Source organism: Drosophila erecta, unplaced genomic scaffold (assembly GCF_003286155.1).
Source record: "Drosophila erecta strain 14021-0224.00,06,07 unplaced genomic scaffold, DereRS2 tig00000055-arrow-pilon, whole genome shotgun sequence".
In the NCBI taxonomy this organism is placed as follows: Eukaryota; Metazoa; Arthropoda; class Insecta; order Diptera; family Drosophilidae; genus Drosophila; species Drosophila erecta.
The window spans coordinates 7,367,528-7,439,616 of NW_020825200.1; the positions used below are offsets into that span (position 1 = coordinate 7,367,528).

Genomic DNA, 72,089 nt, shown 5'->3' on the forward strand with positions numbered 1-72,089 from the left:
AGATAGACATTCCTGTGTTTTTATTCAACAAATTAATTGAATGCAATTAGCATTTGTCTGTGCACGGACACGAATTTGGCATATCGCAAAATAAACCACGTTTTTCACAGTGCACCCAAAGATAGGGTTGCACGACAGTCGGGGGTGTGTTATTGGGTTTTATGTAAATTTGTGACAACCATAAAAAGCTGAGCCGGCATGAAATGCATGGAAATGTAATTTCAGCTTATTGGTGCTGCAGTTTCCATCATTGATGCACTTCAAGGTGGCCAGATGACTCTTCCGGATGAACTTGAGGGTGAAACGACCCGGCAGGACCTTATACTCACGGCCAGGACCTTCCCCTGCATAAAGTACTTAATCATTCTGCACGCTAAATTAATCAAGTGGCTAGAATTTAGTCTGGGGCGCCGTTTTTAATTTGTACTGCTCATGGAATATTCAAGCAGCATATGGCCGCAGTTCTAGACGGGTCATGCAATCCTTGCTCCTTGAGGCTGCATAAAATTAGGCAAAAACAAGTCGGAAATTAAAAATCAACCTGGGCTGTCATGTGGCCACAATAGCGGGCGGTACGAGAGGTCCTTTGAACTTGGCCTGTCAGGACCTGAGAACAGTGTCCATGATTAATCGGCCTCATCTGTTGTTTACCATTTCTCCATTTCCCCGCTAATGGGCGTGAAGCCGTAAACAATTTCTCCCGATTTCGTTATGCTTGCTTCAAACTCATAGAACACATTGTTCTCAACAGAGTTTTTAAGATCATTGATTCAATTTTAGAATGTAATTTCTTTTTAATACTTGGATAGCATGGCCCTAAATTCAAATAGAGCTTTTAGTATTTTATTAAAAATCAATAAACGTTAGTAAAAACATAGGGCTAATTGTATTATTTTCTTTATTTTAAATATTAGAAGCACATTTGGGGTGAATAACTCCTCTGAAAGTCAAGACAACAGGTTGAGTTTCGTTGTGAGGGATAGAAGGCCCGTCGCCAGGAATTTTAAATCATGGCGACAATTTGGAGAGATCCGAAAACGGTAAGCAAATTGGCACGGACTTGTTAGCCCGGCTCGCTGGCATTTCAGGCATCTTAAGTACGCCCACCAGAACATGTAAATAGAGTTTCGGTATCGAGGAGGGAGCCCCGGTATGCAATTTGCTCGTTTGACACTTGAAATATGTGGCAACAATAAGAGAGGAGGAACTGGAAATTTTGCGCATTTCGCGTTTCGCATTCGCAATTGCAATTGCAATCGAAATGGCCATGTCTGCGGCTTTATAGGCAAATGTCAGCCAACAACCTCGTCGCAGGCGGTGACAATGACAGGTGAAGGGGGCCGGCGGGGCTTCGATGGACATCGGGCTAACTGGCGACGACAAGTGGACAAGCCAGCTCCTAGCTGCGAGCTGCGAGCTGCGAACTGCGAGCTCCTAGCTCCTAGCTGCGAGCTGCCTCTGGATCAGCCTGTCTATCTGTAGGTCTGTCTGGCAGCCACTGATCGCCGGGATGAACTCTGAACCCGTACAAAATATGCGGCCAACTTGTTTCCAATGCACGCCCCGAGGAGCAGGCAGCAACGCCCCCAACTCGCCACGGCATCTGGATGTTGGCCACCCTGTGGCAGATGGAGTCTCTAGACATTTGAGCAAGGAAAATTGGCGGAAATACTGCTGATTTTTTTTTAGTTGATACATCAAATAAATATGTAAGTTGAAGCTCTATAATATAAACTCTACATAATCTTTTAAAGTAGAATCTATGCTCCTATCCCAAAAAGTGTAATAAAATTAATTGTGGTCTCAACACTTTAAACCATGCTTGTAAAATGATTATCAGCATTGCTATTCAGACTTGATTTTTTTTGTTTTTGTAATTATTTTCCGGGAAAAGAGTATTTAGCTGCCTGCTCTTTGCCCAATGCCCTAGCCGACTGTAGTTCTTATTTGGATGCTACTATCAACGCTGAGTGAATTTGTATGTTCACAGTTCTAAAGAGCGGGCGCGAAAGTGAACACGGCCTGTACAAGGGGGAGTTGGGGTGGGGATGGGCGAAGCAGGGGGCGGTAGGAGCGGTTGGAGGAGGGACGGCGGTCAGGCTCGGCTCCTTTGGACCGACTTGCTCCTTTGCGTTTACAATAGCTCAAGAATACCGCTATCATTATTCTTTAAGCCCCGAAGCCGGCGCACCAACTCCTTAGCTATAGCTGCAGCCACAGTGGAAAAAATAATGCATTAATAGTGTTTTGCTAATTAATTAAATAAAAAATATTGCCAAGAAATTAAAATCAGGGTTACACGAGTTCGTATGTATAAACTTTTGGCTTTAGCAACACTCGAATATTTATTAATTATTTTGAAAATAATCCTTTTTCTGTTAGGAACAATAAATTAGCCCAGATCTTAGGAGTGGACCGAAAATGTTAAAATTTGCGGCTGTGCAGCCAGTGTAACCTCTGTCATCGGCAACCCCAAGTCCCCATCCCCAACCCCAACCCCATCCCCATCCAGCCACCTCCTTCCGCGGCCCGACCTCCTCCGGATTCTCATTTTAATGAACCGCCGTTCTATTTTTCGCTGATCTTTCGCCACTAATAGGAACGTGTTCACGTCGTCGTTGTTGTCGTCGGCTTTGGTGGCTCTGGCTGCCTTTGGCTTTGGCTATAGCCTCAGGTTAAGCCCGCTGCCTGGGGCAGAAGCAGAAGTGGCTGGCTGCTCCTTTCGGCCAGACAACAAACTGGAAGCCAACGGCAGCTTAAAATCTATGAGGACGCCTTACAAACTATGCTTAAGTGATTGTCAAGTTGGGCTTTTAATTTATCATCCATAGACAAGGCGAGAGTTGTCGGCAGCAGACTCGCCAGTTGGGGGCTAAGTAGAGGTTACGCTCGGGTTAGGCGACTTTTTTCTCCTGGTGCCGGCTCTTTTTTTAAGAGGTGCGTGGGGTAAGCTCTTTTTTGGGGAAGGATAACTGCAAAACATTTTGAACCCCAAAGCTCGTGCTGCGCTTGTCAAGTAAAGATACGCCTTCATACTTTGCATCGAGCTACTATATCTTTATTTAATGGAGCCACACTATTTTCCCAAATATTTATTGATATATTTATTAATTTATTGCGATATCGGAGCTCGCTGCTGGGTATATCCTTGTCGAGTAGAGACCTACCTTCTCGGCTCGACCAAGTGTTTGCATTGCATAATCTTCGTTCTGGGCCTGCTGCTTGGGTGTCCTCGGATGGCCGCTTCTATAGCGTTCCACATTCCGGCATAATTGATTTTAAAGCGACTCTGGGCTAATAAATCGTAACTTTATCGCTTTTCGTTGTTAAATGTTGCAGTCTCGTGGCGGGGGATTCTTCCTCTGTTGGCTTCCAGTTGATAGCACTTGCTGCTCCCGCTTTTCTTTCCTAGCCTGGCAGCGGCGATTGTCTAATAAATAATGATAGCGAAATGCTGCAAAAGCTTTTCACATTTTCGGCCCTCCGAGATTGGCAGGGGGGCATGGTGGGCGTGTTTGCTCTGGCCTTACATTTTTCAAAATGCTGCACTTGACGACGCCGAACAAATTTTTAGCTCGTTTATGGTCAAATGGCATGTCACCAGACACACCGGCTGCAACTCTACCTGGATCGCCAATTATCCGTACAAGCTGCGGCTGCGAGCTGTTTTCCACACCCCCGACATTGCGGCTTTCCGACATCCCGGCGACTTTACAAGTTACTTTAAGTTGCCCGAATGTCCGGCTCTCCGGGCAGCTCGCTTGTTGCTTTTGTCGCCTGCCTTTGTTGCTGCCTGGATTTTTCTGCTTTTTTTTTTGTGTTTTGCCGTTTTTCTTCTTTTTTTGTGTTTTTGTTTCTGGCCAGCTTCTTCGGCTGCCGCTATCTTGGCCAGCTTGTCCCAAGACTTTTATCCTATGCGTCTGCATTATCTGCCGTTCTTGTTCTGTGTTCTGTTCTGGTCGGATCTGTCGTCCCGCGCCTCCTGGACCGTGTGTTTTCTGTTGTATTTTATCGCAAAAATACTACTTGAGTAGCTTTATGGCCCATGTTGGCCAATAAAAAGCTGACAAAACAATATTCCCCGTGCGCCTGTCTTCGTTGCCCGGGCTGTGTGCAAATTTTTCCAGAGACTCCTGGGCAAACTGAAGCCGAAACAAAAAAAAATAGAGGCCACCAAACGAGCGCGCAAAATCTACATATAAGCTTATTTTGGCTGCCTGCTTCCCAGAAACTGATCTTATGGACTTTGTTTTAGATAGTTTTTGATAAAGGGTAATAAAGGGTATATGCGTTAAAAAAAACTCATCTACTAATCATTTTAGTTATGCTTATCTTATTTCAACGCCCTAATATATCTGTGTATTCTCATAATTATTCAGTTACTAATGTAAATTAATGTAATTTACAAGGGTTCCACAAAGTATGTGTTGCGGGGTATAAAAACTATATAATACCGTCACATAATATAAGCACCGCAAGAAGATTAGAATCGTTCGAATCCAACGGTCGAATCTTTTATTAATTTAATATGCACGCCCGTTGTGCCAATAAAGTTGCTACATTTTACGCTGGCCCCCCGATCTTCCACTTCCACTGGCACTTCCACTGCCACATCCACCTCCGCCGATCGCCCAGGGCGTGTCAGCTGGACTGTAGCCCAGATCTCACCGAGCGGGCGGCTAAATCAAATGGATACAGAAAACTTCTCAATGCTTTTCGGTTGGATTTTTGGGTAAAAAGGTTAAAGGCGCCGGTGTGGGAGGGAGAGGAATCGGAGTACGAGAACAGGAAATATAATTTAACTTGACTCGAAAACGCGGCATGTGGTAATTAAAAGGGCAGAGCAGGTACCTATGCGCTGGGCGTGGCACGACGGTAGCTATTAGTTTGTGGAGATTACCCTGATTTCGTTTCGAGGCTGTTGCCACAAATCAAATGAGTTAGACACCAAACTCGATCGCCCATCGAAAAAGTTCCCACAAACTTGCGCTCGCCGATATTGGTTGTAGTTATGTCAATGCTAAAACCGAATGACACAATAAAATTAATATACAACGAAAACAGCGGTGCGGACCCAAATCTAAGACCATAAATAAACCGAAACGCCAAGGGAGGATAGCGAAAAATAAATATGAAAACAGCGCTGTTAACAAGTTCACCAACGGCAGCAGCAGTTATAAAAGCAGGTAACAAATGCGGCAAATAACTGTCGAGGTTGGGGAAAATGGGGTCCTCTCCTGCCATCAATAGATGCCCCCAATCCCGTCCGAATTCGCCCTGATACCTCCTATCGGGTATCCAGCTTCCAAAGTCCATTTATTGAAAATACACTTAAAAAATGATTGAATACGTATTACTCCATGAAATATTTTGATTTATCTATTATAGTTATAATTTTTTTTGGCCTCGATGAATTGTTAATTTATGATTTTTACTTGCGTTGTATGTTCGTGTAAATTGTTTTCAATTAGATTAAATCAAACACTGTACAAATTCTTGTAGATTTTTTCTGAATGTGCCCACTTGGCTGCCAAAAAGATCAAACGAAAGACATGTTAGCGGCAGCTTTTGATAATTTTTTTTCAAGACCAAGTCCCCACATTTCTCATATTCTGCGTGTGTTTTTTTATTTTTTGTTCCCCTGTTTACTTTATTTATGTTTGCGTTTCTGTTCCTGTTCTTGTTTTTATTTTTTGTTTCGGTGGCCACCTTTTTGCGCAACTGGCGCTCACCGTGGCCGAGGATCTGCAGCTCGTCGGCATCATTAAATTAAAACGAAATTTAAACAATTTCACTGAAAATTATACACACCGCGAGTTGGCCGAAAGTCGGAGCCGAAACTCGGAGGGACCGACAACCTGTCTCGGGATGTCAGTCATCGGGCAGGGACAGGTTGATTACTGTTAAAATTATCACTGATTGTGATAAGCGATAACTGTGGGCACGTCATGATGATGATGATGACGCTGAAGTGGGGATGAGATTTCTGTTTCTGCTTCGGTTTCTGAGTTCCAGTCCTCTGGTTATTTGCTCTTGCCGGGCATAACGAATTGTTACAAACCCAAATGGAGCGGCTCGTTAGTCCAACAAGTTAATGTGCAACGGCCGGAGTCGCCTCTGTGATATGTTAATAAGCATCTGCCACATTGGCCACTTGATTCGTGTTTTTTCCCACTCGTAGGCATACAAATTAAAAAATTTGTTCGACTGCTGCCGGTAGAGGATTTGGCGCAGCAAAGCGCAACAAGTGCTTGCAACACCTACAACACAATGGCCGCTCAGGTAGGTGAAAGTCAGGTGAATGCAGCGTGGGAAATGCAAATCACAGGGCTGAGATCTTCTGAACACAAGGGAAAATTATCTACGAGCAATGGGCATACAAATTCTGATTGGCGAGCCTGGCTAGCTATTGTCATCCGACGTAAAAACGATTCCTATTATTATTCCGATATCACCGATCATCATTCGTTCTCACGCCTTGCCTTCTACGATTCATAACCGTCTTCAAACGAATTTGGTTTGAGTCACTGGTCCACATAAATTAAGACAATCCCATGGAAATATGGCGGCTAATAAACCGTTTAAGTGTCTTTGGAATCGGAAACAATGTACCCACCAATGAGACTTAATCTCGGCAACAAAGAGTCGTTAAAATTAAAATAACAAAATGCAGCAAGCAAACAGAAAATAATCGACATCATTACACAAAGAAAACCTTAACACCGAAAATATAACCGAACCCAAAGCGGCAGCCATCATTAAGCTCTGAAATGCTATAAAAATTCAAATAAAAAATTTAAATTATTGATTAAGATCATCGAAACAAAATATTAAAACAACACAATATAAGTAGCCCCGTGAAACCAGATGAATATAAAACTGGAACAAAGAGAAGAGTCAAAATAAGACCACGTGTAAAGGTGGGATGGATTTGAAGTGAAAACTATGGCATTATAAAATACTCTACAAAACGGTGCAAATGTCATAGTTAATATTTTGTGATCTAATTTGGTGGATTTCAAAAACTATTTGACAAACTTACCACCAATGTTTTGCCTACTTCAAACTGCACATACGAAATTTGTTTTAATGCGTAATGATCTAAAGCTTCTCTCAAGTCCTGTGGAGTCTCTTGAAAAGAGTATTCAATCTAGCTGAGGGAGTGACAATATTAATTTATTTCATTTATTTTAATTGCCTTCGGTGGCTCACAGATAAAAGCCGCCATCTGAAGGAGTGGGAGATGAGCGTATAAAACCATGGAAAATTCTACGTCAGCTTGGATCAGCTGGGTCCGCTTGATTGAGCGATACTTTACGAGGACGGGTTGGCATTGTTCAATCGCAGTTGGATGGCCGTAAAGCTATTAAAAGATCCCATTCATGTGCGTTAGGGATTTTGTTTTGGGGCTTTGGTCTTTGATTCGCTTTGGGGGGATTTAAGCCGCAAGAGATGCGTCACACGGGTCGTATGAGTGATTTTTTTCGGAATTATAACTGAGTAGCAGGGGCTTCTACGAATTGCGGGGCATTAGTCATTGAACCAAATACTGGCTCATTGTTATCCCGACTACCAACCCGGCTAGTCTGCCCACCTCCGCTCCACGGGCAGCCCACTTAGTGCAGACTACATTTGCATATGAGTTCATTTGGCAGTTTTAAGAACTAGCCTCCTTCCATCGGCCGGCCCAGCAACCTCTTTCTGTTTAAGCCGGGAAACGTGTGCTAATTTACATGAGAAGAAAGATTGCATCGCTTCACATCCTCATCGACATCTCTCTTGCACCCAAACCCCAAACCCCAAAAACCCAAAAAGACTATACGAGTATACTACATGCATAGAGGAGGCAGCGTTGGAAATTAAATCAAAAGCGCGATACGCCAACGTGGCCCACAGAGGCCAACTATCCGGCCCACTCCACGACGCAGATGATGATGATGGAGATCCCAGATCCCAGCTTGGCAGCCTGCTGGCGGTGGCACAAGTGCAGATTGCCAACATTAGATGAAATATTTATATTGTCTATATGAATTGAGCCTACGTCGCCGGTTGGCCTGGCACTCAGGCAAAAGGTTATTTCTCGCAGCAGGATGCCAATGTCTTCGGATGGTCCAAAGGCATGCAGAAAAATGTATTGACGGTACGGGAATGCTCTTTAAAACACAAAACTCTAGAATAGTTCTGGTTCACAGCGTAGGCGTAAACATTGTTCAAAAATCTGCAAATGAGAATATTGGTACAATTTGGAACTCAGATAAAAAACCGCACACCAACATTCGCTTAATGTTTAAATTGTTTTCAAAGTTATACACATGATATACAATTTTGTAACGCGATACACGTTTGGCAAATAAATGAATAAGAAGCAGAAGCTGTTAAGAACACACGCTATTTTTAGATTTTTCACTGAATTACCTAGGATAACAATGTCGCCTTATACCCTTCACATACCCTGGATCATGGATTCGGTGTATGAAAATATCAGGTAGCGGTAGCGCACACAAGTGTCCGGCAAACGAGTCGGGGAGATATGGGGACCATTTTAGCAGTCACGTTTTATTTAAATATATGCGCGTGCGGGCAGCTGCTCCTCTTTTTTTGAGCTCATGGTTTTGGGGTTTTTAGGTGGGCATCGCCGGGTGGGGCGATGGCGAGTGGCGATGAGTTGTCTCATGTCTATCCTGTTGGCTACTGTTTCAGCAATTTTCCGAATTGAAAAAGTGGCTCAAATGCGTTTGCCAGTGCTTTTCCAACCGCCGGGCAACTGAAATTGACAATTCTCTTGGCCAGAAGGTGGAAATGCTAAAAAGCCACTCGATAATCGCTGGTTGGGGGCGACAAGTATATGTGTGTGCCCAGAAAATTATGACTCAGGATCTTTAATTGCAATAGCAATTGCATTTCGTGTACGGAAATTTGAAATTTCAATTACCCCAAGATCACGCGCAATCAGCAACTCGCAGTGCAGTTGTTGCTGTCTAGGTCGTTTCTGGGATGATTAACCATTTGGAGGCGACGAAGCCGCTCTTCCTGGTGCATCGCGTGATGCTGCTGGGCTCCTCCAGCTCTTGGCCACTTTATTCCATCCACTCAACAGCTGCCAAAGACCAAATTGCAATTGTTTCGCTGCTGGGTTTTGTAGGGAGTGATGGGTAGCCATGACTTTGGTGCAACGTTGGTCTATTCATTTCTTTATGATTTGAAAAGATAAGAGCGGCATACCCAGTAAATTTTCCAACTGTAAGATTGCAATTCCTTATATATGTAATGACTTTCTACATCATATGCCACAGTTTTAAATATATTTCAAAATATTATTTTGAGCAACCCAACTTGTAATCATTATAATTGTAGCGCACTGGCGATTCGCTTTCGCTGAGAGTAATTTGCCTACCCTATCGGAACATAGTTTATTTGCCAAGCAGCTCTTTGACACAGTAGTTAGCCGGGCATAATAATAATAATGGGGTCTGGGAGAGGGCTAAAAACAGGTAGCTGGCTCGGCTCCCCTTCATCCGCCCTCCGCCACTCGGCAACTGCAGTATCCCATTACATTTATTATTTATTAATAGCATAATTTATTGTTTCATGGCAGTCATGTGAACTTCGGGAGCCACTGCACCACCTCGAGAGCCACCGATCGCCATCGTTCGCCATCTCCCACTCCCACACCCACTGCCACCACATCTTCTTATTGAATTAAACGACGACAGGCACGTTGGCCGGCAACCACATCGATTGCCAAACGGGGCATTAGGTCGTCGCCAATTGTTAGACGAAAAATTGGCGCTACTTTGGCGCGACGCTGCCTTCATCTAAGTCTACACTTGGAAAAAAAGGGCAAACTGTAGATTGTCTTAACAAACTGTGCACGAAGATCACTGATTACTGAAAATGAGCAAATAAGTAACAATGCCTTAAAGTAACAACTACTTTTAAACCATGAAGTTAGCTAAGAACCTCTTCTTCAAAATAAATTTAAACTCTTTTTGATTATAATTATTTATTCCATATTGGACCCCCCGAACTCGGAGTGTAATCCTACTACCAATTCCCGCCGCCGCTCTTAAATTGCAGCAAAGATTCTTAAAGTTAATGGCCCTTCATAAATTTTGTTATGAAATATGTGCGCTTTGGTTTAATATGCCAAGCCGGCAAAGAGAGGCAACCAACGCCAACTAACCAAGTGGAACGCCGGTCGAAGTCGCCGTGATGATGGCGTTCAGTTTTCCCTGGAGAAAAGTTCTCAGCACACCGGAGTGCCGGGGCATTTCCCCCATGCCCAGGCAACTAGGCAACTGGGCAACTGGCAAGTGGCATGACAATAAAAATTTACGATTGCTTTTATGGATTTACGAGGTTTTTGTACTTGAGCTTCTGCCATTCGCCGCTCGTTGCCTTTTGCACGCGCTATAATTTGACGCTAATGAGTGTCGAAGTTGATAGTTTGATTTTGGCAAATGGCCTAATTGGTCATGGCCAGCCCGCCGGCACGGTGAGCGGTACTTTCTTCTGGAAAGGTTACGCCCACTCAGGAGAAGAATCTCGAAATGTCTGGGAGGGAATGCCAATTAAGTACAGAACTTTACTGTTCCCAATGATTTAATGGATTCTAAATATACAGTGCTGTTAATTAGAAATACCTCTGCAGTATCGACATTCCCCTGAATTGTTTATTATTTATACACGTAACTTTACGGAAAATCAGCAGATGGCCAATAAAAGAACCTCTTTTTAAATTGTATATTTCATTTCGAATTCGCTTTACTACCTTATGAGTTTAGCCCTTATTTTGGTTGCTTAACCATAATTCCATTCTTCTAGTTATTACTCTTTTTTGTGCTTTAGACACTGGTTCTTTATTTAATTTAAATTGCTTAAGTTACTTTAATCGAGTCATTTACGAACAAAGTCACATCACCCTTGCTCAATGTGGATTATGATTATGCCCTGTTGATCTCCTGATATTCATTACCCCTGATTTGTTATCGTCATCTGGGCACGACACTTGGCCACATTCTATCTCCAATCAACCGAATTGCGGACCGCACTTTCCACCCAATCAAGAGCCTGGTGGAATGATCGCAATAAGCAGCTGCCGCCTATATCATGGGCAGTCGCTTTCACTCCTCGCCAAAGCTCGAAATCAATTTTATGACTTGGCCGAAAAGTGTTCTCCCCGGCTGAACTCTGGCCCGGCATAAAGCAAATTTTCACGCAAGCAGCAAGCCATAAACCCCAGCCGAAAACCGACAGGGAAAAATAAGGAATAAAAATAAAAACGACACAGAAAGACCCATCCACGGAATGCATAATTTCACCGACTGCCGCTGGAATTGGTCGAGTGCCTGCCCATTGTCGACGCAACTTTCATTGAATTAAACCCTAAAAATATGAAGCTTATCACAAATCAAGGAGCATTGGAACTTCATCACCTACTTTGAATGCTGGCTACCGCAGACGCGAACTGCAAGTTCGATTTGGAATCCGAGTCGGAGATGGGAGATCGGAGCTCTGAGCTTCGGGACTTCAGGTTTGACCCACTTAAACGGCAGACGGAGGCAACTAAAAATGCAATATACGAAGATATGTGCCGGGAAGAAGCCGCCAAAAACAATTTACCAATTTATGTTGAACTGCGATGAGGCGATCTGATCCGATACGTTTCGTATCCGTATCGTTTCGTTTCCCCAACTTGCGGGGCCCAGTCTTCAGAAGAAGCTTACACACTCGTTGACTCCGAACTCCCCGACTGGCAAATCACTAAATTTATATGTTTTCTGATTCAAAATATTTATTGCCAAACCGCGCACAAATCCAGAGGAGTTGCCCCAAAAAGGGCACCAAAGTGTTTGGGTTGCCTCGGCTTGTCTGTGTTTTCGATTGGGTTCTACGGTTCAGGAAAGGAAGTCCCGAAGACGCTGCGCTCAAATGGCCTGAAAAAATGGGAGGAGGACATTAAAATTCAGCAAATGTATTTATTACGGCACCAAAACCACCGCAGCAAGCCAGAAAGTGATGCCCACATAAAGGGCGGAGGACTGACTAAGTGCACTTAGCAAAAAGGATATTACATATTGCACATATACTACACATCTATTAAATATTACATAATATTTTCATTTAAAATGTAGTTTGCTAACTTGTTCTATACATTTCAAATTTCTTACTCTAGATATGTTAGTATCATCGAATTATTCTCGCTGTGTACGAGGCTCTGGGGTCCCTGGATCTTACACTTGGCTTGGCGGCATGTTTGCAGATTGATTTGTTGCGCCTTCGAGGGACTCGAGACACTTGCCAGACCGACCAAGAAAAGTAAGGAAAACGCAGAAATCAATTGTATACCTGTGTGTGTTTATGTAAGTTTGCCGAAGAGCATTTAGTGAGCAATCAAAGGAGTTGGGGAAACAGGCAATATCCACACCATGGTATACCTAGTCTTGGATCTAGGCAGCTAAAATTTATTTCCACTGCCCCTGCAGCTGAATTATTTTATTTAAACCGACGAATTCAATTAGAGACAGTGACTTGGTTTTTGCGCCTCCAGTGGGATGCATGGAGATGGCTAGGCGATGGCAGGAGGGGCTGAGCGGATCCCCGGATCCATTGAATTTGCGTTGGCGCTCAGGGCGAGTCCCCTATAAGAAGGTTCGGGTGCGGCATCAGCCTTTCCTCACGCAACTTTCCACAGGGAAAAAATGTATTTTTATGTTCATATATATAAAAACAAAAAAAATATTTACATAATTTTATAAAATTTTTTAGTATTTTTCAGATTCTCTTATAAAAGAGGTAAATGCCTCCGAGGTAAATCTAAGAACTATAAAGTCGGAAATCATAAACACAACTACATATTTCAGTGTGCACAGTATAAACGCCCTTTGCCGAGACAAGTGGAACACTGTGACGACGGCCGGCCTTTTGTTTTGTTAGTTCCTTTAATTTGATTTAATTATATGCGCAAGTGATCCCTCTACCCCGACCATTTATCTGGGGGCGTGGAGCATTTCTTCGGCTGTGCCCAGTTTTGTTGAGGGGCTGAAACAATATTTCCATCTTCCAAAATGTGACGTATTTTGGGTTCGGTGCTCGCCTGAAAAATCACCGCTTTCGACTCTCATTGTGTGTGATGATCGTTTTGCTATTGTTGCCAGCTCTGATCTTTAGGAGTGGCTTGTTAAATTTCACTTGCATGTCGGGGCAGGCTCATACCCACCTCCCATTTTTCCTCGGCCAAATCAAGGTGTTGGGCGTCGATTTATGCGCTTTTCACTTGTCTCGCGTTGGCGAGATTTTTGGCGCAGGAGGTGGAGCTCTAAGTCTAGGAAAAGTTCGAGGTCTAGCGGGAGAAAGATCGAAATCGTATGAAAAAACCACTGGAAAATAATTGGCGTTAAAAATCTTAGGGAATTATTGTAAGCATACTAAATCAAGATCTGATTTATAAGTATGGAATCTATTATAATATTATTTTCCATTTAGACAACTTTTTCAATGCCAAGCAATAAAATAAATAGCCCTAGTTTGAACAATAACTTATCTTGATGTATTATTGGCAGCCTAGACAAATGACTTGGGTTATTTGTCAGCAATTGAACACATCAAACTGGGTGCAGTGAAAACTATGCCAATTAGATCTAATCGCCGGACATTTCCCAACCAGAAATACAACAAGCTCTTTTGACATTTCGCTGCCGTGGTAGAAGATCAACACGATTCCCAAAACAGCAGCACCGGAATGATTTATCACCGGCTCAGAGCAATCAACATACAAAACCATAACAGATCATGCACCAGCTGAAAAGAAACAAATACAGAAATACACAAATACCAGAAAAGGCCACTAAACCACATAACCGTCTAGGTTTGAAACAAAATCTGAGAAGAAAAAAGACCAATCGCACAAACGACGACGACAGGTGATTAATTGTTTCAAACGCGTAGACGTTACTTAACGCTCCGTCAGTCGGCGGGTTTCGAGCTACAGGTTCAACCTCAAACTCCGGCTCGTAATGTCAAAATCTCCTCCGATTGTGAGCAACCCATATATGGTCTATACACTGTGTGTGAGTGTGTATTTTGCGGCCAAGTGTCGAGCCGAGTGCGAGAACAAAACAAGTTGCATGTCTCAATGAATGAATAGCCGAATAGTTTGAATCACCCAGGCACCTGAAATTCGAAACAAAACAAAAAGCCAAATGCCCGTAACTCGTGAGCAATGACAGCGGTTGAAGTCATGTTTCCGACAGTACTAGTGAAGTGTTCGTGAGAGTAGGATCGATTACTATGGAAAAACAGTGATAGTACGGACAAGAATTGACATTTTCTACAAGGGTTATTCGAGCAAAAGAATTCAAAGCCTAGGAATTAGTCAAAAAGATAATAAAATGTGATGTGAATACATGGTATCTTTAGCATCGTATATAATGATGAATTGTATACATCGAACATAATAAAATAATTAATTAATTATGATTTGTTCATTATGTGTTCCTAAAATTCTCCCAAGTAATCCTCAGCCTTCCTGGCTCACGCACCCGTCTCTAAATCTTCTGGGCCGCACTTTGGCGTGCGTCGTGGCTCACCCAAAAAGCCAAGAGGCGAACAACATACAGCATAGATAAAAAGCGAATATACGAACTTGAGCTTTGTGCTGGTGTCTGATGTCTGGCCATATGATCCACTGATTGCTTGATTATTATTTTGATTAATTAGCCAAGATTTGGCTAGTTCAAACTGCACGGCCCACGCCCGGAGCTGAGATCTAGCCATTGTGTGGCGACTGCCTCTCAGGTTGATACTTGCCAAGACCTGGGTATTCTATGATTGATTGAAGTTTTCTTTGATAACAGCTTACAATTGAGAAATTATTTACATGAGCTATAATTAAACTTGTTTGTTGTTGCCTGTCATTTGGATTTGGATTGGGATGTGGATTGCTATTGCTGTTTGGGACTCAACTGAGTCTGGTTTATTGAACCGCAGCAGCAGCGCACTTCAATTGAACCACATCGGCGGATTGTGTGGGTCTGTGGCCGCTGGCAAGTGATGTTACCTCTATAAATAATCAGGAAATTGCTTTAGGGCCTGTCAGATGCCTTGAGTTGATTAGCCCGGCCATGCGAGTATAGTGTGTTTAGTGAGTGAGTTTGCAAATGGGCAAATTGGAAATGAGGAAAGCCCCGTGAAGATGGGTTGGGCTGGCAAGTGATATCAGCCCAAAATCAGCCTATATATCGGCATATGCCATTACAACAATCCCCATTAATTTTTCAACACTTTTGGCTGAAATTGTGTCAATTGTTGCGGACTCATCCTCTAGCTCGGCACCCAGTCACGATCCATTAGAAAGCTACCCGAACACTATATAATTTTAATGCGGGCAACCTGAAGATACCAAAAAAGCCAACTAAAAGCGACGGATGCGTGTCTCTTTCGACTGACTCTGCCACTGATTTAATTCGGTTGGCGAATGAGACACGACTCTGACCGAGCATTTGTCCAACTTTAAGGCCTGATAGCCAAAGTTAAAGCCAATGCCCGGCTCTTCACTTGCCTGCCGGGGGGAACATGCAAAGTGACAGCGCCGACGACGGAGACAATTCCATATTTGGTCAAATTCAAATGCCATTAACACGTACGCCATTTGTCGGACTCCCAGAAGAGGATGAGTGCGAGGGGTGGGCTTTCACTTGAGGAAAAGCCTAGTCCTTAACAAGAACATATAAACAATGGCTAAACATTTCACCAATAATTAGTAGGCTATTAAAGCTCTTTACGAGCTATAAGAAATTTGTTGTATTGGGATATTTTATTATCCTTACACTATTTATTATCCTTTTCATTTCACACTTCAAAAATAAATGGATTTTATAATTTTCAATAGGAAAAGGGGCGCACGATTTAGTACAACTTTTTTTAAAGTGCATTTTACAACCTGGGCTTTATTTGTCCACCGTTTCCGCGTTGCCTTCGTGTCGAAAGCCGGCCAGCACGCATTTCCCCTCAGTGCCAAAAAGCGTTCGACATTTAACACTTGTAAATTTCTTTCACCAGCCGACTTGAACTTTTCTGGCGGCGTTTCGTGTTTGTTCCGAATGGAGCTGAAGTCCTCCCGGGTTCGATTGGGGGATTGCATGGTAACCTGTCGTGATTCTTATTTTAATTTGCTTTGACTTGTGCGCCTTTTTCGGGAGGTTTCTCGGCGGCTCGCCACTGGCCATTTGCAGACTTTCCTCGCCGACAGTTATTAGGCCTAAATGCAGAAGCGATGCGGCGATGTTCGGCTCATTAGCAGCGGGCCAAAAAGGTTTCAGCATTGGCAATTATTGTGAACCGTTTGCTGACGAACCCGGCCAAAAGGACCCAAGCCGGCAAATAAACTAATTTATGGATGATTCTGGGAAAATTACCACATCTGAACGGGATGGCTATTACGTTTTTATAAATTGTGAAATAGTATTTAATGTTGAGCAATGAATGTTGAATAGTGATTTAAGGAAGATATTTTAAGAAATAACTTATACCCTAACCATTTGAGAGGAAAAACTACCCAAAGCCTGAGCTTGTCCCGCCCAAAAATCGGATAGAGAACATCTATCTGGGTTATAACTGGGTTATAAGCGCAAAGTTGGCCAAACCGAGACATAAATTTCAAAACTTATCTATGCCGGCGAATCGTGAGCTTGTTGGGGTATTTTCTGGCTAGCAGACCGTAGTTCGCAGTTCGCGGCTCGGAGCTGACTACATCTGACAAGTGTTAATTGAATTCATGTCGCTGGTAATCATAATAATAATAACAATATCATGTTGTACTCTCGGATCCCTCCGACTCTGGAGCGCCCCGAGACATGCGCTTGCCGAGCTTTTGATGTCGGCTCTCGATGTCTTTCCATCCATTCTGTCTGCTCGGCATCGTTATAAATTACTCAATTAATGTCAGCGTTTATGTCAGCGCACCGCCATATAGCCAAACTCAACCGATCCGATCCGAGCCGATCCGATCCTGGCCTGTAGTCTCGGATCTGGGGTCTGGGGTCTGGGGACTGGGGTCGGAAGCCTGGTCCCCGGCCAGAAGATAGGCACATGCAGATAGTACACATAGATATGACATGATAATGGGGCATGTTTAGTGGCTGTCGTCGGTTTAATTAAAAACGGCTTTATGCATAAAACAAAAAGCCCCCTGACTAGCTGACAAGTTGCGCAACTTGACACTTTGCAGCGGCGCTGGAGTGGCGGATGAACTGTTGGACGAGGTGTTCCCGGGCCCTTTTCGGCAAGTTTGCTGCCTAAGTCTTTTGTTTCGCTCGTTGGCACTCGACACAAAAAACGTGCAAAATATGATTTTTTCGCTCTGTTTTGGGCTTTTTCACTTCCATCTTATTTTTTTGTAGATTTCGAACGTAACTACTGCTGCTGAAAGCAAAATGTCAATTTTGTGACTGGATTGCTTTTGTCTCTTTTGACGCCCTCTCAATGACGACGACGGCGACGGGTCGAGCACCCACGCCCTCGGCTCCTAATATTAAAAATCACTGAACTCCGCCTTAAAAATACCCTTTTCATACGCGTGTATATATTACTCTTGCCGAAAATCAAGATTATTACACCACTTAATGACATACACACGTAACTTCAAGCATGTCCTTTAGGAACTTAAATGTGTTAAATGAAGTACACAAATAAACTGTTTTATTTTTAAATAAATGGCATTTGCATGAAATGCTAAAGTCAGCCATTCCTTTTTGGCAAGAAAATGGTAAGGTACTTCACTAAAAGAGCATGTGAATGGCTCACATTCAAGTGTTCCACAGATACTGAAAACTAATACCCGGCACGGGCCTAATTAAATCTTTTGCCTATCGCCTTCTCTGTGTTGTAATAAGATAAATCCGATTTCAGCTATATGCAACAAGTGAGCAACACAACAGGTTGATCTGCAGCAAGCCGAATGTGCGGGTTGAACGCCCAATGGAGAACTAAAAGCGAGGCGCTAAAAGAACAATGTGTCATAGCTATATTCGTGGTATTTTAAAGATCTTGACTGTTCTGCATATACTCGTACATATATGTATGTATATATATATTATTTTTTTGAGCACTTAGCGCGCTGACAAGTTGAAGCTTTGCGTGGAGCGCGGTCAGGTTGGATTCGGATATTGCCTCATGGGGTTTGGAGGCTCAGACACATTTGAGTTTTTTGATATGCGCTGTCTGTTGCCTGTTGACGGATTTCTGTTTTTTTGTCCGGCTTTGGCCCGGTGTGGGTGGCCCACACATATGGCCAAAACCAGAGCTTGGTGCAATTGTTTCGCCGCTGGCGCCTCAGTGCCATATATCCGAGCCCGATTCGAGCCGGAGTCCACATTAAGTTTTCAAATTGCTTTTTTCTCGCTACGGCGGTTAGATTAAGCTTATTTCCGTATTGAAGTTTCAGCTTTGCGGTTTGAATTAATTAGCCGCCGTGAAAACAAAGTCCCGGCCAGTTCTTTAGCATATTATGAGTGGAAAAGCCAATCTCTATGGTTCTGTGTGCGGTCGAAGCCACAACGCCAACGCACATGAATTTGAATTTCATATCTTTGAACGAATCCGAATGCGAGTCTGAATCCGAGTCGAAATGCCAGCGAGACAATGGTAATTATTAATAATGCAAATAATTATATCGATTCCATTTCAGGGGCGTTGTCTGCATGTGATTTGCTCAGGAGGTTCTTATTTTTTGTGTCGAATCTGTTCATCGGTTCGCTTTGATCGCCTGGCAGTGTGGGAAAAAAGTTCTCATTTGGCTTTTGCCACTTGCCACATGTTTTTTCTTTTTTTGGGTTCTGTGTTGGTTTCGCTTCGGTTTTGTTATGGCTAATTTGCCTGCGCTGCATTTTGGTTTCCTTTTGATTAATTTGACGTCGACGAGTGCACGGCATCGGATTTATGACTTGGCCAAGCCGCGATTTCGGCCAGTTCCGCCGAAGTGTTGTGTGTGTGGCATGAGTTATGGACAGTCGGGATTGTTTTGCTCATGGCTAATCATTGCCGTCAGCCGACTTGGTCACCCCTGCACATATGAACTGGTCTTTAGGTGGATACTTATTTATTGGAGTACAATTTTACATATTAATAATATATTAACTGAATATCTTTAAACACTTTAACGATCAAAAACTTTTTCCAATCCCCTATGCATTGCCCAATATGGCTCTTGTAAGCGAGAGCAAATACCTATTGCCAATACCCAGGCACAAGTGACTTGGCCAAAACGTTTTCTGTTGTTGGCAGCAGTTCAGAAACACGGCGATTAGATCTTAATACAGAAAATGGCGTTTACTCAACACACGATCAGCGGCCCGAGCTGAGAACAATCATAATTAAATATTAATTTACACTCGGCGCGTTAAGCAAACAACACGTACAGCTTAGTGGCCATAGCAACAACAATATTATTACCTATACCCGATAAAAGCAGCAACAAAGGCAAAAACAATGCCTGGTGTCTTATGTACAGCTGCGGCGCCGGGTAATATTCCATAATTTGTTTCATGTGCCGATTGAAATTATTAAATATTAATGGCCAATGAGCTGGTAAAACGTGTCTTGCATATCTGAATTTAAATAATAATAATTTTGATCGGAAAAGTGCATTAAAAATGCATTTTGAGCGAACTTGGAGCGATCGACGATTAATTAAACTGCCATGGCGAGGAAGCCGGGCCCAAAATTAGAAAAAGAACAGGGCGTGTGCTGCTGGCCAACGGAAGACTTGGCTGTTAAACAGACTGCCAATTAAGCCAACTCTGCACGTAGCCGCAATAAACGAAACTCGAGCAAAGTGAAATACACATTTTTCGGTTGTTTTTGGGACTTTGATTTTTTATACTTCGGCGGCCCATAAATTAGCGCTCTAAACGATTGCCTGGCACTTGTCACTTGCCGCCGTCTCATTTAACCTTTGACCAAATGCCGCTACCAACGAGCCACATGCGTTCCAAAAGGGGCGTGGCACTTGGAGCCGACGAAAAGGCAGCACGCGCACTCAAAATCAAAATAAAAACCTTATAAAAAGTCTGGCTGTCCCCGGTTCTGGCGAGTGCTGTCTACCAAATGCAATATGACTTTCAAGTGGCAGCTCTATGGCGTGGTTTCCTAATAGACCAAAAAGCTACCGCTTGTCCCAGTCGAACTCGGAAGCAAGTGAAGGGAATACCCTTTCAATGGGCTAAAATAATTTACCAAATAGCTGAACAATAACGATTTCAACAGCTTGTCAATCTTAAATAATGATGCTAGTTGCCCAGTTTAAGCCCGTTAAACAATCAAGGTATCAATCCTCTATTTAAGCGAATATGAATCTTTCGCAGTCGCAACGAAAGATATATCACATACTGAGCGAACCGCATCTGTTTTTATGAGTCCCCAAGTTCTTGTTAGAGTAAACAGCTTATGAACAAAAAGTAAACTGGAAGTTGTGGAGCGTTAGAAACTGCGTGGACGGCTTTTATAATAATGCGAGTGAGTTGAGCGGGTTACCTGAGATCCAGATGGGAGGATGCAGGGTGGGTGGGGCTTTTTGCTATATAAAGTAAGGTGCGGCTGGGCTGCAGAGCGGAAAAGCGGCAACTGGAAAACGCGTTTAATTGAGCTTGCCTGCCTGCAGCCTGGCTGCCCACTAGCGCCATCTAGCTGCGTGCGGCTGCACCAAGAGCCGGCTTTGTTGATTTTTTCATTTTGGCTCGAAAAAAAACCGAAAACAAAATCGATGATTCATCGTTTGGTTTGTTGTTTTGAGTGGATTTCGCCAACTGCAGCAGGCCCACAAAAATACTAGACTGTTGGCGCTTGCCGCCTGCTGCTGTTGTTGATGTTGCTAGTTGCAGTGTTGCTGGTTGTCGGTGACGCAGTCGCAGTTGCAGTTGCAATTGCAGCTGCGCCAATTCTCCTCCGGTTTGCCGTTTGCATTTCGGTGCTTTACGTTCAAAACAATTATTATTCTGGCAATTAATTTTGATTTAAGCAGCGATTTTCAATACATTTCTATACATATAAACGGCTTCATATGTATAGACTGCTTTCCTAGCTTTTTGAAACCCCCCATTGAGTCGCTCTGACGGTTGAATGTCTCGATTTTTGTGGATTTTCATTTCGAGTGCAGCGATAAATAAGCGACACCTACATTGCATTTCCGAGATTTCATCTTTTAGATTGCGATGCGATTCGAGCGGCTCGTCCGATAGATAAAGTTGCAGGTTTTGAAAAGATGCCGATTTCAACGAAAGTAATGGGATGAGGGAAGTTTATTTGTTTACTTCCTTTCAAGTAACTAAATGTGATGACTTCTGTTTGCTTGTGTTTATTTATCAAAAAAATTAAATTTAAGTACATGCAAGTAAATGGCTAGCTTCACCATATTTACAATGCTTAAATCATAATGCATAATATAAAATAAATTATAAGATAAAATTATAAGTTAGTATGTGGTATGAGTTGGGGTTTAATTCTCTGGCACCGTTTCGATTTGTACACGAATGAGTTTTAACAATGATCTATAATACAAGGACTTGTCAACGAAAACAATCTAAGGCTAAGCTCTCAACTGCATATGAGTATTGGAATAATTTAGCGATAACTCTAATAAATATTTCTGGTAAACTAGAGACCCTAAGAGGCAATATAATTGCCCTGACTAATTTTTGGCACTGACTTTTCCCTGAATCTGACTACTGGCTTTGGTTAAACTGACTAAGAATATGGCTAAACGCTGAAGATTAATAAATGGCCGGTGGTGGAATTGGGTAGTCCCCGCCCTCCTCCTCCTCACCGTTACTGCTGCCCACACTGCCGGCATAGTAGACCTGGTGGGGATTGTGACCCTCCTCGTAGCCCTGGAGGTGGTGCTGCAGCTGCTGCTGATCAAAGCCGCCTCCTGACCCACTGGGTCCACCACTCTGCTCACTCTGGCAACCGCTCTGCAGGTGCTTGGCCAGCAGGGACATGCGCGAGAAGGACTTGGTGCAGGTGGGGCACGAGTACTTCTTCACATCCGAGTGGGTTTGCATGTGCGCGCGGAGATTTGAGCGATCGGCGAAGGCGCGGTTGCAGTGTTGGCAGCTGAAGGGCTTCTCACCCGTATGGGTGCGTATGTGACCTTGGAGGAGCCATGGCCGCGAGAAGGCCTTGCCGCAAATGGGGCACTTGCAGGGCAGGGTGTGTGTACGAATGTGCATCTTCAAGGCGCCCAAGGACACATAGGTTTTGTCGCAGTTCTTGCAGCTGAATACCTTCTTTACCTGGTTGCCCTCGGCGGAGGGACAATGGAACTGCTGGTGCTTTGAGAGTCCCGAGTAGGTGGAATAGCTCTTACCGCAATCCTGGCAATGGTATCGCGGCACGCCCACTGGCTTTTGCATGCTCTGTGCTGAGGCCACATTAGCTGCCTGAATCAAAGCCGAAGCTTGGTCCGTGCAGAACTCGGTTTGGTCGACTATGGCACCTGATCCTCCAGGCTGGCTTCTAATGATCTTGTACTCTGTGCTTTCGTAGGCGTGCGTTTGTTGATGCTTCACCAAGCCTGCATAGGTGGCATAGCACTTGTTGCACTGCTGGCACTGGTAGTACAGATCATTGCTGCTCTTGATCTTCAGCTGGTTGATGTCCTGGTTCTCCTGATCCTCTTCCATGTCCATCGGAGGCGGCGGATGCTGCGGAGCCATGTGTTGCATGCTAAGCAAAGCTCTGGCCACGTTCTGCAGATTCATGTTCTCGCTCAGCACTCTCCTCTGGGTTACGGACAGGTCCTCCGGTTCGGCCAGCGGAGTGGGGGGTGGATAGAACATTTGGGGTGGTGGAACCGGAACTATCTCCTCTTTGATGCTCTGCATTTTCATACAGTCCTCATACTCGGCTATGCTTTTCAGTAGGTTATTATTGTAGTTTCGCAGGGGAAATTGTTCCTCATCAGTGGGTTCAACCTTGATGATGGTTGGGCTAGCCTCTCTGGCATATCCAAGAGGGATTTGCCGTTCCGGTTCTGGCTCCGGCTCCAATACCTCCTCCTCTGGTGGCAACTCGAATTCACCGTAGCCGAGGCGAGCCAGGCTCTTGGCGATTTCCTCGCGGGTGAAGACGTCCGGAAAAGCGCGGGCTATCTCACGGGTTTCCTCCCAAATGCGACGGGCCAACTGCTCCTTGGTTTGATTCATGGCGGCATCGAAGCGGCGCCGCAATTCAGTGGGCACCGGCTGAGGTTCTGGTTCCGTTTTGGCCATCCAATGGGGCTCCAAAGGCACTGCTGCTGAGGCCACACTCAAGTCCACGGGTCCCTCATCTGTTGACATCAGCATAAAGTTAGTATGTGCCTGCTAGATCACTCGCAAAACTTTAAACCTACCATGACTTAGGTGATCCTCTGGGCTGGACTCCTCCACCATTATCGGACGCTTCTTGAGCGGACAGCGGCTGTACTTGAGTTTATCCATGGTTGCTTTGTAAATATTCCTTAAGGTAACCGATCAACGATCTTTGATTTTGTATTTAATACCGATCCTTGAACTTAAATCACTGCACACTCATTTGCTTTTGCAACACACGCGTCTCGATCGCTTGGAGTTCCTTGCTCGAATGATGCAACCCGGCCAGGATCAGTCCGCTTTTATAGACTCCCGATCAACCCCCTGGCAGGATGAGATCAACCCCCTGGGCAAAAAGGATCTTGGCGTCTACCTACTTCCGATGTCGCCCGGGATTCTGTAAATCCACCCCGAACCACGAGCCAAAGATCCATTCAGCGATCGAGCCACAGCACAGCTGTGCGTTCATTGAACGCAGATACAGCTGCAGATCGGGCAGATCGGGCAGTCCGGGGGTACCACGGCCATATAGAGAATCGCTGAGAGAGGGAGGGATCTGGGGACGAGAGGAACAAATCTGTGTGTAAAAAGCGAGCACGTGCCACAGGGCTCTCTCCGTTCCACTAGCCGATCCCGATCCCGATCGCCACCAGCTGCCTCTCTGCCTCAGCTCGTATTTCCCCTGATTTTCAATGGTGTGAGTGAGCGGGCAGCTGGTGGCGAGCTGGCTATGTACCCGATCAAGTTTATTTATAAGCCTCTTTCGGGCCCGCCTCACACGATCGCGATCGCTTTTATATACGTAAGCCTCATGGACGGTTGCTCTTCGGCAGCAGGTGAGCTTGCTCTTTGGCGCCCCGCCAAGAGAAGCTTCGCGCCCCACAAACGAATTTCGTTTCTCACTCTCTTCGCTCTTTGGGGCGCTCTTGTTCCAACTGTCAGTCGTCCCCCGGTCTTAAGAGATCGCTTTCTGTGGTACTCAGTGGGCATTTAGCTATCTGTTGATTAAGCTGCTTATTGGCCTGATGTTAACTATTCAAATTTTGTTAAGCCGAGCTTAAACGTTCACATTTGCTGCTGACTGTGCTGATCAGAGATTTTTCAGCGGTTCCATCAAGGAAATGATCGCCACATATTCGAATGCCATTATAATCATTAAGATCATTAATATGGATATTTTAATAAAGGTACATAATATAAGCATTTCTTTTTTCTCTTTAAAGCTTTCATTCTGTTGCATAAGATCGCACGCTGTTACAGAGGAAAGGAAGCACTTAGGCTTACAATTGATCCTTATCGCAGCGATCCTCTACGGCTGGCAGCTGAGTAGGATCAGCACGTGACATTGGCTCCGCCATTAAATCGAGCCGAGCAACAATGCAATGTACCCACTTAGACGTCCACAAAAATATTAATCACCAGGACAAACAGCGCGCAGATCTAAGGTAAATCAACCTTTCCCAGAGTATTGTTCCGGTCCTCCTCCTCCTGCTCGTGTATCGGTGCACTCGGTATAATAATAACCCCCTAACGGCCATGAAATTTCGATTCCCGATATTAAAGAATCTCGCCATCTGCCAGAGACCTCCAGTCCACCCCAAAATGGGCATGTGCGCGGACAGTTACCTGGCTTTATTTATTCGCTCGGAGCCGAGTGCCATGGAATGCGCCAAAAAGAGAGAGGTTTGTGCAAATCTACCTGGCGCAGTTGTCCCACCCCAAAATCCACAGCATCACCAGACAACCATCGCCGTTCCGTCGGAATAAAGCCGGTGATGGTGGTGGAACTGCAGTTTTGGACGTTACATTCCGGCCAACCCCTCGTCGAGCGTCTTGCAAGGAGTCGCACCCCCCGATCGTCATCCATTCCCACATCTGCCGACCGTGACACGTACCACAAGGAACTGATTTCGTCTTGGAACTGATTATTCTGTACCACGGATATTTGGCGCCAAAATCCTGTAACGAACCGGTGTGCTCAGTTGGCCGAGCTGTGTTGTGATCATTGTCACGTTAACAATAAGGAAGGTCCTCTGATAGCACATTGAAAAGTGCATTTGAATTATAATTAACTGCTGTTGGCATTGTAAAACTATTATTCGGCCTTTGATGCATCCTTGCGTCATTAAACTTAATGCAATTCTGCCTTCAATACTCTTAGATCAAAAACAACAGATACTGCTGGTTCATTAGATATTCGAGATTCAAGACCAAGTATCTAATAAGTAGACTCCTAGGTCCTCTGAGTTCTCTAAAGTATATTTAGGCACGCATTACACAGTAATCTTCAACAAAAATATTGAAAATCTCAATGGATATTCTGCCAATAAAAGAATTTCACTAAACATGAAATTAGAATTACTGCACTTTAATTTATAGTAAAGATCATATTTGAAACACGCATCCATCATGTTGATGCATGCCCACAGCTCAATTGTGTCCCTAGCCATCTGCCAATGATCATTCGATTCTGACCATGGCCAATTTCACCTTCTGCTTGGTCAGCCCTCGAAGACTGCAGCACTGGAACAATGAGCACTGAGGATGGTGTCATCAAACCCTGGAACGCCGGGGAAAAGCTAACTGCACATCACCTGGCAGGTAAACCGCAAAGGCTAACTGTCCCACACAGATTTCCACTGCTCCACAGCTGAGTGCCTCACTTCAAAGTGTCAAACGGCCGCACAGAGTCGCATAATGAAGTGCAAAATGCCATTAATTTGCCGCCGTCAAGGTGGCAAGGCAACCATCCAACCATCCAAACAGCCGAGTATCTGGGTATCTGGGTATCTGCTGGATGCAGCTGCGCTCGGGAGCGGACAAAAGAAAGTCGGGCGGCGAAATAGTCGCTGTCGTTCAAAAAAGTATGCAGAAATCCAAAACGAATCCGATCCCGATCCCGATCCCAGCCACACGCCGACTTTTGTCTCACATTGTCACGAGCTGAAGGTTTTTCAAGCCACTGAGCAGACAATGCGGGAGAAATACAAGACAAATACAAGAAAAATGCGATGTCGCCCAGACCGAGCTGCAATCAAAACAAGATCTTAGAACTATTGGCGCCTGATACGGCGGGGGAGCTTCAGGTCAGCGAGCATAAACGCCGCTTTTGAAATCCGATATTATTATCTGGCCGGAGAACACGGTAACGGTAATTATAATCGAATAAAAGCAGACAACAGTCTGAAGCTTCCGACGCCGCATAAATTAGACCGGACTCCGGAGATCGAGAAGAAATAATGGAAATAAGAAAATATGGAAGCTACGTCTATAATTCAAACTAATTTGTTTTATTGACAGCGTGTGCGCTTCGATTGGAGACCCACCACACACCACACTCTTAAATTGGTCAATTATGTGGGGTCTAAAACCCAAGATTCGGGACTCCAAGGCGTGTTTCATTAGTCGGAGTGACAATAAATTAGGTTTCGACTTCATCGCCGCTAATTAAAATGCGCTCTTGAGATATTAATCTGCTGGGAAGAAGCTTAGTTACTAGTCTTTGTGGTTAACTGCACAGGAAATAAAAGTTCTCTTCTTCTCTGGGCCAATAATAACTATCGACTTGGCTGAGATACTTCCTTTCAAGCAACACCGATAGCCAAATAATATTTGCTGCCATACCTCTACTATATGTAACTAAACTGTGATCGACATTTTTCTCCGTGTATCTACAAAGTTGGTTTTTCGGACCACCCGCTTGGCATTGGAAAGATAGATCGATCCGCTGATCGCTAGCTTTGGCGCTCTCATCTCGAACTTATAATCACCGACGAGCTTGTGATTTTATTTTCATAAATGAATCACGATAATAAATTGTTTATGTTTCTGCGGCTCTTCATGGGAAAAAAAGATTAGCATCAGCGTTTATGCTAATGCAATGTTGAGACATCATAAAAATGAAAAATTTGCCGCCTTATTAGTTGCCATCCGAACAAATTTGGCCAAAGCTGAATCACTTGCAAATATGTTTGCACATGCGAACATCTTGAGATAATTTGCTGGGGTGCTTAATTTAATTTGCTTATCAATGGCAAACATCCTTTCGCGTATTTCTTCAGAAAAGTTGAAGGGCAAGTTCAAGTGAAGTTCAAGCTCGCTACCGCCTTTTGGGGATTAATGCACTTGGCAAGTACAGGAAAACGACACTCGATTAGATAAAATTTAACCACATGATTTCTATTTGTGATTTGTTCACACGACTAAAATATAATTACTCGTCCATTGTGGTATCTAATTCAACAGCTAGCCACACCCATTTACTTACCTAGAGAAGAACCCCCATATGTTGGCCAATCAATTAAGTACCATTGAGTGCCTAATATGGAATATAACTATGCCATTATGGAGTGCGAATGTTCCCATGACCGCAGCAATTTTCACTTGCAGAGACGGTGAGAAAGGCAGATGGAGGAGGAGGAGGATTCCTGGTCGAGGGGGTGGTCAGGATCAGGTCCACATCATCTCCCTGCAGGACTCGGACCGATAAATAACTTACCCACGCTCTGCGAAATACGGGTTCCGGCTGGATTTCGCCGCGGCTCCGGTGCAGGACTAAGGGATGATCCCTGGCAGGAGTTATTTGTTATTGGAATCACGTGACAAGTTGCTGGCTGGACGTCGAGGGGGTTGCCGCCACGCCACTGGGAACCCGAAACAGAAATCATCCCACGGGATTCAATTTATGCGTGTTTGAATGTTTTTGATTGCGCGTTGCTAATTCAAATAAAGTTCGACTGCCGCTGCAGTAAGTCCTCGATATTTTTTTGTGGTGAGCAGGAAGGAGTCAAGTTGCGTGCTGGTGGTTCAGATGGAGGTGGATGGTGTATGGTTCAGCTGGTGGTGCTGCTGCTGCTGCAACTTCAGCCTCATTTGCTTTTGTTTTCGTGTTTTTGTGGGCTCACTGCCTTTGTAATCCAATGCTTGAGGGTGCATCAGTTTAGCTGACAGCTTTCGCATGTTTTCCCTTTTTTTTATTCCCTGGCCATAATGGAGTCAAAAGCAATTGTTTGCCCATGGGATTCCTAATTAAACGAATTAAGTGCAAGCGAAAACTCTGGGGAAGAGTTCCATTTTTTTCTGGCAAAAAATCTGTGTCGAAAACGGCAGCAAATGTCGCCCTAATTATTACAAATGATTTTCGATTTATATTTTATGCTAATTTAGAAGGCAAAGCCATATTCGAGCTGTCAGCATTGTATTTACATAAATTTGAGCCATGAAAATGTTTGAAATTATTGCCGCTATATGGTCGGGCATTCTCCTCACCCATGCACCTGAACAGAAGCCCAAAAGTCGGTCTATAAATACGGTTGGGGCCGTATAATTGATTTATGGCCAATGGATTGCCGCACGTCTAAAATCTCGGAATGAGCCGAGGGGTCGCAGTGGACTCCTAAATTTAGACGCAGCTAAAACAACTAATTTAGCCGGCTTCCCGGCAGCGTGTTCTTCACTTTTGTCACGTTCATGGGCAAATGTTTGGCATCATCATGGGGCCATCTTCTCCCCCCGAGGAGGACGTGTCCGTTTGTTTGTTTTCGGGGAGTCAGCCTCTGTCGCAGGCACTGTCACAATTGACACTGACAATGCGGCAGGTACACGATGCCACGCCATCCCATTTCGTCGGCTACTGTCCCATTGGAGCCCGGGAATCCGTTCCGGAGACGTGCCGTTAAGTTGTCAGTGGGTGGGACTTCGATTTCCATGTCTGCCGGCTCCAGTTGCACTCCAGTTGCAGAGCAGGCGCATCGAAAGATTAATTGAACGTGCGCCGGCGAGTTATTAATCTTCTCGAGCTTAGTTGCCTGCGTTGCAGTGAGAACAAATTTTAGAATGTACCTGTACTACCTATTTAAAATATTAATGACACGGCCTTTGTTTGGAAGTACAGAAAATGTAAGGAAACTGCTTGTATACAGATAAGAGCGATATCATTTTTGAACTAACATACTTGCAAAACTATATAGAATGCTCCCGTTTTTCCGAGTGTGCCTTTGGCCATTGTTTCTAAAATATTGTGTGCACTTCCCTCGCTGCGGTGTCAGCTAATGGGACCCGCCACTTGAGCCTTGATTATCCGGCCACATATGCAGCTGCCGCACCTCCGCCTTCGCGCTCGGTTTTGATTTTTTGTTGGGACCCCTAATTTGTTTATGACTCCGATAATGCAATTTTTACTTGCAACGATCGGGGGCAGCAATCACATAAATATATTCACTGATCTGCTGGGAGCAATTACCGGGTGAGCCATATTTTGTCACTTTTTTTTTCTCGTGGCGGGTGAAAGTTGCGGCATTTTTATGGCAGAACATAATTTGGATACAGCGAGATAGCCGAGATCCCTGAATTCCTACTTTATGGAATTCGATATCCGTTCGATCTTTATTCGACCTGCTTGGGCTGGGTACGTTTTTTCCGCTCCCAATATCGAACAATGCGCAGTCATAGACTTCAGTCCCCACACCCCAAAAAAAGAAAAGATTGACAATATTGCGTTGCGATGAGCACATGCTAGAACTTGCCACAATAACTACGCAGCTGCTCGGCGATTTCGGTTTCATGATTTCATAAGCAAACGTAATTCAGTCTTAACCCCCTTTGAGGTTCACCCAAGACACCGAGGACTTAAATACCCTTTAAGTTGATCATTTTATATTATTTATTTCGATTTCAATCACCAAATGTAGCCCATTGGTTCCCATAGCGATGCGAAAGGAATGCCAATTTAAAGGCATGCTTTACGTTTTATAGGGTATACGCACGTCTCCTTGGCAACTCCGAACGGACTCATCCGCGGAACGAAAATGTTGCACGGAAGGTATGTAGCACCTTGATTCGCAAACTCAAAGATAGCTAAAGCGAATCACCACCGAACTTGGAACCGGATTTTCACGGGGGAAGTTTTCGATTTCTGAGGAAGGGAACACCTGGATGCGAATCGGCGGGGTCTAAGGTGCACGGCCAGCGATAAAGAGCCGCAAGTTTCCCTATTTTGACGCACCGGTGTCTGCCACAGAAAATCACACGGGGTAAGTATTACACTGTGAGATTGATCTACTTTCGATTACTTGCTTATCTTGATATTTTTGTTTTTCGCCCAGTCTAAGTAGTAATATCTGTACTATATTTCGAAACATATTTTGCTTTAAAGCATTGGATCCCTTTTGATTTTTTCTCCGTGTGATATTTATGGAGTGTCATGGGCAAACAAATAATATCATATCAGTTCGGCTCCTTTGGCAAATGCTTATGCAAATAAGCCATAAATTGTACGATCCGTACGAACACTTGAGTCATCCGCAGTTCATAAACATTCAATTGGATCGAATGGGAAAAGGGTTGTCAGAGGAAGTGCACACCTTGCTCCATTAGCATAGAATTAACCCCGACAACTGTGAGATTGAGATTCCCACAGTGCCGCGGACTTGTTTATTAACATGTGACAATTATGCTAACTGCAATAACCCTCAGCCAACCCTTAGCCTTGCTAAGATTTTCACTTATCCGGGACTGCAGCTCGGGCCCATCCCAAACCGGATGCAATCAGGGATCAAGGGCAAGCACTCTAAGAATATGCTAATTTCATTTGCCACCGACCGTGTAAATTACACTTGGACATGACGCGATGCGGATAACACCTGGGCATCGGAAGGAAGAGGTTCCATAAATGGGAAACGCGGAGGTTGGATCTCATTAATGCCGCGAGGTTTCCCACAGTACTTACCTGGTTTATGTGGGGACATTTCTGGTAGCTTCCCCTTAGGCAATACAGGATTCAAGTTGTTAAATAAATGCTGCTTGAGGGGGATCAACCGTGAAAGCCCGTATTTTGCTCATCATAATTTAATTAATTTAAATGAAACTTTATCACGAAGTTCTGCATACTAGATAAGGATAAATACTCGTGATGGTGACAGTAAAATTACCAATAATTTATTAAACATCATTATAAAGTGTTGTTTGGCGATAGCCAAACAAAAACTTGTTCAAAATGTTTGATTCTTAAATCAGTTTTCAGAACCAATTTCGGTAAGGTATTTCTTGCCTTTTCTTTCGTTTTCTTAAAAAAATTTAAAAAAATCAAGCTGACTGTGCAAATCAAGCTAAACAAAATGGGCTGGCGTGTCTCAACGCTCTCAGATAAGTCCACTACATCAGACCTATTCGATGGCCCAACTCCTCGCCATTCCCTGTTGTCCGGAAGGTACAAACAGAGTTTCGCCTATTTGACGCTAAGGACTCGGTTGCCGGGAATTATGCAGCAGATTATTATGAGGCTAGTATCCGATGTACCAGATCTGGTGAATAAATACGGCGAGGATGTGCGCAAGGATGTCAAGCAAATAGTGGATGCCATTGAGCGCCTCAAGATGCAACTGAACCGGGATCGACAGTTCCTGTTGTTTCACGGTGCTGAACCGGACAAAGTTGAGTGGAATGCCTTCATATCTGAGATGCCACGGCCCAAAAAGTCCTTTTTCCGCGCCTGTTGGCTTCATGCCGAGTGCTACCTGTACAGGCGAATCTTCTCCTTCTTCGAAAACAGCCGCCACCTGCACAATTACGACTGCTTCGACCACTTGAAAAAGGAGGATCTGATGCTCAGCGAGGTGGCCATGGGAGCCCTGGCTAGAGCCACGCGAGGATTGCCCAAGAGCTTCGATGTGTTCAGCAAGCTCCTGCGGATTAACCTGTGGGGAAACCACTTCGAACTGCAAATCGGCGCCTTCGATTTCGCGGAGGAAGATAGCAAGGACGATATAAATGTCCTGGTTAAGGTGGCTGACATCGATAGGATCCTCCTCGTGAATGACACCACTCTGATTTGGAACTGTTTGGTAAAGGCAAGCAAGACCGGCGGGAATTGCATTGTGGACTTTATCTGCGACAATGGAGGCTTCGAGTTCTTCACGGACATGCTGTTACTGGAATATATGGTGGATAACAACCTGGCCACCCAAGTGCGTCTACATGTCAAGGCCATTCCGTGGTATATATCCGATGTTACGCGTGCTGATATTGATTGGACAATAGCGTTTCTGACTGGGCACCAGGATGAGTGCCTTTCTGCGGTGGGCAAGAAGTGGGCAAACCTGATGAAATTCGAGAAAATTGTCATAGCACCTACTTCCCACTTCTGGACTGGACCCCAACCCTATTTCGTAATGGTGGAATCGGATATCGAGCTGTATCGCTTGCTTACCACCTCCAAGCTGGCCATATTCAAGGGGGATCTGAACTACCGAAAGCTGCTGGGTGACTACATATGGGATTCAGCAGAGGAGTTCATCACTTGCCTGCGCGGCTTTAGACCCACCAATATGTGTGCTTTGCGGACTGTCAAATGCGAGGTGGTGTGCGGACTGCCGGAGGGAATGGCGGACTCGCTCTTGAAGAACGATCAAAACTGGATGATCTCGGGCAACTATGGCGTCATCCAGTACACCGATTCACTGAAATGTTCCTGCGCCCTGCCAGGCCAAGAAAGCGGTGAAAAAGATAAACGTATGCCGGGAATGGTGGTGCCTCAGTCTCAAAGGTCGACCTTAGTTGCCAATCACCAATAAATGAGTGCGAATTTGTCAGATGAAAATCGCATGGCCCCGTTACACCCACTCGGAATCGGGTTGGCTGCAGGTGCTCCTCTCTCTCAACAAAAAAGCCCGAGGGATTGTTTGGGCCCGGCTCTAACAGCGACTCTCTTCCCGGCCAATTGCCGCTTGACTAATGCTGTTGTTTTTACAGATGGCGCGCACATGCGCACCCATTTGTCCTGACGACTACCAATTTGGAAATGGAAAGTTGCAACACCGCCGAATGTTGCCAAAGGCGTGAATTCACGGCAGCAAAGAAATATGAAAATTAAATATGTGCTGATTAAATTGATTGTCTCCCGGAATCCAATTTGTCACAGAACTACCGACTTTAAAAATTCAACTTCAGTGCTGTATAGTTAAGTGGGGAAATGTATTTATTTGCTGATCCCAGTCACAGATATTGTTTCCTATTAATTTAGAGTAGTCGACTATTTCTTGATTGCACTTTCTCCTCAGATGGGCAATAAGCTCTATTGTTTGCAACATCTCTCGTGAAGAAAATCGTATTGCTCTACTAAGACACAATACATTTCCCAGGCTCATTTTCCATAACTTTTTCAACCCATTGCACCTCAATAAATATTATATCGATGGGAGACCAAGATCGTTGCATTAGATTTGGTATCATGCAGAGCTTTCTCAGTAATTTGAAACCATACCAAAAAGTAGCGACTAATTGTAAGAATGCTCCTTTAAATGTTGACGAGTCAAATCAAATCATTTTACTTGATTGCCCAATCCAAGTGAGTAAATATAAAAAAGGCAGCGACCTAGAAATATTACAAAATCAAATGAACATTCTCACAGCCATTAAGGAGGTAAATTTGAAAAGACCAACATGAGGCCGCCGAATTCCGCTGCACATTTTCCGCCGTAGATCAAGTACAGTTTCCGAAAAAATCGCTGGCGATTAATCATCAGTATAGCAATGTTTGAGAACTCAACTGATTTATTTTCCCACCAAAATATAAAAGCCACCCTGCCGTCGGACAGGATTTACTGCGCAGCTGCAGGACAACACTCACGAAGGACATCGTGCAGCTTCAATAGCAACAGCCTGCTGCTGGGTGGCATGGGGTGGGTTATTTGTAGGGCTTGTCCTTGAAGGCACCCGGTGTTTGGTGCCCGATTGTTTGCCTGTTTGCCTGTTTGGCTGTTTGGTGCCCGGTAAATGGTACCCGACACCAGGTTGCTGTCAAGCGACGCCTCTTCAGAGCCGGTGCTTTGTCTCACTTGGCTTCCTCGGGGTTGCAAAACTTTTCCCACCATTTCGACCCTGATTTCCACCCCACTCGATCGGGGTGAGTGGATAGTGCGCAGGTATGCAACAGAGGACCAGCTGCCGGCATGCAAACGAGTCCAACAAAGCTTTTGCCACACTCAATTTGCATCCTATTCTGATGGAAAATCACCAAAATCCAGATTACTCTATTTGCCAGCATTCAAATTGGAAAGCCTTTCAAATTATTAAGCAGTGGCAACAAATTGCTGCGGGGAAAAGAAATCTAATGCGGGCAATAATGAGTCATAAGCGACACAATCCACTACTTTGTATATGCAACTATTTGCCTTATCAAACATTGCACCCTAGGAAAGTTCATGGATTAAGTATGCACCATTTACCCCGAAAAAGCTTAATTGTTATTGGCCGATCAAGTGAGTCACGCATGGGTCATACCATTAACTATTACGAAACTTTCAAGCAAACTGTTTGCCAGAGTGTAACAGCTCGATTTATGGTTCACTCTGGACTAGTTTATAGGTAAAGTGATAAGCAGGAAGTACTGACGACGACAATACCACCCGTTCAGCCATTAGCGGGAGCCACCTGAATTATGGGTGAATTAAATCGAACTCGATTCGCGGGCAATTAACTGGGGTATTAGCCGGGTATTGCAAATCGGGGGACTGCAAGGGGACCCCGAAAAAGCAGTTGACATAAACCTTTCGCCACAAGCTCCTCCGCCAAAGGCGCTGACAAGTGGTTGGGTTGTGCCGCAAAAAGGTCAACATTTCGTAATCAGCTTAGTGGCTTTTGTGTGCACGTAACCATAACCATGCCCCATGTCATCCTGTATTTCACAGAAACCGCAAGGGGCTTGCAACGGGCCATACTGTCAACCCGCCAGCGGCACGAGATTGTGGAACAGCGTTTGCCGACCAAGTAGTGATCGCTCGTTGCCCAAAAGGAGAAAAAATGACTAGGAAAACTGCGACTATCACCCGCTAACATTCAAATTCAAATTTGCTTAGGCCCACCGACAAAAATTAGGCGCAGACTTGGGCGCTAATCTGGTTTTAAACTGAGTTTGGTCTGAGTCCAGTCTGCTGCCGCGATGCGGGTGTGTTCCCAACCACGCAGAGTTCCACGTCTTTCTTGGCCATTCCGCACTGAGCGGCCAACTTGGGCCTACCAAAATAGCTAGATCTCATCAAAATATTATATTAGCTTCAATGAATATTTTTAGCTTTAAAAGATTTTGTATTATTCATTAAATCCAATAGAAAACATAAAGTTTTAAAGTTCGAGCTGCGTATGTATAATACCTAAAATGTATCTCATGATTATTATTGAAATACCTTTAAAAAACTTACATAAAAATAAAATGCCTTTAATATTAGAATGAATTATAACTATACAATGATAGATTGTTTTATTGTAGTATTATTATTTCAAAACTATTCTTGAATTAAGTTTAATAAACGTACATCAAACCGATGAAGTCCTTTAAAATAGCCATACTTATTAAAAGTTAAAATAGCCAAGTACCCAAGCCCGGCTTGTTGGCCAGTTACTAGCCTTTTGCCTCACCTCATGTCCAGCAACCAGTTTGCAGGCGAGGTGTGCGAGTGTGGCACCCGCACCTGGCCAACTGCCCAACTTACGACTTTCGGCGAGTCCAACTGACCAGCTGCCAGCCGATTCTCCACTGCCCTACCCACCCTAGTCTCTATCATGCCATCCTTGGCATTTCCCCCTCAGCGGAGTGATCCTGTCTACGACCTCTAGCCAGACATCCTTTTTTAACTAAATGGGTGCGCAAACTTTGTTTAGCAATGAATTATGTTATTACAAGGAAAACTAGAGGTGTGGTTTTCATTATATTGCTATTAAACAAAAATCTAAGTTATTTTATAATTAGCTAGCTTTATATGCGATCACCATCCCAAAAAAAGGAGAAAAACCTTAGATCCTATCAAAAATTAAAATCTATGACCTTCTGCATTAATCTTACCAACGCCTTGATCATTTTAATGTTTTTAATGTTCACTATTGCCATTGATAAGCCAAATGATTTTCACAAGAAATTCACCCGAAAAGCCTATTAAGTATTAATGGTTATTTGTCTGGAACATAAAGATATGAAAATATGGGTTTATGGAGAAATAAAATTTTAAGTTTTGTTTGTTTTGATACTAAAGCAATCCACTCCCATTGGACTTTGGCTGAAAATTAGGAAATTAATTTAATTAGTCCTGGGCGACACTTTGACTGAAGATTGATGGCCCAGTCGGCGGGCCAGAGAAACGCCTTTCCATTTTGAAAATGGAAATACAAAACAGGTTGCCAATCGCTCGATTGGCATTAACAGAGACCCACAGCCAAATACAAATACCCCAAGTGCGCTGTAATTCGTCTACTCAACGCCAGAGTCTGATTTGCTGATTAGCAACACTCTTTCCGTCATATTCTGAAACCCAATTACAACGCCACTGACAAGACAAACGGCCAAACAGTTGCGACTCCAGTCTCCCAGCCTGGGCCACGTGAACACCCTTATGCAAAAACAAATCAAAACAGCATAAAAAGTCGTAAATCTGTGCCGAAAACAAAAAAAATACCAGCCAACGGTCTTAGAGCATGTGCCACAGCTAAAAAGGCGAAGAAAAAGTCTGGCTTAAACCACGGCCAAAAACCCCTAGCCAAGACACTTGGCCACTCGAGACAGCGGCTGCTGTGATAAAATATGAGACAGTGGGGCAGACAGTCAGCGGTTTTGCTTTTTTGGCGGTGCAAAACGTGGGGCAGGCAATGATTCAGTACAAAAGCAGCCAACAGAAAGAAGTCCGCCGAGACACTCGAATATATATGACCCGCCGGACAGACGTCCGAGCACTAGACGCCACCTAGCGAGCGACTGGGGAAACCAACCTGCCAGCCCAAGATATAAATCCACGGTTAGAGATGTGAGGTGTTCCATGATGTGGCGATAAAATAATTTTATTAGAATAAATATATTTAATACCGAACTCTATTTTTACATTAGCGAATGCCTCAACTTTCTGGATTCTAGTTATTCTAATTAGTGTATGGCTTTATTTGAAACAAAAGACGGCGTGTCACGATGCCTTCGCCACCATACTCCTTCGCTCTCTCCAAATGCAGAGTGGGTTCCTTTTTGAAAATGTCATGCTTTTGTTGCTATTTCCAATATTTATTTATTTGCCGGGCAGTGCGCCGATGCATTAGAGGCAATAAAATAAATAAAAATTGAAATTGACCACGTCAGAGAATTTTGGCATTCATAATGCATGAGTTTTGATTTCTTGGCGACGTCGCCGTTGGCCAAATAAAAAAAATAAAAAAAGGTCCAGCGCGAAAAATCACTTAACTTTTTCATTGAATGCGGATAGCAGGATTTATGTTAACTACTCGACTTGTTATAATTGGTATATTAAATGATTTAACAGTCTGCCTGTGCTCGCAGCCCAAACAGAAATCAATTCGCATCGCGAGAGGGTGTAGCATGGGATTTGGATGTGGGACCTGGAATGGAACTCTGACTTCGAATCCGACTCTGGACATTCGCCAGAAAAACTGGCTTAATATTATTTATGAGCCGACTGCTCGCCATATCACGTAATAATCACGCACATAAATGGCCAGTTAAATGCTGGCCAGACCTCTCGGTCCAGTTGCATTTCATATTTCATCTCGGTTGATATTTGCAAAACATGCGCGAGAGTGGCGCAAATAAAAAATTAAGTAATAGATTTTGTCGCTGCGATAACGCAAAAGTGCTAAAATATTTCAAAATGCGTCAAAGCTAATTTATAGATAATTTTTATTTAACAGCGACGAATTGTGCGCGGATTAGACCACCAATCGAGGTACTTTTATGCCTGGTGGGAGTACAGAGTTTGTGGGCTCACCGATCTGATTAAAGTGGCATTTATATGTTAAAGCTTGAGTGATTTAGTGTTTAATATATATTGCTCTTAACATACCACAAGAGTATTTTTGAAGCTTACCCAATACACTTAAATTCGTAATTAAAAAATGAATTAAATATTTATGAGAAAGTTTACCGCACTAAAACTTTAGGTTTAGGTTTCGATGCCTAGCTTGCCATACCTCAAGCAATTCAAGGAAAACTCTACCCAAGTCAGTTGAGCAGTTGGCTTATCAATTGTGCCGGCACAACAGCATCAAACAATTACAAGAAAATTGCCAGCGATTGATGTCCATGGAACGTCATACCGATATCCAATAGCCAAGACCGCATCCATGGCATGTCCGAGCGGAAAACATGCCGTGACTGCCAGGGAGTCGCGGACTCAGTTTCGGATTCAGAGTCAGGGCTGACAGTTGAATCACCTTCATTTTTAATGGAGACAAGTGTCAGTAATTTATGCACAATGGCCCGGCAAAGCGAAGAAGATGCTGCACAAACAAGCGCAGAAATTGATGCACAAGTTAAACAAAATAAAATCGATTGTCGGCCAGCCAGGCGCTCTGGCTCTCCAGTGAACCTGAGCTTGGGGCTCGGCCATAGACTTTGACTGCGACTGAGCCTCGATTCCAGGGTCAGGTTTGTGTGCGCGGGGTCAATGCGAATTGTGTGAAAATGACCGCAGTCGGAGATTCTCTGAGTGTAAGCGATCTTGGCACTTCATTATTCACGCGCGTGCTTCGTTCAAGGCTCGCGGCTGGCTCGAATCTGGACCTGGACCCTGGCCAAGAGTGGCTCTAGGTTCGGTCCCGGCGGAAATGTCAATGGCAAATCACTTAATTTGTATGGCAATTTTCGCCGCTCGACCGCTAGGAGAAAAGAAAACGTGCTGGGGAAAATTGTGGCCAGCGCTCACGATGGTGCAAATTCGATCAAATAATGTACAAACATTATTGTGGATTATCCCAGTGGTGTTTCTTTTTAGGTTTCTAAGCTGTGATCGTTTGTCGTTCGACAGCTAAACTGCCTCGGAGCAGAGGACTCTCCGTGACCTCTCGAGACAGGGTCAGTGAGGTCAGACAAGTGGGATATACGCGAGAATAGCTGATAAATAAAATTCTTCAGATTGTTTGAGTACTTTGCTGGTACTTAATAACTTAAAATATGGAACCCTAACTGTATCTTAGAAAAGAAAAAAATACTTTTTTTTCTGAACTTGTATTTCTTTTATCACAGCTTGACCTATGAAAGAGCACTTGTGGCGATGTCAGGTCATCTTATAAGCTCCACAATGGAAACCGCAGAAAGCAAAAGGGAACATAATGAGCCATGGACAAACTACAACGGTTGCACTCAGGGCTCAGCCTCATCAGTGGCTCTGGACAAAAGCTCTGCGATCCACCCCCAGATGGCCACATGTCAACCCTCTCCTAGCCGCCAGATGACACACCCACATCACAATCCATATCCACGTCCAATGAAGACGCGTGTCGCTGGTCAGCCCACAATGGAGTTGGAAATTTAGACGGAACGATGGAGTTCGCGATAGCAGAACGCGTGTCACACAACAACAAGTCAAACCGGAAGGCAGACGATCCCCAGAGAAACAGAGAAGGAGTACCAGAACCACGACCAAGACCAGGACCACGACCACGACCAGGACCTGCATACTGCTCGAAATGAAGGTGGAACTGCAGAAGGTCGCGGCGCAGCAGAACAAAACGGAACGTGCAAAGTGTGGGTCACGTGTCGCATATTAAGCACTGAACGCTGCTCAAAACGTATGTCAAATGTCCGGGCCATCGGCAACGAGGGGTTAAGCCGACGGGCGCATGAAGCGAGGGGTTAAGCCAACAGGGCGAGGGTGTTCAGGCAGCCGTGACGCCCACTTGCCACACTCACCCTTAGCGCCCAACTCATCCCTCCCCCTTGTTGACTTTCAACTGTGTGGCCAGCGAGCAATTACATGAAACAGTGAGGGCACACTGAAAAAAATACTTATACCCATGTACAAAATGCAGAGCTCTCATTTATTAAATAATTATAGTGCCTTCTTTTACGTAAACTTTTTAACATAATATTAAATAAACATAAATATATGTAAGATAAAATGTAAATATTACATTACTAGATTAAATTTATGTTTATGTATAACATTAAATCCTTTTGTTTCTCTCCGTGGAATGACGTCAAGTAAATAATATCATCAGCGTTTGTCGCTCATTAATGGATCGAACAGAGCGTGGGGTGCAAAACCACCCCTGAGTCCCTTGCAACTTGCCATTTAATTTGGCTTAATTTAATTTTTACTGGTAGCTACCAGAAACTGCTACAGCGGCAGTTTTGCCAAATTCACAGCGATTGTGATTTGACAATTGTGGGAATATGTGTTGGGACAATATGGAATCTGTCATTTCATTCCACCCTGGATTGCATATTCTTATGTTCTACGAGTATTTCACCGACATTGTATTGAAACATGTGCAATGATGCATGGCCACTTTATGAGGGAAGACCATTAGAAGAGCAAACATCATCGTTGGGTTGCAATAATTGATATCTGTTTAGTCACTATTTGATTTGTGATCTACGATCACCCACCCCACGGGGCGAGAAAGGTCGCTCAACGTTAACCGTCAATTGTTTTGGGTCAACTTAGAGCACATATTTACCCAGGATTGGTCATAGAATGAAGTGCATTTCCAATGGGAAATTTAGGGAGTTTTAAGCGTGGGAATTGGAAATCGATGGACTTGCTCTAATGGAACCTTTTATGACTTACTCATTGATTTTAGGCGTGATCAAAACCGGCAAAGTGTGACTGCCTACATGGGAAAAACATCAGAAATATTATTAAGGAAGTTAAAATGTGATATTAGTGATTCTAATAATTTCTGTTTTATTATGGGAATCGTTGAAATTCATCCATCCATTTGGTCCGGTGACTTGTGGGAACCGGTTGGCAATATTCCAACAAGAAAACAAGATAGAATGCTATAGTCGAGTTTCCCGACTATCGATACCCGTTACTCAGCTAATGGTCAGAAACGATTACTTCTGCCTGTTACATACTTGTTAACGAATGTAGTATTCCCTTTTACCATAAAATATTATAAATTTAAAGGCAGATTAAATAAGATAAGATAAGTTGAGTTATGGAGTATAGAACTTCAGCCTTGGGACATCTTTTAATTTCTTTGATTTTCTACAACATCATACAACAGAAAAATTACAAAAAAAGTTGTAAAAAATTAATTTCTAAATTTGAATGCAGTTTTTTAGAGAATTGCGCCAGAAACATTTAGAGGTATGCCACTTTAAAATCCGATTAAGATAAGTTGAGTTATGAAGTTTAGAACTTCGGATATGGGACATTTCTTAGTTTCTTTGAATTTGTACAACATTATACAACAGAAAAATTACAAAAAAAATTGTAAAAAATTAATTTCTAAATTTGAATGCAGATTTTTAGAGAATTGCGCCAGAAACATTTAGAGGTATGCCACTTCAAAATCCGATTAAGATAAGTTGAGTTATGGGGTATAGAACTTCAGCCAATGGACATCTTTTAATTTCTTTGATTTTCTACAACAGAAAAATTACAAAAAAAGTTGTAAAAAATTAATTTCTAAATTTGAATGCAGATTTATAGAGAATTGCGCCAGAAACATTTAGAGGTATGCCACTTCAAAATCCGATTTAGATTAGTTAAGTTATGGGGTATAGAACTTCAGCCTTGGAACATATTTTAATTTCTTTGATTTTCTACAACAGAAAAATTACAAAAAAAGTTGTAAAAAATTAATTTCTAAATTTGAATGCAGATTTATAGAGAATTGCGCCAGAAACATTTAGAGGTATGCCACTTCAAAATCCGATTAAGATAAGTTGAGTTATGGAGTTTAGAACTTCGGATAGGGGACATTTCTTAGTTTCTTTGAATTTCTACTACATTATACATCAGAAAAATTGGAAAAAAATTCAATAAAAATAAATTTTAAAATTTGAATGCAGTTTTTTTAGAGAATTGCGCCAGAAACATTTAGAGGTATGCCACTTCAAAATCCGATTAAGATAAGTTGAGTTATGGAGTTTAGAACTTCGGATATGGGACATTTCTTAGTTTCTTTGAATTTCTACAACATTATACATCAGAAAAATTGCAAAAAAATTCAATAAAAATAAATTTCTAAATTTTAATGCAGTTTTTTAGAGAATTGCGCCAGAAACATTTAGAGGTATGCCACTTCAAAATCCGATTAAGATAAGTTGAGTTATGGAGTTTAGAACTTCGGATATGGGACATTTCTTAGTTTCTTTGAATTTCTACAACATTATACATCAGAAAAATTGCAAAAAAATTCAATAAAAATAAATTTCTAAATTTGAATGCAGCTTTTTAGAGAATTGCGCCAGAAACATTTAGAGGTATGCCACTTCAAAATCCGATTAAGATAAGTTGAGTTATGGAGTTTAGAACTTCGGATATGGGACATTTCTTAGTTTCTTTGAATTTCTACAACATTATACATCAGAAAAATTGCAAAAAAATTCAATAAAAAAAAATTTCTAAATTTGAATACAGTTTTTTGGAGAATTGCGCCAGAAACATTTAGAGGTATGCCACTTCAAAATCCGATTAAGATAAGTTGAGTTATGGAGTTTAGAACTTCGGATATGGGACATTTCTTAGTTTCTTTGAATTTCTACAATATTATACATCAGAAAAATTGCAAAAAATGCAATAAAAATAAATTTCTAAATTTGAATGCAGTTTTTTAGAGAATTGCGCCAGAAACATTTAGAGGTATGCCACTTCAAAATCCGATTAAGATAAGTTGAGTTATGGAGTTTAGAACTTCGGATAGGGGACATTTCTTAGTTTCTTTGAATTTCTACTACATTATACATCAGAAAAATTGGTAAAAAATTCAATAAAAATAAATTTTAAAATTTGAATGCAGTTTTTTTAGAGAATTGCGCCAGAAACATTTAGAGGTATGCCACTTCAAAATCCGATTAAGATAAGTTGAGTTATGGAGTTTAGAACTTCGGATATGGGACATTTCTTAGTTTCTTTGAATTTCTACAACATTATACATCAGAAAAATTGCAAAAAAATTCAATAAAAATAAATTTCTAAATTTTAATGCAGTTTTTTAGAGAATTGCGCCAGAAACATTTAGAGGTATGCCACTTCAAAATCCGATTAAGATAAGTTGAGTTATGGAGTTTAGAACTTCGGATATGGGACATTTCTTAGTTTCTTTGAATTTCTACAATATTATACATCAGAAAAATTGCAAAAAATGCAATAAAAATAAATTTCTAAATTTGAATGCAGTTTTTTAGAGAATTGCGCCAGAAACATTTAGAGGTATGCCACTTCAAAATCCGATTAAGATAAGTTGAGTTATGGAGTTTAGAACTTCGGATAGGGGACATTTCTTAGTTTCTTTGAATTTCTACTACATTATACATCAGAAAAATTGGAAAAAAATTCAATAAAAATAAATTTTAAAATTTGAATGCAGTTTTTTAGAGAATTGTGCCAGAAACATTTAGAGGTATGCCACTTCAAAATCCGATTAAGATAAGTTGAGTTATGGAGTTTAGAACTTCGGATATGGGACATTTCTTAGTTTCTTTGAATTTCTACTACATTATACATCAGAAAAATTGGAAAAAAATTCAATAAAAAAAATTTTAAAATTTGAATGCAGTTTTTTAGAGAATTGCGCCAGAAACATTTAGAGGTATGCCACTTCAAAATCCGATTAAGATAAGTTGAGTTATGGAGTTTAGAACTTCGGATATGGGACATTTCTTAGTTTCTTTGAATTTCTACTACATTATACATCAGAAAAATTGGAAAAAAATTCAATAAAAAAAATTTTAAAATTTGAATGCAGATTTTTAGAGAATTGCGCCAGAAACATTTAGAGGTATGCCACTTCAAAATCCGATTTAGATTAGTTGAGTTATGGGGTATAGAACTTCAGCCTTGGAACATATTTTAATTTCTTTGAATTTCTACAACATCATTCATCGCAAAAAATACAAAAAATTATAAAAAAATTAAATTTCTAAATTTGAATGCAGATTTATAGAGAATTGCGCCAGAAACATTTAGAGGTATTCCACTTCAAAATCCGATTAAGATTAGTTGAGTTATGGAGTTTAGAAATTCGGATATGGGACATTTCTTAGTTTCTTTAAATTTCTACAACATTATACATCAGAAAAATTGCAAAAAAATGCAATAAAAATAAATTTCTAAATTTGAATGCAGTTTTTTAGAGAATTGCGCCAGAAACATTAGGAGGTATGCCACTTCAAAATCCGATTAAGATAAATTGAGTTATGGAGTTTAGAACTTCGGATATGGGACATTTCTTAGTTTCTTTGAATTTCTACTACATTATACATCAGAAAATTTACAAAAAAATTTGTAAAAAAATTATTTCTAAATTTGAATGCAGATTTTTAGAGAATTGCGCCAGAAACATTAAGAGGTATGCCACTTCAAAATCCGATTTAGATTAGTTAAGTTATGGGGTATAGAACTTCAGCCTTGGAACATATTTTAATTTCTTTGAATTTCTACAACATCATTCATCGCAAAAAATACAAAAAATTATAAAAAAATTAAATTTCTAAATTTGAATGCAGATTTATAGAGAATTGCGCCAGAAACATTTAGAGGTATGCCACTTCAAAATCCGATTAAGATTAGTTGAGTTATGGGGTATAGAACTTCAGCCAATGGTCATTTTTTAATTTCGTTGAATTTGTACAACATTATACATCAGAAAATTTACAAAAAAATTTGTAAAAAAATTATTTCTAAATTTGAATGCAGTTTTTTAGAGAATTGCGCCAGAAACATTTAGAGGTATGCCACTTCAAAATCCGATTAAGATAAGTTGAGTTATGGGGTATAGAACTTCAGCCAATGGACATCTTTTAATTTCTTTGAATTTCTACAACTTTATACAACTATACTAACTGAGCCAATTTAAAACAATTTAATTATTTTCTTAACATTTTATCAATTAGTTTGTCCTAGTTTTATGTGCGGAAGTGAGACCCATCAAAAATTGATCAATCGAATAGATTTTCTGGACGTGCCTTGCCATTTCTTGGCCCCAAACCCCAAACTTATTTGCCAGCCTGAATCCATAAAATTAGCACTAAATATTGTTCGCTTGCTGAGCTCATTAAAGGCCGAATCTATGCATGCAATTTGTGGCTAATGTCTTAAGCCCTAGCCACAGAGATGGGAGGGCCAGGGCCATGGCCAGCTAGATAGCCAGCTAGCCAGCTAGCCAGTCAGTCCGTCAGTTTAAATGGCCCATCTGAAAGCCGAGACCATTACAGGCCATTACAAAAAGGAGTTCGAACGACGAAGAAATGTTAAAAGCAAGTCCAAACTAATTTCAAGCACCCTCAGGTGATGAAGACAATTAAATATTCGTGATTTAACGATCACTTTGCAATGCTCCAAACTGTCAGGCAGTCGGGCCTGCTCAGACGTTCCCAGTTCCATTCCGCCAAATGTAAATGACTTCGAGACGGACGATGGAGCCCTAGCTAAAATTTCTGGCGGCCAAGATAAAGATCACACAGTGGACCTGGCCAAAAAGAACTAAAGCAGCCTCTTTTCTCCCTTGTTTTGTTTTAATTTTTTTTTTGGTTCCGTGCTCATCACGAATTTTCCACCGAGCTAAGAGGAGTAAACCGAAACAGGTTATGGCCAGTTTTCAACTTTGTTGTTGCCAATTTGCCTATCAACAAGCGATCGATTAAGTACGCCTACCAAGCCGCAGTTCGGGATTTGGGACTTAGGATTTGGGAGTTGGGAAGCCTAACGTTTCGTCTGCTACACCGCCAATATTGGTCACAAAGTCAAAATGTTAATAAATGCAGTCGGTCCGCAGCTGAATCTGAATCTGAAGCCAAGTAACCGGCTGGCGAATTCTGATTTCGAGACGACCCACCCACCCACAAGTAGAGAGTGGTCAAGTTAAGGCTGCCGATGCTGCGGCAGCAGATTCCAATCAGGTGTAATAATTCTTATTGGCAACGCTTCGTCGAGAAGACTTTCTTTTAATATGCCCCGACGACTGAAGACTGGCTGGCGATGGACTCGTGATCCGAAAGCGGGAGTAAGCCGTTCTGAATATGCCACTTCTACTACATTTTCATCCTGCACCAAATTTTTTTTAGCTAAAATGTTTAAAGAATTTAAATTAAGTGTAGCTACAAGCTCATGTAGCTTCCCAAAGTGAGAGCTGATATTTAAATTAAAAGAAACAAAAACGAGACAAGTTTTTAATGACCCTACCAGTACTCTTTTCTGCAGCTGACCCTTTTAAGAAACACTAATTTCTTGGTGTTGGTAATCCAACACCTAAAACTATTAATTAATTTCGTAGGCTTTTACATCTTAAGGTGACGATTTGATTTTGAAAAACCCATTAAGATGGCTAATAATTTTAATGGCTACTTAAATGGATATTAATTAGCATAGGAACCTGCAGAACGCCGGTCACGAGTCCATCTCCTTGGCCATATTTTACTGTTAGACGCAGAAGAGCTTGAATTGCAGTTCTCTCTTTCACTCTGCGCACTTCACGATTTTTGATTGATCGTGCATACTAAACTATAAATCCATCGTGATACATTGGGGCGATCAGGCGAGCCAAGACGGACGTTCGAAGCTCTTGGAATGGAAGGGGCAATGGTTTGGGCATAGTTGGGTTTGAGCTGGAGCTGGAGCTGGAGCTGGTTGCCCGCCCGGGAAAGACCCATTTTCATATTAGCAGAGCACACACATCGAGGGCTCTGCAAATTTGTGGCATCAATCAGAGGCGGCTAATGCAGGCCGTTAATCGTTTCTCAGTCGACTGCACTTTGCCTAATTTTGGGTGCGTTTTTATCGCACACAGCTGCTGGAAGAGTTTTATTGGGCATAAATATCTTTGGGGTACAACTAATTAGTGGGTGTTTGTCCCAGGCAAGGTGTCTCATCGCGCCCCATCACATCCCTCAAGCGGATCGGATCGGTTCGGTTCGGATGGGGTGGAGCAATGATGTTAAATCAATTCCCCCAGCGATGTCGCACTTAACTTTCCCCCTTTTCTCTGTAGGTATTTTTGGCGCTGCCTCTGAAGAATTATTGAAATTTTTATATCGCCAGTGGGCTGCTCTGCGTCGTCCGTCGTCTATTTCGATGTCTGGCCTGGCATTAAATGCGATTAAATTGATTCCCCAGCAAATGCCATCAAATCGCCGCGTTTGACTTTGATTTTATATCTTCCCCATCGCCGGAGGCTTTGTCACCTTTCGCCTAAGTTCTCCAAGAACTGGGGAATCTAGAGACCTCCCTTCCGTTGACGGATTGTCCCGTGCAAGTTTTACTGCACTTTGAGAGTAAATCTGTGGCCGTCGTAAAAGTTGTTTTTATTCTTTTAGTGTCCCTGCACCGACTACCAAATCCCCCTACGATGGCCCGTTTTATGTGTGTCGCAACTAAGCCAAATTCAGCGATTATGGGCCATCATGAGTGCGTTTGCAGCTAACAAAACATAACATATCGATCGAGACGGGGGTATAACACTTGGACCGGCTAAGCCCCGATGAAAACATGACGTTTATGTCCTCTTAGAATGGAAGGTGGGATTCCGATGCCTATTCTCGAGAATTATTTTGTAAATACTGGTATTCTTTACTTTAAATTAGGGATTTGGGAAGCTTTTTCCATTGACTACAAGAAACGCATTTTACACAAAAGCTTACGAAATAAAATTACCTGTGTTTCATGTAGTAAAAAGGATTTCGTTTTAAAATCAATTAAGTATGCTATGTCAGCAGAATTTTCTAGTATTCTATATCATACAAATTTTTAAAGAAGTACCATTATTATAAACAAAGCGCAGAGTACAAAGTAACTTCCAGTTATAGGAAATATATTTTCAAATAATATAAATAAGTTTATATTTTATGAAATTAAGCTATCAGACTGTGTAAAAATTCCTACATGCTTGTGGGAGTTCCTCAATTTATTCTCCCTTTCATACCATTAAATCCTCATATGAATTTGAATCATCTACCCGTTGTCGCTGCTTTTCCAGAATTTTCCCCGGCAAAATTTCCACTGACAGGCTCATTTGTTGCTGGTGAGCCCTGTCTCCCCAAGTGTACGCCGTAACTTTCACAATCCGGGCCTCATTAGCCCGCCTAAGGCAGTGATAGCTGCCAACAAGTGTGTTGCCTCCCGATCCCCACTCCCGATGACAATAGCTTTCAAATGTTTCTAATTAAAAAACCGAGCCCAGAGACAATACAATGCCAAGGTACAAGATCGCCCAAACTCATGATGATGGTCTATTTTTGGTGCCAGCATATCCATATCCAGCTGCCGGAAAACTCGCTTCTCCGGGCGCTTAAGTCGCCGTGAAATGTAATGTGACCGTGGCGGGAGGAGCCGCCCTTTTGCTCTAATCATAAGCATTTGGCTATGATTTAGTGCCGCCCAGACTGCGACACGTGTTCCGGGAATCGAGGGGAGTACGGGCACTCGATTCCAAGGGTCGGCGTCCTTTCAAGCTGATTTTTCACACGCCGGGCCCAATTCCACGTGAGATTTTTCGATGAGGCGTTCAGTCCTCCTCCCACCGCAGGGCATTATTATAATGTTTAGCTCGGGGCCATTTTTTGGGGTTTTCCGTAATTCAATAACTCACTTTGCCGCATGCGGCAGATACTCGTTTTTTTGGGCGCCTCCAAGTCGACATAAATTGAGTTGCTCTAATACAGTGTATTTACTACAGTGGCCGCTGGGACATTATAGGTATATTTTATGAGAGCATGGAAAACATTAGATATTCCCATTATTTAAGGGGTTTTTTGTCACTTAATTTCTTCTTTTATTTAAATTAAACAGTTAGTTTCTCAGTTAGTAGTGGTAATTTGAAAAAAGCTACAAATATTTTCAAAAAATACCTAGCACGAGCAATAGTTTAACAGTTATAAAACTGCTGCTTTGAAGTAACCACTGTATTTAGCAGTACTTATCAACCCCTTATCAACCCCACGCAATACCAATTACCAACGAGTTGACTGGCTAATTCTGTTTGCTTTCGGCGGCGCCCGTTAAATTAACCCCTTCGCGGAGTCTGGTGGCACACTTTCGCCCTAAACAGCGACATAATTACCACGACACTTCACACAGTTAATTGCCAGACCAGTCTAGTCAGATATATACTTGTACGAGTATATATAGTACACCCCGCTTTCAGAGTTAAAGGGTTCCGCTTCATTGTTTCCATTTGGCTGCCAGCGGGCTGGTGAATCGCCTCCATATGAACCGATGGTCCGTGTTTTTGTTGATTTTAGCAACTTTATTGACGTTTAACACGTCGAGTGGTCGCGAGGGTGCTGCTGGTTCATAAATGAGTTAACAACAGATGTTTACATCATTTGTATTGCGTCCATAAATGCTAACCCTCTAAAATGATTTTAAATGGGGCTGTGGAGAGCATAAGAATGGCAGTTAAGATGCAAGCCACATTACTTCAAAATCAAATACGAACCGAAAAAAAGTATCTACAAGACTTGTTTGTTTAACTATCTGTCTTTGATCGGCGTAACCAGAATCGCAAGTTCTCACGTTGCTTTTGGCCAAGGCAAAGCAATTAAAATAAACCAATAATCGATTGCATTTAGCAGACCTAGCCCAGCCAAAACGTGCATTTAATTGAGGCTGGTAGCAGATTATATAAAATTATATTTTAAATCAAACAGCAAATAACGGAAACCGGCCAAAAAATAGCCCGCCGCCAAACAATTTAAGCCACCCACTCGAAGCGAAGGACGTGGCAGTTGCAACTGCGGCGCCAGGGGCCAGATTATAACGATCTCTCAGTCTCCGAAACCCAGAAAGCTCAAGAAATCACCGTAAAACGGGCAGACAGCCAGCCAGGCAGCCAGAAAAACAGAAACAATGCCAGTTCGATCGAAACTTAGCGACAGTCGAAACATAACCCGCGGGCTACTCAGACTTAAATGAAATTGAAATGGCCACACAATTATATTTTTTGAAACCGTTTTTCTACCGATTTTCAAGAATGGTATTGGCTCCAAGTGCTTACAGCATTCGCCAGCTGATCGAGCGATCAAACCGATAGGAAGTGGCTTACAGTTCCGAACTTCCTCAGCCAAAGAAAAGACTTCGCCGATATGATTTGTCGCCCATTTAGCGGATTATGATGCCGCCACCGATGATGCAACAAAGCTGGCCCAAAACAATGGCCACTGAGCACGTGCAGACCTTGCCATAATTTACAAATCCACTAACGTAAAACGTTGGCAACGAGGCGGTAAACGGGGATCCAAAAGGATTGGATACGAAATACCCTTACATAATGTTTTAGAGGCAAAATATTTGGACTATCATCTAAAATGTCTATTAGAAACACCTATTTTGATGGTCAATCGCAAGGAGTAAAAGGTTCGCAAAAGCTAAAAATAAATGAACGAACTTTTCGTTATTTATTTTGGAATGATATAATACTTTATCGTACAAAATAATGATTAATAGTTTAAAAGACTTTTCATAGAAAGGGTATTGTTATCGAAACCAGTAGATGGACAAGCATAGGTTTAGGTAATTTTGCGAACGCTTTTCCTATCTGCAACTCGTTTGCAGCATCTTGCATTATTATTGCGCTTATTATTATTATTATTTTGATGGGGCCTCCTTTGCGCCTTTTGTGCTGTTGTGGCTTCGAAGCCAAAGTTAGTATTAGCGGTGGTCAAAACCGGAGAGACTTGCATTTGCATCTGCCTTTTTGCATCTGATGCCCGAATGGCTCTGGGGTTGGGTGTCAAAGTTCAATCAAATGAATGGCACCCACAACGTTTAATGTCTTTGATGGTTTTATTAGTCGATTGCCGCCGACAGATCAGGCCAGACAGACCAGCTCCACTGACTCATTAGCCATTGTTGTGATGAAGTTGTTTGGTTCGCTTTTGGCCAGCCAGCTGCGATTTTGCCAACTGATTACTGAGATCTGCAGCATGGCTTTATTTTTATTGCATTTACTGGTGTGCAATTTGCGGCCGGCCACAAAAAGTTCAAGGTTCCGAAATTAAAAAGTAGCCCAGCCAGGCGATTGAATCGATCGATGATGATGGGACCCCAAGGTTGCCACGCATCCTGGGGCGGTCCACATTTTGTTGGTGGGTGTGTGGATCGGCGGAATGTGGGTTGAGGTCACTGGGTGGGGACTTCAGCAGAATGGACTTGGTTAAGAGACCTAAAGGTCTACTACTATGGTCAATGCTAATAAACTATTATACTTTAATATATTTTTCAGCAGGGAAAATACATATGCGATAACCATTTTACTAAATTAAAATCCAACCGTGACAATCAACTTTACTATTTATTACCACCTAGAGAAACCACAGATGTTTCAAGAACCATTAGGTTTTCATACTCAATCCCCAAAGAAACCGCACAAAATATACATTTCCCAGTCTATTTATAATACCCATACAGCTGTAGATTTTCAATTTCTACGACTTGGGTGCTAAACAACCCTTCCCATACCATTACTTCCGATATTTTCCGAGCCCAAGAATAGCGCACTTCCTCCGCAGGCGGAACAGGTGTGAGGTAGGTGGCTCAAATCACAAACGCGTGTGCGACTTGTGCCGGATCCTCGTCTGCGATCCGTTCGTTGGTCTGGGGATATATAGGTAGCTGGGCGGACCGACGTCGACATCGGTAAGAACAACACAGACAACAACATTCACTCGAGTGACACCTTTTCGACCAATGCATCTGCACAATTACGAGCGGAGCCAGAGTATCAGATTTCTGGAGAAGGCAGAGCCACCAGCAGAAAACTGAAAGCCGACGACCAAGTACCGAAAACGGAGAACTCCTTTCTTTTACGCGCCACTGAGAAACGGCACATTGCACATGTCCATGTCTATGTCCATGTCCGTGTCCGTGTCCATGTCCTGAGCCTGTCCTGAGCCCTGGAAAGGAGTCGGGGCACTGGGACACAATGCTGCAGAGCTACAATCACAATCCCAATCAGTCACCCCCATCAGAAAGGCAGCCTCTGAAACAAAAGGGCTCTGTGAGTGCGTGCGGGCTAGAGACGGCAGCGTGAGGAGTGAAATTAAAAATGTTAAGGAGTCCTGAAGACCTATTGAGTAAAATAAAATTTGTTTAAAAGATCTGCCTTAACGAATTTGTAAATATCTGTGTATTATCAAATCATTTTATATATAATTTGTTTGTATAAGACACTAAAATAAAAAATAATTTGAACTTCGTCCAAAATCGATATTAAAACGAAATAAATAGAACTTCAAAAATAGGGTTTTAACATACATATATGTATAAATTAAAATGTAATTTGTTATATTCCGAATTTGATTTGCATACGATTGAAAATATTAAAATATGTTGGTATATATTACAGCAGCACATCTTCAATTGAGCAGAATAGAGCAGATGCGATAGTCTAAGAAACTCAAGTCGCTTTCCTAAGGACCATCTCTAACTGTGTCCTGGCCTTAGGTGCGGGTGTATCGCCTTGGACCCGGTATTGATTTCATGTTGACGCTGCAATATTTCTCTTAATGAAAACAAACAATGAGACGCTGATGCGGAGGCCACGGGCCAGAATGCAGGCAGCTGGCTCGCAGGCAGGAGGTTGGATGGCTGGCAGGCTTACAAAGTGCGTGTTATTAATATTATTGGCCCACAGGCTGCTCCCGACTATTGGCCACACAGGGCGAGCAGGGGCCAGTTGAGCGGTGCCCAGTTGCCCAGTTGCCCAGTTGGCCACTTGGCAACTGGGCCTGCCGAGATGTGTGGTGCCAGATAATTGTGGCGGGCAGGTCGTGCCAAATTCCACACGACGGAAGACAAGACCATCGAGATGGAGCTGGAGTCGGCGGGGCCAATTTAAAACCAATTTAAAGTTTAATGAATTCATAAAGAAATCAGTGACTGCACTTTCAAAACATAATCTGCCGACATTCCGCCTTCTCCTCATGGCGTGCCAAATCTCATAATCAGTCAATAACTTTTGCCGCCTGCAAGCACGTGGCCCTGCACTTAGAAAAAGGGTACACTAGTTGCTTTTCGACTATTGCAATACAAAAATAAGTGCAAATTATAAAAAATTAATTGCATGAAGTTTCTGCCTACACTAATAGGTATGTGTAAAATAATAGATATGCATTTGAAACACCCATTCAAGAGGTAATTAAATGTGGTCATCACGTGTAAAAGCATTTCAATTCTCGCACAACTGAAACCAGGGACTCCTAGAGGACTAGTTTTCTTTTTCGGAGGATCGCAACTTTTCCCCGAGTGTGAGTCCTCCGACATTGGCTCGAACTTGGATCTCCACTTGGCCGTATTTTATGGGCAATCGAAGAGAAATCAATGGCAGTGCCTGCATGCCATTAACACGAAAGTCGCCTCGATTGCGAAATCGGTTGAGGCCATCGCGAGGAGAGTGGAGACGAGTACGCCGGCTCCAAAGAATCTCAGATGGACGAAAAACCCATACCCAGACCGAGACCCAGCCCGAGTCCCAGTTTCACAGTGCCAGTCTTTGATTCGTTAAACAAATTTTATTATTGAACAGATTTCCGAAGCATGACAGTTATTAATTGCAAATATCGCTTAATTCATCGCTTCAAAACGACAACACATCGCATAGTTCGGGCCAATCCTCCAAACAACCTGTAATCACGACACGATTCAGGCCAGGATTTCGATGCGGGGAGAGGCTGTGGCCAAAGTTATGGCCAGGTTGTGCTGGCTGTGGCTCTGATTTCGCCGGGTGAGCGGCTGGGATCGAGGATGTATGTAATTTACATGGTTGCATTCCATTGACACTGATCATCAGTTAATTTGTTTCTTTATTGCCCGTATGGCTAAAAGTGAATGCGAGTCGTTTGTTTTCGGCAGTGGGACACTTCTTATCCACCGCGATCGGGTCGAAGAAGAAGTGAAGGTAAAAAGTCCCGCCTGATTGAAAGATGGCAATGAGTTATGGCCCAAAATCCGATCAAATTGCACAGAGACCCAGATCGCCGAAAAACAAATCGAACGGCTAAAACAAACTAAGACCCCGAATTAATACTAATTGGACTGTCACAATCCATTTGGCAGGCTAAATGCCGGTTGTGCCAGCAGCCCCACATGCATCTATTGGATGCAGTTTCAATTTTTGGATACAGATACAGATACAACCACCCACCGCATGATCGAATCATTAGTGAAAGGTTTTAGGGCACTTGATCGATCGGGCCGGCTCGTTAGGCCCCAATAAATGCACTTAGCAATCGAATACAAGTCAAATATTTTCACAACCAAACGGACTTGCCAAAAGATTGATTGTGTTGACTGATGGTGTTGTGGATCGTTCGCCGCAATTGGCCATATTTTCTCCACTGCAACAGTGGCAACTGCAACCTCCGACTTGCAGATATCGTGATGGCCCCGTTTTATTGATGGATTAAGGGCGATTACGCGATCGTTGTCCGATTCCAGTTAGCATAGAAAAGGCAAAGTGGCTGAAGGGCCCAAGTAGGCAAAGCAGCAAAAGCTCTCGTTGTTTGCTGAAGACCACAAAACCCCGATCCGAAGATGCCGAGGATAGTACTCTTGAGGGAATATTGCGCAATCGATAATCATGACATCGGCGGGCCCGGGCCCGAATTGAGCTGTCATGTCAGACGGCAGTTAATCAATGCGGCCCAGCGGAAAATACATAATCAAATTAACTGCCAGAAGAGAAGTCCGAGTCAGGACAATGCTGCAAATGTAGGCCACAACGGAACGAACAAGACGATTGTTGTCTAGCAATCTCTGGGGCTAGAAAACAGGGTATTAGGTGGTAAGGAGGTGATGGACTTTGAGCGGATGCTTTTGATGCATGCATAGAAAATAGCCTGTAAGTAGAGCTATCAAATTCAATTCAAGTAATATCAAGTTTAATTACGAGTAAAACTTAAAATAATTCAAGTAAGTGATTTATGAAATATTTGCTAAGTAGCTTGTAAGTTCTTTATTATTCTTAACCATTCCATTCCATCCACGATAATTGGAATCAAACTGAGAACCAACCATTCGAATCCGCGATATCTAAGATTGCCTCGATTTAGAGGTCCGCTTGGGGCGGCAAGTGACTTGATTGCTGGCCATTGCCCGGGGTCGGGTGGCGGATAGGATTCGGGTTGGGATTGGGTAGCCGATGGAAGACCGGATCGGGGTTGGGGTTGGGGTCCAGCAGTGGCTGACTCAGTTCAAACAAGTTGCTGGCGGGAGTTATGAAATAATGCATTATAATTTGCAGGCAATTGGCTGGATGGGAGATGCACCTTGTGGTATGGGCATGTTTGTTTCTGCCCCTTTTTCCACCCGCTCCTCGCAGCAGCACTTTGGCTCCCTCTTTGTTTTGCATAATTGTGGGAAACAACCGGCGGGTTTTTTTTTCGGCCATTCGAGCTGGACTTGCTAAGTAGGCTAAGGTTCGTTATAGCATACCTGGCCACTGACTCAGCCCCTCCGATATCCGTACCCATCCAGCCTTCTGGTATTTGATAAATTGTGCTCCTGCTATCGAGGGCTATCGGAACGACGAAGTGCAGGCAGCTATCGAATGCGATCGCCGTTGAATCGCAGTGATTAATACAGAGTCACAGAACGGAGATGACGATGCCTGGGGAACAGGTTTCCAGTGCATCCACTGCACTTGGCGCCAAATTCACGGCATATTTATGATTCCAGGGATGAGAAAGCTGGTAATAAGGGCTCATTTATAAATTGCATAAATAAATGCCCAACATAAAATGATTGGAATCCTTATACAAGCCGAATAAAAACATTAAACTACTATTTGTTATACTATGTATTTTCATCTAATATGAAGCCCACTTAAACCTCTTCCCTGACTGACTGCCCTGTCACCTCCACCCGATCTCCACCACACACCCAGTTACCATACCATCCGCTCCCAACCGATTCGATCCGATTCGATCCGCCCGGAGCGATCCTCATTAGCCTTGCGCGCCTTGCTCCGTCGCTCGCTAATCAATTGTCGCCGTATTAAGGTCGCACTCCACTGCCTTTTTCAGTCGCTATCAGCACTGCCATCCCATTTTGGCGCTTCATTTAAATCATAAAACAAAGTGCGAGTCCGGATTTATTTTGTGAGATGAGCGACTGCAAAATGCGCTGCATTTGAGGGAGTAGGAGAAGTATAAAGGACATGTCGTAACTGAAATAGCAAGCATGTTAGTTGGTACTTGGAAGTCCAACAAAGTATAGTTGATATTTGGCACCATATGAGTTCTTTTGCGGTTTTAGTATTCATAAATTGTGCTGTGGAGAAAATCAGAAAAACTGATCAACTGGATGCTCTACACAGATTTCGCAGATTCACTCAAGTGTGTGACAGCTTGCATTTTCGGTCGCCGTTGGCTTGCCTTTGCTTTTGCTAAATGCGACACTGAGGCTACTGTTCGTAATGGTGTTGGCATTAAAATGGATTACACACCGAAAGCGGCTGCCTGAAATTAACCGAAGTATCTCAGCTGAACAACTGAACCGAGCTGAGCTGAGCTGAGCTTTCGCCCGGCATGGCCCACTCCCCAATTGGCACCTGTGTTTTTGGATCCCCGATTGGAGTTGGAGCTGCAGTTGCCAGGCAACCGGACTGGTTTGCGGAACAGATGAATATGTGCAAGGCGAGGTTTGCACATGGAAAAAAGGTGTTCCTTGTTGGTGCGTCCCTGTCTGCGTCTCGGTGCTTTAGTGCAAAGCGGCATTTATTCACGGCATTTCGATTTCAATTACGATACAAATTGTCATTAATGTTGGAAAGTTGTTTTCGCAATCGTCGAGCGGAAGATAGCGCCGCCGGATCGGAGGAGATCGCGGGCGGTTAGCCATGATTTTGATGGAGTGGATAGGCTTAGAACCACGGCCAGGCCAACGCGACTATCAACTGAACCTGTGTCACAATTGATTGACTTTGCAGCAATCGCAGTTCGGGCTCATAAAACAAGCAGCTCTCCCCCCGCCGCGAGTGGCTATTAAATGCTCATAAACCACAATTATAATTTCCATATCTGTTGCGCTTGTGCACCGAAAAACCGCACCTCAGATTTACTTGACTTGCCACACGAAATACGAAATACGAAATACGAGTGTGTGCCAAGAATTCTTACTCATAAATAAAACATTTTTAATTTCCCATAATTTTCGACCCGCAGCGCACCGCGAATTTCTCGTGCGGGGAGTGTGTCCGATTCGAACAATATATAGAACGATCGATGAAGAAACCCCGGTTCCCGAACTCCAACCCCAATCGTTATTTAAAGCTACACTTAAAGAAACAGTCTGCGCTTTCTTCTGTATTCATTTTAAAAAGTGCTTTTGCACATTTCCATTAATATGTACATATGTTCAAGAAATGTAGGTAAAAGTAGTAGTTGTAGTAATTAGGGGTAGGGATTTTTCTTCAGTGCAGGGCCAGTGCGACTAACCTGCGACGGCATCTTCAGGCCAACCCAAAAGAACTTCCTCGACGAACGGCAAACACGGGTCACCGTTATGCCCCAGTGCCACCCCCACCACCACTCCATAACCGAACAGATCTGAGCGGGGTCCTCCATATGCATACCACATACTACACCTTGAGTCAACGAATCGAACAGGCAGCGCCTTAAAATTGTATTTGGGTTTGGTGGCCGCCCTGTCAACGTTCCAGCATTGCGTACTTGTTAAAATATGTTTTCGATGATCGCACACGGCTGCACTGGGAAAAATGATGATGCCGATTGTGCTCTTGTGTTTACAGCATTTTTCTCACCCACAGAAAAATCTTTAAAGCGAAAAACTGTCGTGGATAAGTTCAATTCCGGAATCAATTTTATAATTATAGTGAAAATAACAATATTATTTTCTGATATCTTGTGTAAAGACAAAAATATATCTGTATTTACTACCTGGAATCTTAAAGTTCTTAATTTGATTTTATGAGACACCGATTTTTCGCGCCGTGCATTCACACATTTGCTTGTTTGCCTTTTGAAGCGCGGTGTTTTTTCGTTTATTTGGAAAGCGTTGCACAGAAGATGACAGCGGTGACTTGGAGGTGGACTTGGATCGGCGATCGGTGCGTTATTGAAGCGAAACAAGTGTTTAGTCACCCAAACAGAACATCGCAGGTAAAATGGGTGCTCCTCCTTCACGGGACCCCTCCTACATCTCCGCCGCGGAAGCCCCTACAAAGTTCTCCTCCTTGGACTCAGGTCAAGCTTGTGGAGCGCACCCCAAAGCTGTCATCCGACTGCGTGGCATGCCTTATTTGGTTAGGCTTCATTGAAGGTGCACCTTTGTTACGCTCAATGAGCGATATGTTTGTCGTCTCTTAAGAGGTAGCACATCCACTTTGTTGGCCATCGCCATACCCATCCCCTTCCCCATCCCCATTCCGATCTCCTTTCCCAACCTCCTCAACAATCGCGATCGGTATTAGGTTCTATATGTCTGTTTGTAGCATGTGCCCGGTCAGTTTCGTTTCCTACGACATCTTTAAGAGTTGGGGTTTAAGTAGAGCGGCTTTCCGGGAATTAGGGCCCTAATTAATGTTCATGGGTTTTCGGTCAGCAGATTCACTCAAACACGTCCACTAGGGGAACCTTACGACTATCAATACGAGTACCAGAATCAATTAATAAATCATTGTTATATTGTAGTATACAAACTACAACTAACTGAACTGACTATTAGTTCGGTCTAAATTAACAAGAAAAGTTTATTGATATGTCTTTTTATTACTAGATAATGATTGCACTTACGTTGTGCATTTTGTACCACTATTGTTTTGTCATATTCGAATGCATATTCAATGCATAGAAATTTGGTTTGCGCAACCCATCTGTAAATTCTATTTTGAACTGTCTGTTGCACAGAAGAAATGGCCTTTCTTATAGGCTTACCCGCAAGATCAGTGATCTGCGATCGACCCAAGATTTACGACCGCATTTCATAATTTATGTCACATTCTAGGGGCAAACCAAACCATTTCAAAATACCCTCGCCATAATTATGGAGCCCCGAGCCCCACTGATGCTCAGTTGCAAAATGATCGGCAGCTGGCCACCCCGCTTTGCTGTATCTATCGGATCGATCTGGCTAAGCGCATCTCCGCCGTAAACCTTATGACATTTTTATGTTAATGCAACTTTGACTTGGGTTGCTGCCACTCCGGTTTTCTGCCTACCGAATGGCGCCCGCCTCGATTTTATTACCTTCTAAATGTTGCGTTAAGTCCGCCATTAAACGATCGACGCCTGTGCCGTATGTTTACAGATTTGTCGTCATAATTGCTTTTTAATGCCTTATCTATCGGACCGGTCTGCCCGTCTGTCTGCCCCCATATCTGTGAGGGCTTGTGGCATCATCATTAGGAGAGCCATTTAATTGTCTCAAATGAATTGCTGCCACTGCGGAGCTTTGGAGCTACCTAAGGTTACACGGAAAACAAAACATTTAATTGTTAGAATAATGCCCAATGGCGATGACAATATCTTTAAATATTTCTTTTCGCACGGTGGTCAATAAATGATAACGATAGACTATCTAAGGTAGACATAAGAGTAATACGGGCGTCAAGCTATTATTTATTTACAAATTAGAAAATATACGATTAATGCTAAATAATTGCCAGGTATTAGTCAGATATTTGGTTTGTGGTAATTCTTATATCATTTAATTTAAATAAATGATATCACCAAATTTTTCCGAGTGACCAGCTTCCTTATCAACCCATCGCTTTCAGTTTACGCATTCGACAAGAACCCCCTGGACTTTTCTGGGTGTGTGGGAAATCATTTGAGAGTCCAAGGGGGGCCATCCAGATTTATCAGCGTGATGAGTTATGGTCAAATGCGAGGATCACATTAGCCCTTTGGGCTAATTCCCATCCTAACTGATCTCAAGCCACTATAATCCCAGGATTTGTGGCTATACCAGACAGCCATGCGTTGTGGACGTATTCCTAACTTATCGTGACACCTCTTAACCCCTGCCATCGCTACCATAAATCAGCAAGTATAAAATTCAATCCGCTTAAATTGCTTAATTATTGGCCAGGTCTTGGGCGTTAAATTTGCCTACATAAAAATACGTCATTCCGGCTGTGGTAATTCACTCATATTAATTTCAATTACACACGCCGCACAATGCAATTATGCGTCCGGAAAAGCGAGGGTCGTGGGAGGGCCAGGGGGAGGGGACATCGCACTGTCATGTAAACCGAAAATCTGGCAATTTATGTGATCAGCGGCTGCGATTTCAATCAGCGAAAAAGTCGCGCGCGGCGATACCCAGCGTTGAAAAAAAAAGCAAAAATTACTCAACACCTTCCCAGAGAACTGCACTTAAAAAATAGTTTTTAATAACAAATGTCGCTATTTATCCTATAAAAAGTGCTTTTATGTGGGTGCCCCCTAGAATAATCGGTTTACAATTTGTTCAGAAACTCAAAGGAGTCTCCATAAACTACTCAACTTTACGTTCTCCTTTTAATTATTAAGCTATATTCATGTTTACATATAGACTTAGTACGATTTGTTTTCAGTGTACCCTGAACGGATCTGTGGCTGCAGGGCGAGTTTCTGGCCGTCGTCTAAGCGCGTTTCAAATTTCTTGTCCCGCGACCCGGCAGCGGCAAAAAGGCTAAGAAAACAGGCAACTGCAACGGCAACCGGCAGAAACTTTAATTAAAGAACACCATAAAAGTGTCGCCCGTGCGATCGTAATTATGAATTTAATCTCAATTAAAGCGTTTATCTTGATTTTGCATGTGGCCAGGCCGGCCAGGTCCACTGTGTTCGCTGCGATTGCGATTGGGACTGGGAATGGGATTGGGATTCGGACTTGGCTGAGACCCACTCCCCGTCTCTGGGCAATTTGTTTGCCCAACGTTTGGCCAGTGAATTTATTTGCATTATCCTGCTGGCTGGCGTCGCACGTTCCTATGACTGCGGCTAAAATGGTGGCCACTATCCGAAAAGTCGGCGCCCGGCTTTTATTTGCTTGGACATGTGCAAACACCTTTGTTGCATTTAGCAGATAAACATTTTTCTATTTTCATGTGCCTGCCCAGCCAGTTATCAATTGGTCAAAGTTTTTATCTTGCGTTCAGCGTGTTGTGCATTTCGATTTGCCTCGAATCGGTTAACTTGTTGCTGATTGTTGATCTAAGTTTACATTCATGGAATCCTCGTTAGCAGCTGTACAATTAAAAAAAGTAATTTTTAATTTGTTATTACTTTTAAAAAGTGCTTAATTTTGGTGGTATGTTCATTTATGTTCTATAAATAATTTGTTAATAAATATTTATTTTTATTTCCAGCCATAAAGTAAATGTGGTAAAAACAAACCGCTTTCCATTTCCATACTTAAAGCTACGCTTTTCTCATGAGGTTTTCTTTTTTATGTCTGCAGTTCCGCTTCGGCTGGCACTTGAATTTGATTAGTTATATGCCAACTTAAGCATAAAATATGATGCCTGGCCAAGAGTTAACGGGCTCCAATTGGCTTTGACTTGGCCCGAGATCATTTATCAAAAGAATGTCCCGACGCACTGCAAACACCTACACAGAAAGAGAGGGAAGATCGCGAAGGAGAGAGAGGCAGACAGCTGGATAGCTGCTCAAACAAACGATTATTGGCTTGTAATTTCCGACTATTAGTAACATTTTGCGATGACAACCAGCGCGACTTGGGCGATCAGAGGCGTGGGCCGCCACCAACAGGAGGTCGTTCTCTATCAGATCCCTTTTTTATGATTTTCGGCCCCGTCCCTGAAACGGAATTAAACTCTGGTGATGACCGCCTAGCTATTTTTATATTAACTAACAATTTCTTTTTTTTAATTTTTCATATAGTTATTTGATATTATGTATTTTTCAATTCAATTATTCAAGATATTTTTCTCCATTATCAAAGGGTTTTTACTAAAAGTAAGTCTTAGTCAGTTTTAAAATGTTGTGTTGATGTCTTTAGCCACATTTTGAAGTATTTAAAATAGAAATCCCAATACTGCGGTGGGAGGACCTGCCTTTGCAAGAACTCCCCGGCAAGTTGTGCAAATTTGACGGCAAAAATCAATTTGAAAACGATTTCAGAGGAGTCGTGGGCGTCGCCCGCGAAAAGGAAACGCCAATATGACACGCTCAGCGGAGGAGGAGGAGCAACTTGGCTGACTGGGCCAGGTCTCATGTTACCACAAGCCGAGCTGAGATCCAAAGCCCGTGGCCATTGCCAAACCAAAGCCAATGCCTTCGTCTAAGCCAAGAGCATTAACCAGCTATCGACGACGCTGACGGATGGCCAAGAGGCCGAGGAGTTGCAGCCGGCGGAAGATAAGCGCCGCCAAAGACAAATGCGTCTTGTGGGTTCAGAAAATCGCCGAGATTATTACGATTTTTCATAATAAATTGTGGCAAATCAGGCGCTCTGGCATCATAAGGCATCATTAACAACGACAACGACAACAAAGTCGCAGCGGGCGAGGCAACTCCGGTTCGATCCTTTCACCTCACCACCCTTTAAGGATCCCCTATCGAGGCGCAAGCTAACACTGTGTAGGCCAAAAGCGTTAACAAGTCGGGACTATGACGTTGCAGGCGACTCTTGAAGACGCAAGACGTTGAAAGCCAAGGCACTTTGCAAAACTAATCGGTATAAAATAATAATTCTAAGCGTATCTGCTTTTTTTAAGTTGGTAAATATAATAGTAAAAAATTGTAACTAATTGCATGCTTTCTACTAGAATTTTCTGCAGAGGTCACAGAATTTCAGATCATACTTTGTTGGACAGACATTTTAATATTATATATGTATGTCATACATATTTGTGTTTATTTTTTTGAGTGCCTTGGGGCCAACAAGTGGGAAGTGCTTCACGACCAGGTCCGGTCCAGTGCGTTGTGGTGCAGTGTGGTGCGGTCTGGCCAAAGATCAAGCCAGCACCACCAAAGTTGGCGCTGTGCGTGGCGCTCGTCGGCCTCCTGCGAGTTTCTTTGAAGTCCGAAGTCGTTTATGAGCAGAATGTGTACGCGTTGATGACGCTGATCTGTGTGCAGCAGCAACAACAGCAACAACAACAACCAGAGCGTCGCATGTGCGCAACATCATCCACATCTATTGGAGCAGAAGGAGTAAAACCCACCTAGGAACCCACTGCAGCGAACTCCACTGAACCCAACCCAAGCTAGAGTACACTGAACCAAATATTATACAGCTACTTAACTAATTTTAAAAGCATATTTTCGTACAATACAGACTCTGCCCTGCTTACCAATTTCTTCTACTTGTAATTTATGCTTGCAATTATGCTGCAAAATGGAATTTTCTGCTTGTGTATGGCCAAAGAAAACGCCAAAACGAGCCGACCATGTGCCGCATTTACTTGTCAATTTGTTTTTTGGTCAACGTTTAAATAATGAACTCATATTTGCAACTCGGCCCGAGACTCTGTGGCTGTGTTGCTGCACATGCGGCGCATGTCATGTTGCATTATGGTCGGCCAGTTGCCACATGGTCGCTGTTCGATGTCCCTGTCCCCCAGAAAGGGGGTTGCTCGGAAGGGGGAGTGGGAGTGGGCATCGCACTTGCTGTAACTTAATTCCAGGAAGGCTTTTGACCAACCGCGCGACTAGGAAATGCCAACTCCCAAGCTGCAGAGGGTGGCCAGCACAAAGGCACACGAATGCCAGCGAAAAGGAGTTCATTCATACGTAATGCGGTAAGGTGGTTGAGTTGGCGAACTGGGTGTGGTTCCAATCGCTCCCTCCGTCCGGCAATCGAAAGTGCATGTGGAAGTTGAAAAGGAGAAGGCCTCAGGGGGAGGAGAGCAAGCTGTAGTTCGAGTACGTGGTTGGAAAAATAACAGCCGGCGAACTTTAGCGTTACAAGGTAAATGCCTTCACTATGTGAAACGCGTTTCAAAGCACTTTAAGTATTTTAATTATTAAAATGTTTGTCGCAACCTAACAATTTCCGAAATGATATACAATCTTCTGCAACAAGTTAGAACAGTATTAATTTTTCCTCGGCGCCACTTTTATTCACTTTTCGCACATGACAATTAATCCACAGCCTGATCAATGGCGGCGATATCTGAGCTCTGGCATTGAACTATATGGGGGACTCAATAGGGACAACACCCACCGGAGCTCGAGAGCCCGGGGGCAATTGGAGCTCCATTCGAGTGGCGATACTATCGGCGTCACCAGCGACGCCATCTCTGACAGATTCGACGTCTCCTTCGGCTTGGTGGCAAAAAGTGCATTGCATTCTCATAATTTTGATGCAAAGTTGCTGAAATAAAGAAATCGCTTGGAAGCACAGTGCTCCGAGATCGGGGGCGTTGGTGCATTGGTGCAGTGGAGCATTGGAGCAGTGGAGCATTTTCAATTTCAATTTGTTAATGCGCTAGGAGGCTTGGACTTGGACTTGGAGCTGAACCTGGGGATTGGGGCCTCGGTTCTGGGCTTGGCCACTTGTTTGCATCAATTTGAATTTTAATTGAAAATGCGCTGGGTCTTGAAAATACTAAGAACAGCACGCGAATCCGAGTCGGAACAGAAGACTGGCGCCAGTTGTCGGCCGACTCATGTGGGTGGCTATATAACTTCGATTCGAACTGATTTATGGCAGTTGGTTCCGCTTGGCTTTGGTGCTGCCTGCAGGTTAATGCAAATTGCCAGGGCTAAATAAACGAGGGCTAATTAATAAGCTATTCATATGGAAATTGGAAACATGTAGTGCTCTTGTTTTCTGCACCATGAAACTTTTATCACTTATGCTGGAAACGGACATGGCATTTTACTACAAGCAGGATTTAAATATGCATTAAGTTAGAACTATTTCTAAAAATCATAAGACAATTTGTTGTCATTTATATTTTATTAACTTAAAAGTGTGCATAACATATATTGTGTTCTTGGAATACCTATAAATGCTAAAATGCAAGAAAATACATAAATACTATTCAAATTACTCCTTTTAATATATGTATAGTAGAACTCTATTTTTTAATGTGGCCCCTGTTGATTAATCGCGGTCGGATTCAGAGTCTAACCGCTTATCAAAACACGATCAGAATGTTCAAAATGTTCTGAAATATGCGGCCGCACGAGGAGCAAACAAGGAATAATATCCCGGACACACCCAATAAATTTCGAAGAATGCTCAATCCTTTTACCATTTCCAAAATTCGATCCTGGGGGTTGCAACTGCACAACTGAGCATCAGAACATCAGAAGAGTAGCGCTAGAGTAGGATAATGAACCCCCGATTATGGCCAGAAAGTGAAGCGAATGAATTCATTAGGGAAAACGGCCGGCCAACCGACCGCTGACCGACCCTTTGGTCAGAAAGGGGCATTTGGCCAACTGTTGTGGGCCCGTACCCGAGTATCCGAGAAATTGATGAAAACTGACTGCGCCGGCCCAGCACACGAACGGCACACGAAGGACATGAGCGTGTCGTGTTAATTGCCACTAACTATACGATATAAAGCGGGTCGGAGCGGCGAGCCCTATCTACATTGTTTGCGGGGCGGACAGCCAGCCAGCCATATGGTGCCTCGCGAAGATGTATCTATTTTGGGCAGTGCTGGAATTAATTACGAGCTGACCAAATTTGATCACCGAGCTGCCGTTGGCCCTTTATGGATTATGGGCTATCATCGGAGGTGAGCGAAAGCCGTAAAAAAAGCTAGAGCTATGTATTTCAATAGACAAAAATTTATAGATAGATACGGATACAAAGGAAACCCATTTACCATACTCTTTCAACATATATTTCAAATATAAAAAGCTTTTCCTTATTCAACTCTTAGTGTCAGCTCTTAATTGGATGATCGCATAAATTAACGCAGTATTCCACTTATTTCTTGCTAAATATATTTTCTCTAATTTTAGAACTGAATTAGCGAATACAGAAACTAGCCAAGTTAGCACCTCTGACATCTGGAGCGGCATAAGGGCCGCTGAATGGAGAAGAAGTCCTGCCACCTGATGTCTGATTTGATGGCCAAGAGGAAAACGACTCGCATTGGGCCCTCGGGAATGCAATTTACTGTTTCACTTTCAGCGTTCAAATCAGAACAGGTAAACGTGGCCCGCCGATAAGCAGACGGTTCCAGCCAACAGTTGTGCGTCTCGCCCAAAGATAAAGTTAATTGCCGGCGTTTACAATCTGTTAGTTTATGGAGTGTTGCCAACACTTCTGTATCATCCTATCGCCGGCTCGTTAAATACACTTCAAAACGCTCTCCACAGCGGAAGCGGAAGAAAGTCTTTTTTCTCCTGAATATTTCAGCGGCTCGAGCGTCGAACAAGCTACGTCATACTGTGAGATCATAGAACCCCCAACACTATTTGCATATACAGCAATCGATTGTCTATCATAACATGTGCTGAAGAATTTGTCACGTGAATACGATGCCTCTCAGCAACTCACACTGCAAAAATTTATACATAATATATTCATTGAATCTTGGCTTAATGTGTAAGCTTACATTTATGTTTTATTGTCTTTCTCTGGTAGAAAATGCTAATTACAAAGGGTAGTTGCGTATTTTACATGATGCTTAAGTACATTTGTTAAATGAAGTTCAAGCTGTTGTTTTTTAATTGTTGTTAAATACCTGGTAGATATGTGGGATGGCAACAGCTTAAGCTTCAGCAAAGTCTGGAGTGTGGCCAATGAACTCCCTTGTGAAATACAGACTTTTTCCGATTTTAAGGGTCAAATCGGCTGTTTCTAATACACCGCGATTCAAAAAGTAGGCCCGTTTGAATGAAATTGAGGAAAGTCCCATACATAAATCATTTTCGGCATAGGCTGCGTGGGATCGGCTTGAAGCCATCGCAGGGAGGTGTCTATTTTTGGACACCGAATCGCATCTCTTGTAAATTTCAGTGCGGGATTGGCGGGCGGAGTATTCCCCGATATATGGTATATGTGTAAATGCTACCGCATCGATTTGCGTGCGATGTGTGTCAAGTAGATGCAATCGCTGGGCGAAGTGAGCTCTGGATCGGATCACATCGACTGGAATCGATTTGCCTGCAAATTAACGAATCGGATGTGCCTGGATTGAGAGGGGGGAGCGCTACTTTCTACCCTTTGACTGTACTTTATGCAATATTTATACCTGGATGGATCGTGGCTCTTGGGAAATTCAAATTGCAGATGAGCCACAGATGTCAAGCAGGAAGTGAAGGTAATTTTAGTGTGGCATATAAGGTGGCTAATTAAGCCGCTACATGACCAAATCATAACCACAATTAACCGCTTGGCGAACATGTCGCCGGCAAGGGCAATCAGTCGGCCAGCCCTGGGCGATCGTGGCTCTGGCCCTGGCCCCTTTTTGCGATACCCATCCCCATCCCGATCCCGATCCCCACTCTGATCTCGAGATGATGGGCCTAGCAAACACAGAGCGACATGTCAACTATAACCACCCATCGATCGGGCTTGTCGACAACTCAGAAGAGTACAACCATCCAGAGACAAGTAACAACATTTATCAACGCTCGCCGATCTACAGCAGTCCAGGCACGAAGCCTACGAGGGGGTTAAGAGATGGTGATGCTGCCTGGCTGGGGAAGGTGGGGGATTGGGGCGATCTGTCTGCCTCATCATCAAGTTGATGGCCAAAGGAGCCTCAAGTCCGCAGTCTCTTGACTGCACTTAGCGACTACTAACGCCAGGTTTCAGCGGTCATGTAACTCAAGAATCCACTGGCGAAAAATGTCAGGCAATTTATGAAAGGAGAAGCTAATTAGTAACATAAGGGCATTAAATGTATTTCATTTCAATTAAAATGAAAATGCATTTTGAGAACGCGGTTTAAATAATATTTTAAAAAGTCATTTTAGAGTTATTCAAAAAAAAGCAAGCTAGATATCCAACTGCATATTTGATTGTTAATGTTAATTGGTATGTTAGAGTTGATTGCATATTTTAGGCCGCATTTTTTGGAGTGTCGGGAGTAGAACCTATGCGGTCTGCGACTGGCTTTACAGTTAAGGTCACTGATCGCTGACAGGTTGCCATCCGCCATCCGCCATCCGCGATCCGCAGGCCGGTGTCGAATGCTGGGCACGATCATTTGCATGTGGCCTGGCATAAAGCATAAAGTTGAGCTCTGCTGGATGGCGGGATGGTTGAATCGCTGGATGGATGCAATGCGATGCGATGGACAGTTGTCGTGGCTGGGCTGTCAGCCGGCGGCGCAATTTCTCTCCGGGATTTGATTTATGCCATGCGATCGCACATCGCTCACTTGTCGGAGTCGGATTCGTGGACCCCTGAGAGGGGTTGGCTGCAGATCTGCCGATCATATCTACTGCTCCACATCAGCGCAGCGATTAAGCAATATGTTTTTCTTTCCAGATCAGGCTTACCCACACTTACACCCGCTTATCTGGCATCTCCCGACCGCTTACGAAATCCGATTCCCAATCGAAATCGAAAATCGCTAGCTGACTTGGCTGGCGATGTGTGTGCGAGTACCAAGATTAATGTTGATGCTTTTTCAATTACAACTCTGGCAGCATACAAATTTGGAGTAAAACGTAATCGCTCGTAATCTCAGACGTCCTAAACGACGACTTGGTCCACGATTCCTGCCCCAGCCCCATGCCTGGGCCTCCTCCTCGACCTGGCAACTCCTGGCTCCTCAGCTCCTCAGCTCCTCGACTGCTGGCTTTTCCACTGAGTGACTGCCTAAGTGGCTGCTAGCTGCTGAATGTTAGATGCTGGATGCCTGAGTTCGGATTGGATTTCCTAATGTTTGTTTTGCATGAGCTTTTTGTCTTGGCTTCTCGCTGGCATTTCTTTTTTGTGAGTACCCTTGTTGGAAGTATGCCAACTTGAACAAAAAGTTAAACAAAGTATATATACAGCACCGGGGTGGTGCTGTTCTTATTTATCCGTGTAAGTATTGATGATATGATGGTACTGAAATATATTTAGACTTAATAGAATTTTGAATTGGCAAGGGGTACATCTTTCGGTAAGGGTAATCGCTCTTCGCTTTCCAAGACTAAACAATCTTTTCTAGTTTTTGTTTGCGCTCTGTGACATGCGCCGCTCGCTGATTGCCTGGCCTGATCCTCCTGCTCCTTCAGCTCCTCCTGATCCTCTTCTGCCCCTCGTATTTCTTGGCAATTACAAATGCCGCAGCTTGTATCTCTGCCGGCCATCGATTTGTATGGCATGGATTGGGCCGCGTACTCGAAATCGGAATCGCATCCACATTGGAGGCTCGGATATGTGGCTTCCATCGATCGCATCTCGTTTGCTTTGTCAATTGCAATTTGTTATCGCGTTGCCGGACTAATGGGGAGTAAGTCCCCGATCTCAGGTGGCTCTGGGATCGATTCCCGGCGCGGGATTTGCATTCAGCCAAGCGCAAAGATCGACTGACTTTTGTGGTCGGTGATTTCTTCTGGCTTCCCTATAAGCGGTGATTAGCCGCAGGACAATGGCAAAAAAGGATGCCGCAGAAACAAAGGGCGGAAGACTTCACAGAAGTCGGTCGCCCAGCTCTCCCAGTAGGTCACTGGGTGAAGGAATCTTGGGCAGACAATCGGGCGACAGGTACTGCGATCCCTGGACTCTTTCTTGCCATTGTCATCCCGGCAAGGTGTTTTCCTTACAGCTGATGCATTGTGGCCAGTTGCATCTGGGCTGCAGTTTTTTGCAATTGCACAAGAAACGCGCTCTGATTACCGAAGAACTGGAATGATTGGTCTTTGTCTGCACTGGTTCCTTTTGGGAATGGATGTGAGCCCTATTTATGGCCAAAAGGTGTTGCAACTGCAACATAATGTCGCCTATGCTTCTCCCACTCCTACACACCCGCATTCAATGATTTATGTTTTGAGGTTTCACATTTTACGGAACTCCCTTTATCAATGGAAATACTCGTTTAATGTTATTTGGCTAATCTCTAAGTACTTATTTCTATAAATATAACACACTAATATCAATTAAAACATGGCTATTAACGTAAATCCAAATACCCACTTACCTTGCATTGATAAGCATACGTGCCTAAGCTAAAATTTCCATCCATATCACGGACTATTGGCCGTATGCAGGTATGAGCTCAAACTTAAGTATTATCACTAATCAAATAGTCAGATAAACCTCGTCGGGTTCTCGGTTCAGAGCATGCTTCAGTGGTAATCCAATCCAATCAGGACCTGAACTACCGTCTGCCACGTCAATCAGGACTCGATAAGCAGCCGTCGCTACGTTTATCACCTGCACTCCTTGGTGCTCTGGTGTCCTTTGGTATCCTTTAGGGACTCGGGACCCATGCGCCGCCATCCGTTCGGCAAAATGCTGGAAAAGGATTGCAGAAAAGTAAACGTGAGTCAATGGCGGTGTCAGCTAATTAAATATTTGCATTGGCAAAAGGTGCAAAAAGCCGAGCGATACGGATTGGAATTGATGGAATATTATTTATGGGGGCGGGTTAGAAGGAAGTCCACGAAATGGAAAGTGTATGACAAATCGGTACCCTGTTTGCACATGCCAAAGGTGTTTTCTCCGAGAATTCGATATTGCTATTGTTGTGATTTCTGCTTTTCGAGAGGGTTGGCGGAAATTGTCACAAAACATGAGCAGGGGCAGACCCCAAGATGCGGATGTTTGGTTTCCTGTTAATTATTGTGTTTCTTGAAGGCACACAAAAACTGCAGAACGAAAGATTCAATTTGAGTTTCGAGAGATGGTGTTTTCAATAACATATTGTTGCCAAGTTTTTAGTTTTAGGCCAAACAGTTTGTATTCCCATCTGTCTGTACTTTAAACCGATAGATTAGTAAAAGAATTTAATTTAAATATTTCTATAAAGCTTACTCCCGTAAAAGTGAGTTTCTAAAAACTATTAAATCAATAAAGGCCATATACATTTCGTTTAGTGTGTTTTATTTTAATAAAAATATTCAATTTTTCTCTTTATACTCGGAATAATCTTAACAACAGTTGGCCTAACAGTAATGAGAATACATAAATTACGATACATAATAATTAAATGAATAAATTTGGTAAAATGCTGCGTGACAATGAGGCAATATACATGAACTTAAACTAAGAATACTATGGCTGAAATAAATATAATAATAGTAGCACCAAAACCGAATCGACTTAGTACAATCTTATATTAGTTATTGTCTGTTTGTTTGGTCTTCGCCAGCGGAATGTGAGTTTGCTAAGGTCATTTTGGTCCTGCTGTGGGATTCCTATGCTGAGAATCCTACGCAATAGTGATGGTGCAGTTGGAGCTGGAGTGCTTGTTCAGGAGCGACATCCTGGAAAAGGATTTGTGGCACACCTGGCAGGCATACTTCTTGACGTCCACGTGGGTCTGCTGATGGGCTCGCAGGTTCGAGCGGTCGGCAAAGGATCGTGGACAGTCGGGGCACTGGAAGGGCTTCTCTCCCGTATGGGTGCGGATGTGTCCCTGGAGCAGCCAGGGTCGGGAGAAGGCCTTGCCGCAGATGGGGCACTTGCAGGGCAGAGTGTGGGTGCGGATGTGCATCTTGAGGGCTCCAATGGTGGTGTACAGCTTGCCACACTCCTCGCAGGAGTGCGTCTTCTTCTCCTGATTACACTCGGCAGCCGGGCAGTGGAACTGCCGGTGCTTGGACAGGCCCATCGAGGTGGAGTACATCTTCTGGCACTCGTCGCACTTGAAGCGGTAGTTCTTGGCATGATTGGCGGCGACACTCGCCGAAGAGGCACTCATGGCCGGAGTGTACGAGTATCCCGATGAACTGCTCACACTGGCACCGCTGCTGCTGGACTTGGCCTCGTCGAA

The 72,089-nt window shown here is 43.2% G+C and overlaps 4 protein-coding genes across 4 annotated transcripts in view; 1 reads left to right on the forward strand and 3 right to left on the reverse strand.

The window, feature by feature from the left end:
* Positions 1 to 15,768: 15,768 nt before the first annotated feature.
* LOC113564058 lies at positions 15,769 to 16,141 on the reverse strand. The gene is made up of 2 exons (XM_026978449.1): positions 15,904 to 16,141; positions 15,769 to 15,785 (listed from the first exon to the last, which is right to left on the reverse strand). Exons 1-2 carry the CDS (start codon positions 16,139 to 16,141, stop codon positions 15,769 to 15,771), a joined length of 255 nt encoding a protein of 84 aa, XP_026834250.1.
* A 5,192-nt stretch (positions 16,142 to 21,333) lies between these two features.
* Positions 21,334 to 23,641, reverse strand: LOC6543042 (oocyte zinc finger protein XlCOF8.4). Its single transcript, XM_001968931.3, has 2 exons — positions 23,387 to 23,641; positions 21,334 to 23,323 (listed from the first exon to the last, which is right to left on the reverse strand). The coding sequence occupies exons 1-2, from the start codon at positions 23,472 to 23,474 to the stop codon at positions 21,765 to 21,767; spliced, it is 1,647 nt and encodes a 548-aa protein (XP_001968967.1). The 5' UTR covers positions 23,475 to 23,641; the 3' UTR covers positions 21,334 to 21,764.
* Positions 23,642 to 31,330: 7,689 nt separating this feature from the next.
* Positions 31,331 to 33,263, forward strand: LOC6542346 (protein-glutamate O-methyltransferase). The gene has a single exon (XM_001968932.3). The coding sequence runs from the start codon at positions 31,460 to 31,462 to the stop codon at positions 32,912 to 32,914; it is 1,455 nt and encodes a 484-aa protein (XP_001968968.1). The 5' UTR covers positions 31,331 to 31,459; the 3' UTR covers positions 32,915 to 33,263.
* A 37,917-nt stretch (positions 33,264 to 71,180) lies between these two features.
* The window catches only part of LOC6542393 (protein snail), a 1,674-nt gene continuing 765 nt past the window's right edge, over positions 71,181 to 72,089 (reverse strand). The window contains exon 1 of the mRNA XM_001968934.3: positions 71,181 to 72,089. This exon is cut by the window's right edge and continues 765 nt beyond it. Within this exon, the coding sequence (XP_001968970.1) occupies positions 71,526 to 72,089 (564 nt within the window). The 3' untranslated portion in view covers positions 71,181 to 71,525.

Coding starts and splice junctions, on each gene's coding strand:
- LOC6542346 (XM_001968932.3), top strand. CDS start 31,460: ATGGGCTGGCGTGTCTCAACGCTCTCAGATAAGTCCACTACATCAGAC.
- LOC113564058 (XM_026978449.1), bottom strand. CDS start 16,141: ATGCAATCCCCCAATCGAACCCGGGAGGACTTCAGCTCCATTCGGAAC.
- LOC6543042 (XM_001968931.3), bottom strand. CDS start 23,474: ATGGATAAACTCAAGTACAGCCGCTGTCCGCTCAAGAAGCGTCCGATA. Junction 23,324..23,386: donor AGAGGATCACCTAAGTCATG/GTAGGTTTAAAG, acceptor TGATGTCAACAG/ATGAGGGACCCGTGGACTTG.